This window comes from Balearica regulorum, chromosome 1, assembly GCF_011004875.1.
Source record: "Balearica regulorum gibbericeps isolate bBalReg1 chromosome 1, bBalReg1.pri, whole genome shotgun sequence".
Lineage (NCBI taxonomy): Eukaryota > Metazoa > Chordata > Aves > Gruiformes > Gruidae > Balearica > Balearica regulorum.
This window is the reverse complement of record NC_046184.1, coordinates 86,063,572-86,133,089: the sequence shown is the minus strand read 5'-3', so window position 1 is coordinate 86,133,089 and position 69,518 is coordinate 86,063,572. Positions and strand designations below refer to the sequence as shown.

Genomic DNA, 69,518 nt, shown 5'->3' with positions numbered 1-69,518 from the left:
CCTCCGCCGTGCGGGGCGATGCCGGGCACCGGGCAGTGCCCCGGGGCTGTGCCTGAGCCTGTGCGCGCTGGGGCTGCTGCCGGCGGCGCTCGGCACCCACCGCCGGTACGAGACCGACCCGAGGGGGCACCGGCCGCCCCTGCCGCTCCGCCGCTTCCCCCCGCCGCCCCCTCCGGGCTGCGCCACGCATGCCGGACTGTGGCGGACCTGCTGCTACCTGGGCTTCGGCACCCGCCTCGACAGCCTCGTCCGCAGAGCCGAGCGGTGCTGCCGGCTCGGGGAGCCCCCGGGTTCGGCCCCCGTGCGTGCAGCCGGGAACCCAAAAAGCCAGCCCTGTGCACGTTCACCGGGTGTGTGTCCCGTCCCCCCCCCCGCAAAAGACAGCACCCGAGCGTGCAGCCTGCACCCCCAGAGCCAGCCCCTTGGCATGGGAACCGCGATTCATCCTCAGAGCCAGCCACGCTGTGCATGCAGCTGGGGACCCCTGCAGCGCCCGGATCCCAAGGAGCCACTCACGCTGACCCCGTGCACCGGGGACCACCTCCCCCTCCCCTGGTGCCCAGCCCGGTTTTGAACACGACTTCTCCAAAGGTGCAAAGCAAGCCCTGTCACACAAAAGCCATTGCTTCTGCAAGCCCCGGTCCTTCCTGACCCGTCCCTGGTCTCTAGCTCAGTGCGTGGGAACCCGGCGCTCCCTGCCCCAGAGTGCAAAACTGGGATCCCAGCATTGCCCAGCTGCCTGCAGCCTCCGCTGCCAGCTCCCGCGGGAGCTCCTGCAGCCCTTGCTGGCTCCTGTGGGGTATCTGTCCTTCCCCAGCGGGGCACGGGAACCACGCGTTGCAGTTGTCCCCACATCTGCGCCATGCTGTGCACCTGCCAGTCCCCTGCACCACTGGTGCACCATCTGTGCACACCCATCCAATGCACCCTGGCTGGGCAACGTCTTCCCGTCATCCATCGGACTGCTTCCCCTTATTTTGTGACTTTTTGGAGTCTTGTGCATGCCCCCACAGGGTAAAGCGTGCACCCCATTGCCTCTTACACCAGCATAGCCAGTCCTGCTTCTGCTGCTATTGTGCACATGAGTTTCCAGCGTGGAGGAGTGTTACAGAAGAGTCCAAGAAGACCCTCCCACCAAGTCATGAGGTTCAGGCTGGACCCCCTTGCTTTCTAAATTGCTTCTCAGAGAGCAGTCTGTTTGCGGCTGGATCCAGTCTTAGCCTCCGACGCTAAAGAAGAGTTCAGACCCTAGGTTCCATGACAGAGTCAGTTTATTTCAACTCGAGCTGGGTGCCTCCGTGGAGGGTTAGGTTTAGGGGTTAGGGTTAGATTAGGGTTTAGGGTTAGGGGTTAGGATTAGGGTTAGGGTTATGGTTAGGTTAGTGTTAGGGTTATAGTTAGGGGTTAGAGTTAGAGGTAAGGCTTAGGGGTTAGGGTTTGGGTTCAGGTTGGGGATTAGGGTTAGGTGTTAGGGTTAGAGTTAGAGTTAGGATTAGTGTTTGGGTTAGGCTAGTGATAGGTTTAGGGTTAGAGTTAGTGTTAAGGTTAGGGTTACGGTTAGTGTTAGTGTTGTTAGGGTTAGGATTAGAGTTGTCTCAACCCACCTAGAGAGAGAGGCCTGGCTAATTTGCATCAATTGGGAGTCTACTTGGCGAGTCCTGTTTTCCGTAAGTTGCAGGGAGGGGTTGTGACAATGCTTTCAGCTGTTGTTTAAATTACCTTGAGCCTTCCTCCCTCTTCATCTGTCTCTCTCGGTGAGGAAAGTCACCGTGCTCGCTGCATTTGCAATTGTCTGCGAGAAGCAATAATGTCCACTCACATCAGATTCTCCCACTCCCCAGGAAGGTCCAGTCTGGGACTGAGGTGCCGACAGCGGCGGTGATACCTGGCAAGCCCTGAGCACCTGCCAAATGTCTGGCACTTCATGCCCTTTGAAAGAGGAGCCACTTGCAAAGCCGTTGGGGTGTGAAGCGAAGGAGAGAGGAGAATGGGATTGGGATGGAGCCGAGCAGCCGGACAAAACACGTGTCCTAACAGCCGGCTGAGGTTCAGCGGGAGCTGGGCTGGAGTGGTGGCTGTAACAGGGCTGGAGCGGTGTCACCTCCAGGGAGAGCTGAAGTTACTAATAACAGAGGGGGATATTTGTGCCCCACAAGAGTCCCGCTGCCGCTTAGGAAGAGCAGCGGTAACAGCTCTTTGTCCCACCTGTCTTGGCTCATCTCTGACCTGTTGGGCTTTGCTCTCTCGAACCACACTGTGGCTATTAGGCACAAAGGGTCTTTTTAAGCACCCCAAATCCATAGTTTAAATCCAAGCTGCAGATCCCAGGAGTGGAAGTGAAAGCATTCCTGAGCCACCACTGAGAGCTCCACGCCAGTCGTATGTGATGATACACTTGTGTGAGCGCCCTGCACAGCACACGGCAAGGCAGAGCAGTGCCTGAGCTCCATACACATGCTCACATTGGTCTTGTGAGCACAAAAACCTACGCATGAGTGACAGCAACCAGAGCGTGGACCAACGTGGGGTTCTGGGGCAGCTCACCACACCAGCCCCAGGCTGTGCTGAAGCCCCAGGCTTGGATCCTCATGGCTAAATCACAGCCAGCACGAGTCTGCCCTCGTCCTTCTGCCATAGCTTTGTTTTGTGGCATCCGGCTTGCCCCCTCTCCATGGCTCACCTCATCCCTCCAGTAGCGGTATTTGCCTCCTCCTTCCCGTTTTCTTATTTGCACCTCTCGAGGCTGGTTGTGTTGTGGGTTTCGGAGGAGTTTGGGATGAAAGGTATTTGACCAAGGGGCATCTGCATGGCTCTGAAAGTCTTCCATTTTTTTTTACTTTTCAAAGGGAACACCTTTTAAGACCTCCATTAAGAAAAAGGGAGCAGAAGGTAGCAGATAAAATTACTTCAGACCTTTGGTATGACTGCAAAATAAATGAGAGGTGTGCAGTGCAGAATGAAAATATTGCTGCAAATTGCCTTGCCGGATGGCAAACAGTGAGCAGGAGCACAGGTTTCCCTTTGCCCTTCACCTGAAAACCACCCTTTTTATTTTCCTGCTCGCCTCAGCCATGACTCTGAATTTTAGTCAGGGAGGATGTGAAGATTAATTAATTAGTTAACATTTGTAAATCACTTTGAAGATGGCAAGAGTGAGATGAGTACCGAGCATTATTATTATAGGTATTCATTTTAATTTTAAATGTCTTTGTATTTTTAACCCTGTTTTCTCCCAAAGAAAAAAAATGAGAAAAGAGACCCTGAATAGAGCAGAACAGAAATACCTGGACACACGACACCCTAAGCCCTGGCAAAGGACTGAGGTTTAGGGGATTGTGGAAGAGAGGGTATGGGGAAGCAGTCGTCCCAGCTCTAGGAGCAGGAGATCTGCCAGCCCTGGCACAGAAAGTGTAACGACTCCTGCTCAGTGATGCATTGCAACCCCTCTTTGGGTATTAAACGTGAGGCTTTCACATCTGGATTCAGAAAAGGGTAGGACAGGACCTGAATGGCTCTGTCCCTGATGTTTGACTTTTGCCAGCTGCCTCCAGCCGTCCTGTGCCAAGAGGTAATCATGGATTCTTATTAGGAATTGGCATTAATGATGGTAATTCTTCTTATTGCATTACTGGGGGCGCAATTTATTCTGGGGAGCTTGCTGCTCCCCTTCTTGAAGGTGGAGGGGTGGCAGTGCAGCTCCCCCTCCCTGGGCCACTTTGTGATCCCAACTTTGTGTTCTTGTCTTGGTTACAAGTGCAGTGAATTGGGATGATCAGGCGCTCCCTAATCGTACCTGGAACTCCTGCTGCCTGGATCATAACCCCAACTGGAAGGTATCAGAATTACCTGACGATAATTATGGCCCATATGGAAAGAAAACACTGACCAAAGTCGATCAACTCACGATCCTATAAATGGCAATCCTAGGTGAGACCCTTTGAGCTCTCTGGTATTGCAGCGGGCTGTGACTCAGTATCTCCCCTTAAATTGCTGCTACCTCAAAACTGTGTAAAATCAATTTTTGACAACTTGGCATAGTCGGCAGAATCCTAATATCAGGATTTGTGACAGGGTCAGCCACCCTGGTGCCAGCAGCCCAGTGTCCGCTGCGGTGCCCGCCTGTACCTGGTGAGTGGGGAAAAGCGTAACAGCTGAGCAAGCACCCTGCAGGACTTCTGCAGGGGTCTCCCCATCCTTCGGTGGTTTGTGCTGGGGGACCTGTGGAGGTAGAGGTGGTCTTTGTGCTTAACGCCCCTAAGCAGGGCTCCCCTCAAAGGGAGGGGTTTGGCATTTTGTTTGCTGGGGGTGCTGAGGCTGCCCTTGCCCATGTTCCCCAAATGAGACATATGAGGGGTTTGGGGTTTTCTTTGTTTGTTTGTTTTGATGAGTGGATGGGCTGGTGTGTATCAAAGTATCTGTCAAACATTACCAAGCCTCCTTTGTGCTGGGCCACGCTGACTGGGGGAAACATCTCGTGACAGCAGGTTTCCCCAGGCTGGTCTGGGGTGACCCGGGAGGACGGCAGCCCTGTCTCTCCCCAGCGGCAGGATACGTGTCCGCTGCCTCCATCATCCCACGGGTCCCCAGTGCCAGCCAGGCAGTGGGTGCTGCTGCAGCATCCCTCGGGGCTGCAGGGACGCTGCAGAGGTCATGGTGATGCCAGCCAACTTCACCAGCCCGTGGGATGTTCATGCAGATGTGTGGTCCCCCAGAGCTAAAAGTGGGGATGCCTCGCCTCTGCTCTAGCAGGGCATCAGCTCCCCTCCCCTCCCAAGGCTTTTTGTGGAAGGTGGGTGCCTGACAGTCTGGTCTGTTGGATGAACTGACACAGATGGACGGGTGTCCTGGTCAGCTTCCTGCAGGGCTGTGCCTTCTTGCAAGGGCTCTCTACTGACAGCAGCCGCTGAGGGCTGTGTCTGCCTCTTGCCATGGCTGGACCAGCCCCTGGGGTGAGGCCCTGGCTCTGCAGGACTACAGTGCAGAGCAAGGTAGAGTAATCAGCAGAATCCCACAGTCCACGTCAGCAGCTGCAAATGCATCTCTCGGATATCCGACATCCTTCTTGTCTCCTTTTTATGTGCTGGAATAGCGACTCATTTTCCTTCTGTGACCCTTTTCCATGGATGTCTGTCTGTATTCTTTCCTCATCCCTTTTCCTAGTACTAGTTACTGCTTGGCTGCAATACTCAGAAAAAAAATCACCTTTCTCTGCTGGTTCCTCACCCACCCTCCTTTTGGGTGTTTCTCTTTGGGGCTGCTCCAGTTTTCCAGGAGCATCCCTGCCAGTGCAGTGTGGAACTGGGCTGGATTTTATCTGCCTTCTCTGTTGGTGGCAGGCTCTTCCACCGCTGAGGAAAGGAGTTCGTTTGCAAAAATTCTTTGTGCAATGTGCAATTATATTCATGTTGCGATGAATTCAATAGATACTGAAATGTCAGCTGGATTCAAGAGCTGTGACCCTTATACAGCTAACAAGAATGTTCAGAATTACGATAGCACTTGTGTGAGCACTAAAAGCAGCTCTAAGCCCTCCTGCTCTGAGGCACAAGCGAAGCCCCAGCCCCTTACGATCAGGAGAAAAATGTTTCTGGGGAGGCTTCACCCTGTGTCCTGCAGGATTCCCTGCATCTGCCTCTGAAGCATTTAGCTCTGGCTTCGGGTTGCAGGAAGATGGATGATCTGTTTGGTGAGAGCAGAAATGAGAAGGGGGCTCCCGGTGACCGAGTGTGATCTCTTACTGGTACCAGCTCATAGCGTCTTGCAAAAGCTTCTCAAGTGTCAACCAAAAACTGGTTAATTTTATTCTCCCCACTAGTTCCCTTGGCAGGCTGTCACAGAACCTGACTGCTGTAGTGGTTAGAAAGGTTTTCTAATTTCCAACTTAAATGGATTCACAGCTAGTTTATTCTCTTGTGCCTGTGCAGCTTTAGCTGAAAGCTGTTCTTCCTCCCTGGTGCTTATTTCTCTTGAGTATAGACTTCACTTTGCTTAACTAACCAAACCAGCCTCCTCATACACTGTGAACTCCCCATAGCTTGTAGGCTGTCCTATAAGCTTGCTCTTACTTGCACTTCAAATTAAGCTTTCTTGGCTAGAAATGAGCACAGTTCTTTTCCACAGGGGAAGTGTCACCAGCATCTTGCACAGCAGCAGTAACGCACACCTATAGCTACCAGAAACGCCTCCTGGGTTACATGTGTCTTCTCCTTGATGCCTCAGTAGGTGCTTACAGTGATTCACTGGTGATCCTGAGTCTGTCTTCTTTTCTGCCGCTTGTAATCAAAGAAGCTCTAGTTTACAGCTAAGAAAGTCTTGATTTTACGTCGTATGTGCCTTTTCCCTTCTACTTTGTGCTACTAACTTTGGTCCCTTTGCTGTTCCTGACACCTTTAAGGCCACCTGCATCTTTCTGTGTGATACCCTCATCCAATTTTGCAATGTGTCTGGATTTTATTTCTCTACTCGTATTTATTTTTTTGCAATCTTTGTTCTCATTTTCTTTTATTAGTAAGGGATGGATATCGTGAGGCTAGTATGTCTACCTCAAGCTTATCTCTGATCATTATGGCATCAGGAGTTGGAGATAGGTATCTATTCCCCTTCCTTTGTGTCCCCTTTCCCCCTCCCCTAAGTTTGTATTAAGTGCCCTTAATTTAATAAACCCAGCCAGCCAAAACAGTCAGATGTAAGGAGATGGTGGAAGTAATGATAACCTAAAAGTGGAGTTTCTCCATGGGGACATTTTTTGAAGTGTAGTCTTTAAAAAAGAAAATTCCCAGGAGGAAAATTTATAGTTATACTTAAGACAGGGTTGAAAAATAAAACCAAGTCATTTTTTTTCCCAAGTTTTTCAGAAAGTAGAAACATGTTACAATATCAAACAAGTGATTTTAACCTAGACCCTGTATTGAGGTGTCTTTTAAATCCCACTGTTCTCCAGCACTGGAGTTGGTTCCACAGGAGGGGCATGTGCCTGTGGGATTTTACACTCGCACCCTGTGAAAGTGCGTATTTGTTTCCCAAACAAACCATTGTGCCCACAGACCACTCCATTTCCTGCAGCTCACTCTGTGGTCCCATGTGCTTTGAAGTCCTGTCAAGTTACCAATTCTCTTCCTCCCCTTCCCACCTTCCCCTGCAGTCTAGCACTGTGCCAGCCTGATTTCCTCTCCAATTCATAGAATTTAAAGCCCGAAGGGACAGATACAACCACATCGTTCGGCTTCTCAAGTGGCCAAGAACTACCTCATCCCATTCCTGTGCCCACTCTCCAACTTCTCCTTGAGACACCCCATCTAGGTTTGGAGTAGCAAGAGCTGGAAAACCTAGGTATACTCTAATGATCCCGCTCTCCCGTGAAGGTCTGCATCTCATTTCCAGTTCCATCATTAGGTAGCTGCAGGTTTTTTGCTAGGTTAAAGAGCCCTCTACTGTCAGAAACCTCATTCCCACGTAGGTATGCCAGCCCAAGTGGAATGAGCTCAGACACAAGAGTCTTGAGTTCATGTTATCTTGTAGTGCTGGTCAGTGTTTCCGAGCTTCGAGTCATCCTTGTTGCTCCCTGCTTGAGTCCTTCTAATCTTTGGTGTCCTTTTTAGTGCCGTATACATTTCACACAATGGGTTCACTATTGTGATATAGGGGAGAAACTTTACCTCCCTTCTTGGCTAATGCCTCCAAGTGTAACCCATCTCCACAGCTGAGGAATTATGCAGGTAACATTCATTTACTTGGTTACCTCCCAACCCCCTAATTATTTTTGAAGTCCCTCCAGAGTTTCCAGAAAATGGTCCTCCATCTTCAAATGGCACAGACTGCATTTATGTTCCTAGATGCATGTCTTTCTGCTTCCAGTGCAGCCAAAACCACTTACTGTTTATAAAGAAATGCCACACCAACAGTTATGGACTGCTCTGCTCATCTCTTCTTTTCCCATTGTTTATCACCTTCATTGTTCCTTTGGTCCTCTGAAAGCTTCATCAGCACTGGCTTAATATCTTCTTTCAGATCATTAATCAAGTTACTAATGAGCATTAGTTTCAGAACAGTATCCTACTAGAAATAATTTCATATTCTGGGGTCTCTTCTTCCCCTCATTACTTGAAATCTATCAGTGAACTAAAATTTATAGTATCGGCTCTTTTGTTGTTTTAATAATTATCTATTTATTTCAAATCAGAGTGTAGTCTTGTGTGACTCAGTAAGACACCTTGTGCTGATGTAACTTTTAACTTTAGGTTGCTGTAGTGCCGTTCTTAACCCAACCCAGAAAACATTACAGCTGTTGGACAGGAACAATTTTGAGATAGTGAGATCGAGAACATTATAAAAACTGATACATTAATTTTTATTTTTAAACTTAATGCATTTTCCATCTCTTATCTTGACTTAATGTCAGTTTACCTGGTTTATAGCTGTGGATTTAATCTCATTTACTGTTTACAAATACTGGCACAAGGTTAACCATCCCAGGAGCATCGTATTTCTCCAGTATTCTACGACGCTTTAAAAAGTACAGTGAAAGGTGCACAGTGCTTCAGCGCTACTGACAAAAACATTGAAGGACAAACTTTCCACTAGCTCTAATGGCTCTTATTTTCACAATAAATTTACAAATGTGGAAAACTGAATATACAACAAACAAAACCCCTTACGTTTGTATTCTATTTGTGTGTAGCTAACGCACTCTCATCCAAGGTTGTGGTCCATCTTTCTGCCAGTTTCCAGCCTCTCTCCACCTCATTCTGCGCCTCCACCTTCCTTCCCCCCACCCTTTTAAGCACTGCAGACCCCTCTGTCTCACTCCATGTGCCCTACTTGGTCCTTAGCAAGATGCAGAAGTACCACCAAACTGCACTGCTTTGGTGCTTCAACTAGTCCCATTTGAAGGTGACAGCTGTGGGAGAAGGTGTGAGAAAGGATTTTGCCTCCTTCAGATGGATAAGGATGACTTGGAGCTAACGCCCTGTGCCTCTTAAACAAACACTGTTTGACTTTCGTGTTGGGAACATCCAATCCTCTCTTTCTCCATCCTGCTGAAAGAGCTGTCACAGACATCTCAGAAATGTAAGAGACTCATCCCAGGCCTTCCCTTTGCCCCGATACAGCAGGTGGAATACTTTCAGTAGGAAACCATTTTCACTTGAAACTAATGGGAAAAACATAGGCACGGTCTAAACGCCGAAGTTAGGGTGGTGTAACAGAGGTGGGCTCTCCGATTGCGCCGGAGTTCTCATTTTCAGGCAGTTCAATTGGAGCAACACTGCAGATGCAGACCCAGGCACCTGCTTACGACAACGTAGAGCTGTTCACCGCTTGTCTAAAGAAAGTGGAAGAGGAGTGTAACATTGGTTGCGCACACGTACCTTTTCATTGCCTCCGTGCAATTCTCTGTATGCTCCTCCTTTGGATTAATAACCAACATCAGTGATCAGTAAGTGAATCTTCATCAAACCAGGGTATTGGTGAAAGGGAGAGCCTCAAGCGCAACTCAGCAAAAGGCCCCCACTGGGGTACAGATCTGCCCTCTTTCTCCTTGCCATCACATTCCTTCCATCCACCGACCAAAAAGTGCCACCATGCCCAGACCGGTGCCAGCCTGGAGCAGCTGAGGCGGCTTCTTCAGCAGAATCCCGAGCAGTGGGTGAAGAACCACTCCTCCTAGGACCAGAGGAGTCAAGGGAGATTTACCATCCCCCTTCTATGGGAAAAACCTCCTGCTCTCTCAAGTCAGAGGTTAGCGTACCACATCAGCCTCGGGACTAGCGAAGGGGAGACCCTCCACTTCCTGTGCTTACTTTTTGGTTCAGGATCTCTAAAACTCTCCCCTGCGCTCCTGTCTCTGCTTCCCAGCCTTAGCAAAAGGTCCTCCTCTAAGTGAACCTCTCTTCTGTATCCCCAGACTACCAGAGTCACCCAGAGAAGGCCAAGATCTTGGAAACGACCACACAGCAGTTAGCAAGGCTTGAGCAGCGAGGTGAATCACACCCCTACACACCAAGGGGTGCAAGAGCACGCAAGGGTCCCACATCTGTAAGCATGGCAGCACCCAACAGGGCACAGAGGCCCAATCCAGATAAAAGCATCATCTCTCTTTGAGAAAGAGGCACACCCGCTCCAGCGTCATCCCCATTTGTAGGGAGTCATCGTTGCAACAGCTCACACCACTAACGTCCCGGTTACCATATTTCTATCTGTTCTCTGTCAAGATTAGGAATTCCATGACCAAGCCAGAATGGATCCTCACATCTTAAAGGTCCAAGTTAATCTCCACTACCACTAGACCCACCTCCCTGTTCTCTTCCTCAGACATTGCCTGAAAGAATGGCCAGGACTTTGCCACCGCTGTCTCAATGCCGTAAGCACCTTTCTGAGCTCAGGTCGTTCTTCGCTGGTTCAAAGCACCATGTTCCACATCTTGTGCCAGCTCCAGACTACCACGAAGATGAGGGCTGCTGCTGCTGCAGTTCCTTCTCTCCAAGTTGGGCAACCCCAAGGTGACTTGTCTACCACCAAACCTCTCCCAAGCCCTGTTTTTTTCTTCTGTAGCTCCTCCTTTGCCTTTGCTCTCTTCAGGGCCTGCCCTGACTATGGCATCTCCAGAAACGGATCACTGGTTTATCCTCCTCCAACAATGTTTCCGGTTTGCGTGGCAAGGTTTTGGTAGCAGGGGGCGGGGAGACGTTACAGGGGTAGCTTCTGTGAGAAGCTGCTAGAAGCTTCCTCTAGGTCAGACAAAGCCAATGTCAGCCAGCTCCAAGACGGACCTGCCACTGGTCAAGGCCGAGCCCATCAGTGATGGTGGTAGCACCTCTGGGATAACAGAGTTAAGAAGGAAAAAACCAACCTAGTGGCAGCTTTTGCAGCCAGAGGAGTGAGAAGACGTGAGAAACTTTGCAGACACCAAGGTCAGTGCAGGAGGGGCAGGAGGTGCTCCAGGCATCAGAGCAGAGATTCCCCTGCAGCCCCTGGAGAAGACCATGGTGAGGCAGGCTGTCCCCCTGCAGCCCACAGAGGTCCATGGTAAAGCAGATATCCACTGCAGCCCCTGGAGGACCCCACGCCAGAGCAGATGGATGCACCTGAAGGAGGCTGTGACCCCATGGGAAGCCCACGCTGGAGCAGGCTCCTGGCAGGACCTGTGGCCCCATGGAGAGAGGAGCCCACACTGAAGCAGGTTTGCTGGCAGGACTTGTGACCCGGTGGGGGACCCAGGCTGGAGCAGTTTGTGAAGAACTGTAGCCCATGGGAAGGACTCATGTTGGAGAAGTTGGTGGAGGACTGTCACCCGTGGGAGGGAGCCCACACTGGAGCAGGGGCAGAGCGTGAGGAGTCCTCCCCCTGAGGAGGAAGGAGCGGCAGGGACAACGTGTGATGAACGCTGACCACAACCCCCATTCCCTGTCCCACTGCCACACTCAGGGGGAGGAGGTAGAGAAATTGGGAGTGAAGTTGAGCCTGGGAAGAAGGGAGGGGTAGGGGGAGGTGTTTTAAGATTTGGGTTTATTTCTCATTCCTCTACTGTTTTCTTGGTAATAAATTGGATGAAGTTTTTCTACGTTGAGTCTCTTTTGCCCTTGACGATAACTGGTGAGTGATCTCTCCCTGCCCTTATCTCGACCCAGGAGCCTTTTGTATTTTCCCCCCCCTGTCCAGCTGAGGAGGGGAGTGACAGAGCAGCTTTGGGGGGCACCTGGCCTCCAGCGCAGGTCAACCCACCACAAACACTTACTTCACTGTCTGAACTGAGGTCCCTCCCTTCACTCTCCCAGATGCCAGAGACCTCTCCAACTGCACCCGGGATGCGGAGCCATCACCTGAAGAAGAGGACTTGGGGTTTGCTACCAGAACAGCACGGGGAAGTGGGCACAGAGCCTGCCAGTAGCTAAGGCTCTGCCCAGTGCTTCCTTGAAGGGTGGAGTATGTGCAAACTCTGCCCTAATCTTTCAGGGGCTGGGTTCTGCACCCTTTCTTTCAGGGGAAGATAGTCCCAGCCTCAGCGAGGTGTCTGCCCCTCTGTTAGTGCCCAGATGTATAACACAGGGATGCATGGCAAGATCCCGGCACACCACTTCCAAGTGTAAATTGCATCAATTTCCTGCCTTTTCTTCCAAATGCCTTGATGAAAAGGTTTACCTAAGGGTGCGTGCTGGAGCAGGAAACTGGCCCAAGAACCCAGATTTTCCCTAAGTCCTGTATTCCTAATGTCTCTCACATTTCACCCAATGTTGAGGCAGTTAAAAAAAAGGTCATTCAAAACGACGTCAGCCTCAGTTGCAGAGAAATAATGGGAAGATATTGGAAATATTGCCTGGCTGTGCAGGAACCCCAGAGGCCCAATTCAGGGCTGCACAGATGACCAGGTGGCAAGAAAGACCAACCAATCTCCCTTGAGTGCCCAGCAAAACAGCAATTAAAGGGTATGTTTTGCAAACGGTGGGTTCTTGGGTCTCCTTTCACATTTTCCATGCTGAGCATTATCTCACTTTGTAACTACACGGGAAGTCTGTAAGGGTATTTTCTAGAAGAAAATAAAGCCTTAGAATTAAATACCAAGTTTCTCCGCGGCAAGTTCCCAAGGATGCGAAAGAGCTTACTTAATTCCACAGCAGGTACAATTACATTAGCTGAAGGTAAAGACTGATCCAACAATTCTTTACAGTTTGTTTCTTTATTCAGTAAACATCTAGTTACAAGTTTCACAAATTAAAAAAGTGGGGGAGCTGACTGAAGAGGGGTTGGGGGGGGGGGGAAGGGGGCCCACAGGCTGATCCAGCTTTTGTTCTGCTCCTCCCTTCTCTAACGCGCACTATCCTTCTGCTTCTCTGTAGCTGCACCAAGGAGCAGGAGGGGAATCGAAGCCTCTGTCCCGGTGAGGGGACCGACACAGGTTTCTAGCAGAATTCCCTCATTTTTCTTTCACACGGGACTAAACACAAACTTCAGAACCAGCCCAACTCAGCACAGAAAGAGCGGAAAGGATGGAAGAGGCAAGGTGGCAGCTCCTCATGCCCACCACTACTGGCAGAAAGAACAGAACCAAGGGAGAGCAGAAAGGGAATGGGCAATTAATGCGTTCCTTGCACATCAGTGAGATTCCCCACACCCCACTGCAGCACCCAAATGGGGCAAAAAAGAGCAATGCAGAAGATTAGTTGCTTTGTTTCAATTCTTAAGTGGGAGGGAGGTTAATACTAAATTTGAGGAGGGTCTGAGTGGTGCTTTGAAGGGGCTTCAGAGTTTCACTGTCTGTACCTGGGAGGAAGGGAAACAGAAAACATAAAAAGAGTAAGCGGTGACTAGAAAGCAGGACAGAAGACAGACAAGGACATGTTTAAATCTGATGTCAACATCAAAAAAGGAAAAAGGAAGAAGTCCCTTTTCAAGCGCTAGATCACATCCTAGTGAACCCTATGCAAAACACAGGACAGCAGTCACCAGCACTTACTTATATTTCAAACTGGATTAGCAGCAAAAGGTCTCCACGTTCTATACGGTATAAACACTCTACAGATTGTGATCCCACATCATTTCATACCACTTCAACCATCAGTTAAGGCTGACAGCACACTTTTTTGTTGATGACAAAGCTAACCTGAACAGCTTCTACCTTCCCATTCAGAAATAGTATTTTCTCAAAATTCACATCTTCCCCTGCTCGCTAAATTAAGTGGGAAAACCCATTTCCAACCAACACTTCAAAAATAATGTAAGATTGGGGCAATGAAAATAAATAATCATATGGCTAAGAGGCAACCATGCAGTGGAAGATGAGGAAAAAAAAACCTTGTTAAGACTTACAAGAGCATGTAGATAGATTTGGGGGTGGCCACGCTGCACCCCCCACAAGGTCTGCTCTGCGTTCACCAGTCGTACCGACGGGACTGTCTGGAGGGAGAATCCTCAGGGCCCTGGATCGCAAGACGAGTCCCTTCAGCCCGACGGCCACTGCTGCCTTCATGACGTCGGTAATCCAGCCCCCGCTGTGGCCGGAAACGGGATGTCTCTCGCCTCCACTCATCATCAAATGCGGCTGCATCACCTATGTAAGGAAAGAAGGAGCTCAGGCGGGGAGGAGGTGGGGAAGCGGCACCTGAGTTTGCCAGGAGGACATGGACAGTACTCACTTTCATCCATGTTGATGTAGTCCTGCCTCTCCTCCTGGTCACCTGTGCGGTGGTTCCGTGACCGCTGCATGATGTGGGCCCGCTCCCTGATGTGGTGTCCAATCGACATTTGTTCCAAGCCACTGTCTGAGTCCCTTACGGTCCGTCTAGTCTCACGGATCTGAGGGCAGATTCCCGTGTAGGATCAACATTTTAATTCACTCACCCAGCCCCACAAGGCACTCTGATTCTTGCCCGCAGTACTTCAGTCACGTTGCACTGCCACCACTCCCAGGGTATCAGATGCAACATAAGGAAGAGGGAAAAACAGATTCCCCACTGCCAGCGCTTCCCATTCCCTCCCAGTGGCCCTCAGCATGGTTCAGCGAGTCACAACACACTCCTTGAACTGCAAGTGACCGCAAAGCAGAAGTGCTGTGAGTGGCCTCCAAATGAAGTCTATCCACCCACAGCAAAACCAGTAGCCTCCTGCTGGGAAGATGCAACTGCAGCCTCCTCCTTACCCCACCAGGTGCTGAACGCATCTCTGAGGTCTCTTGATAGACTTTGGGCCCGTCACCCAGGTTGGAATAGGAGATGACAGTTGACGAGGTAAATGTCTGGCAGTTAGCACCACTTGTCATATGCTCCTGCAAGAAGAAACGGGGAATGGTATGAAGAAGCAATGGGAGGGAAGAAGAGATGGCAGTTAATTCTCTCTATATACAATGCAGTAGGAAGAAATTACAGTAGGAAGAATATAATCCCCATGAGTCCGTCTTTCTGGAGAATGCATGTTCCTGTTAAATGAATTCTTGTTTCTTGCTAAACAAGTCTACGCCCACACTTCCTTCCTCACCCATCTCTCCTTCCCACACTTAGAGGGTACGCACCTCAGGAACACGCTCTCTATGACTGAATCCTGGTCATGAAGCAAGGCATACAGCCTCTGCCACTCAGCAGCCTGAGCACAGCCCGCGCCAAAGCAGCACGATGAGGTGGGACATATCAGAGGGGATGGCAGGAGCACCCTCAGTACTCCCCTCAGTACAGGAGGGCATCCCTCCCCTTATTTATGGAGGGTTCTTACCATGTTTCCAATCATGTCGTTCATCATCCCAAACATATCTATAAAGCCACCTGCCTAATAAAAAAGGAAAAGAGAACACAAGAATAGTCAGTTTGGAAAGGTACAGGAGGGAAGAAAAACAAACTATCTGCAAGGGGCAACAACGTGCTGCCTAAGAAGAAAAACCTTGATCTTTTCCCTTTCAGTGGTACAGAAAAAACCCAAGATTCAGGGTTGCTGTTATCTCCATTCTCTCAGGTTGCATTGCCCAAGTGTTCTGGCTCTCCAGATCTCTGGATATGGCAAAGGTTGCTCTTTTAGTATGGGTCTCACTCCCGATGCACTGGTGTTTGTGAGTCCGGGCACTCAGCAAAGCTAAGAGAAGAAATCTCAGGATGTGCACTAACAGTGATCTTAACCACAAGACAGTCATCCTTGATGTTTTCACCTCATCGCTGTCAACTCTTAATTTAAATTACAAGGAAGTTTCCATTGATTGTATTCTTTCTAACATAATGATAAGTTTTCTTAGTTTCCCTACAAACACCTGACTTTTTAATCTTGTAAACCTAAAGGCTGCAATAATCTACTGGGCCAGCAGGTCTTGCAGGTTAATTGTGCAATATGTAAACAGTTTAAACTTGCTGATTTTTTTGTTTCCTCAAGTAGCCTCCTGTTCTTGTTTCCAGCAGAGCAGTACTCACACGCAATGTTATTATCCTTTGAAGTCTATCGGTTTGTATTCTTATTAATCCTTCTCTGAGCTACAACAATTCCAGGACGCTTAGTCTCTTTCACCGAGGCAATCCTGCAGAGCAAGGCAGCTAAAGTTGCTGGATCTGGAATAATCTATTTCCACTGTATTACTTTAGTAGATGACGGAGATCAGCACGCCCCAAGCATGGTGTTCTCACATACATACAGCCATTTTCATTCCAGTCCTGTTCACGTGAAGGATTCTGTTGGCTTTTCTATCTGCCACCACCGGCAAAAGAGGTTCAACAATCAGCTCTGCCTACTGATGGCCTCCACTCTTTTCCTCCATTACCTACAAACAGATCTGCAGCTTCTTTTCAGACATATGATGTTATTAAGAGACTATCTGCTCTTCCGAGATATTAACTATCCTAATTCCTAAAAAATATTGTGCTATAACAGTTTTAGGGCTCTCCTCTGCCCAAGGTGCAAATACAACCTCCCCATATAAACAGAGTTAGAATCTCTCCTCTAGAACAGGTCACAGACTAGATTAAAACATTAGAGGGGAAACAAGGGAAAGGCCTGAAGTCATACAGCAACTCAATGAGAGAGGTCCAAGAGAAACCAGCTGCCTCCAGTTTCAGTTCAATACCCTCTTCTATATTCCATTTACTATAAATCTAGAGCTCATTCTGGTTCCTTCACACCTTCCCACCCTCACTACCTGATAGGATAGATGGTCTTGCTCACAGATGGCTACATTTTCACATCGGTTACACAGAGTGCTGATGAATCTCAGTATGGAGCCACTACTTGGAAAGCCTCTAATTTGACCCAGAAAAACAGAGAACTTACCATGCCAAGCATCCCGAAGGGTGAAACAGCTCCTGCCTGCCAGGACAACAGAAGAACAGAACAGAGAATGACCTTGCAACAGCCAAACACTAGACCCTCCTCCGAACACTCTCATCCTTCTCAGAAATAGAACTGGGAACATTCAGGCCCAACAAACAAATCAAGAAAATGCCCCACAGTCTCATGTCGGTTCAAATCGTATCACCCCTAACAAACCAGACAGAAGGTGATACTCCTAAATTTCTCCCAGTTATATTGATTTATTTTATTTCTTCCCTTCCTCCCATTCAACCTAGAAACAGTTGTGTTCCATGTATTAATGCACATGGAGCAAAGAAAGGGACAAAGACACTACTGGTTTAGAGATTAATTCTGCACCCACCACCCATGTGAAGGAGAGGGGCCTGCCCAACCCAAAAGCAGTGGAAGAAAGAAGCTAACAAAGCAGTTTAAGAAATCCCATCCTGTACTCAGCCCCTCTTTTACCTGCATCCTACGGCCAGCCTGGCGAGCCCCAGGTGTGGTCCCATCAGTGATGCCAAGGAGCGGGCCGAACCCAAAACTTCCAGAAAGCATGCGGTTCATGTGCTGCCGGTGGATGGCAAAAGGGTCCCTTTTGGAAAGGTTGAGAGAATAAGGGTGAGGAAGGGATGACAGAAGACAAGCCTCACGTAATCCACCCAATCTGACTTTGAGTTTCTCTTATGTAACTGTACATTCCTTTCCAAGCTGAAAATCCAGAATGCCAAGAACTCAGTGTTGCTTATGGTGATCCTTTGGATCACATCTTAATTCTTGTAACAGAAGGTATTACACTACAGAAGCCCTCTCAGACACTAATTGATGTCTGTTCAGAAGTAGTTTGCTGTTCTGCTCCCACTAATGTTTTCGGGTCAAGCATGGCCAATGCCATTCCAGAACCTTGCTGCTCTAACAGATGAAAGCCACTTCTCAGATCTGCAGTCCATGTACCACCATCGTTTCATACTCATTTCCTCTTGTGCCATCAAATCCTTTTACATTAACAGCTCTGCAAAACAATCAAACCCTCTAGAAGAGCAGTTCTTCATTTTGCCCTCCTGGCTGCAAAAAGAGGGTTACGCTTTGGGCTACTTTTACTTTCTACAACAGAGAGATATTGTCCTCTCACCCCTCCACATACACGCACACAAACACACTCAAATGCAAGACTGAAGCCTCCAGAATGGACTGTATAGCCTGACATTGTGTGACATCCCTCCACCCCAAGTAATCTTCATCTGCTATTTTCCTACAATGTTATGTGTACACTTGTCAAGATGTTGAGACCGCACACAGCTTTTGTAGATTTGAGAGGGAAAGGGAACAATAACTGGGGTCCCTAACTGGTTTTCCTTCCTTTCCTTCTTTTGCAGCCTCCACTTTAAGGGCTGTATGCATTCACACATACTAGAGGAGCAAGGAGGGAAAAAGGAGAACAAGGACAAACTGTCACAGAATACAGTGGTCACAGTAAAAAAAGTCGGGGAAATACCATAGCATTTCTCTGCACATCTAGTCTGCACATATCCCTCTTGAGTGTGAATAACCTCAACAGCATTGAATATTCCTGAGATCACAAAAGCACCAACTACAAACCAATACTTTTCCGTCTCTACTGGAAATCCCATAATAAAAGGTAGACTCATACCTGCCACATCAATGACAACACACAGTCATTCTGTGACTAACTGGGACATCAAGGTCTCCTCTACTACTAATTTTTTTACAGCTGATAAAATTCTTATTACCAATTTTATAAGCAAAAAATGGACTTTATTCTTCTACATAAATTAATTCCACCACATTTCTAGTAGTGCTATGCTTAACATAATCAAATCCTTACTGTATTAACAGTGTATTCCTTATCTGCTTTGGCATGGACTGCCAACTTAGTTTCACTGCCAAAATTTATCAATAGCGCCCAATTTCTGGACTGCGGACAGAAACAAAAACATTCAGTAAAAGGAATCCCAGGAAGAGTTCTTGGGACCTTTGCTAGATTTCAAGACTCGTATTTCAAAACTACTTGTTGTCTTCTCTTTACTTAGTTCCTTACAACTTGACAACTGCTTTAGCAGTCTTCTCCAACTCCATTAATGACTCTTTGTGCAGAACAGCAACAAACACTGGACGTAACAGTAGATTTCATCCATCTGAACTGAAATCCTACTTTGCATAAGGAAAAAAAAAATCCTTACGCAAAGAAAAAGATTAGGTATTCCAACCCTCTCTTCCTCAGACAGTTGCAATGCCTTTTGGCCTACTTTATTTAATTACGCTTTCCTTCTAAACCGTGCTCTGAGAATACAGAGAGCCGACCAACACGAACCAGGTTATTCCCTGTGCTGCCCCTTAGGAGACCGTTTGTATTTTTCTCCAGACAGCTGCTGCGCTGCGGCATTTCCCGCAGCCCAGGAGGCCTCTGCCCGCCTATTCGGAGGCGAGTGCAGCGTACACCTTGCCCCCTCCTCTCCCCGGGATGATCGGTGCCGCAGCCCCCCCTCCTGCTGTGCCACCCCCCCAGGACGATGCCCAGCTCGACTCACATGGCAAACATGGGGTCCTCCGGCTCCCCATCCCTCATCAGCCGGAACATGCTTCCCTCGGTCGGGGGCGGCCTCTGCGGAGGGGAGGGGGGGGTGTGTGAGTACAGCCGAGGCAAAGGGCGGGGACGGGACGGGCTGAGGAACCGGCCCCCCCGCCCCGCGCCTCTTGCATCGTCCCCATGCCGGGCAGGTGAAGGCAGCGCTCCCTCGGCGGCGCCCCAGGCCGCGACCCCCCCCCCCCGCCGCGGCCCTCCCGGCCCCGGGCCCAAGCCCCGCCCCCGGCCCCGTCCGCCGCGCCCCTTCCCCTGCCTGCCGGCGCGCCGGTGGGTGCCGAGCGGCGGGCGCAGCCCTTCCCCCTCCGCGGCAGCAGGACGCCTGCGGGCCGCTCACGCCTCCGCGCCCATCGCGGCCTGGGACCGCGCTCGCCCCTGCCGCCCCAGCCGGCTCGCCCCGCGCATGCGCACCCACCCCGGCCCGGGCGGCGACGCGCTTGGCGGGGAAAGGCGAGGGGGAAAGAGGGGGGTCCCGCGCCCCGCCTCGCGCCGACGCGCGCGCGCCCCGAAGCTCAGCCAAGGCCGGAAGGGCTGCTGGGCAGAGCGCCCCCTGGCGCCCCCCGTGGCGCGGCGGGCACGACCAGGGGCCGCCGCCCTGGAGCCCGCAGCCCTGTACAGGGCCCACCGGAGGAGGACGCCCCGGGCCCGACGGGTCATAGGCCGAAGGGCCGTGTGGCGGCTTCCTCAGCCTGCCTTACCGTCTGGGAGGCCTCGGGCACTGCTACCACCACCCGTCCCGGCGCACGGCAGTGCCTGGTGGGTCCCGGAGCGAGCTGCAGCTGGCAGCAAGTGAAAACATGCCCCAGTGACAAGGGGCCATTGTTCCTCGGGCAGAGGCGATGGCGGGCGGGCGCTGGGGGCGTTGCTCACCTCCCGCCTCGGTAAGAGGAGGGCAGCTGAGGGGCAAGGCGAGCACTCGAAGGGTCAGAAGGAGAGAGAGCGCTGTCACGGGTGGCTCTGCCGCGCTCATCGGCCAGGGAACACGGCGGAGGAGATGGAGGTTGCCAGCTGGCAGCTCACATTAGCGATAACCCCAGTGGTTGGTGACCAGTGATTTCACTGACAGTCTGCAGCTGCGGCTGGGCCGCTGCAGGGACAGCACTTGGCCCTGGGTTCCTGCCCAGCATGGGCACGCAGGAGGCACTGAGTGATGTCTGCCTGTGCTGAGTGAACAGGGAAGGTACTTTGTAAGCTGGCTGTGGGTCATCACTGCCCCTGGGCAGCTGCCGGGAACCACAGACAAAGCACAGGTACTCAGTGCATGTGCCTACAGTGGTGGTGGGGAACCTCCGCAAGTCAGTGGGGTGACAGCCTCTGTCACCATCCCTGGGGAGTGCTGGTTGCCTTCAGCTACCACTGGATTAAAAGGAAGAAAGCTGGCTGATTCATTCCAGCTTGAGACCAGGGCGTGCTTCCTTAGTGGTGTTTTTGTTGACTGTTGCATCCTGCTCGCTGTGTGTGGGAGCCAGGCTAAGCCCGTGCCAGAAGACTGGAAATAGCAGGTTGCAAGATGTGGTTGAGGAATCAAACTCCTGGTTTGTCGCAGGAGCCACGTCCTTGGATTTTGGAGTCTGACAGAGGAAAATGACCCCGTAGCGTGCATGGAATGTGTAGGGGACTTAACAGTACTTCTTGCTATAGCTGGTCTCAAAACTGCTGGGTGTCCAGAAAGAAGACCTCTCACTAGACACCCGTGCCTGTGTGTATGCAGAAGATTCTTCCAATATCCCCCACTATATCTAGTAACACGTTCTTCAGAGGCTGAAACTCATGTCCACAATGCGGAAGCTGTGGGCAGCACAATGGTGCAGGACCGTGAGGTGGAGACAGATCCAATGGGCAGGGCACGGGCTAAGCAGTGCTCCTTAGGGAGGCTGTTCCTAGGTGAGCTGCTGAAACGCTCTCCTGTTGCCAGCTTAGAGCTGACCTGTCAGCACTGAAGTGCATACAGAGTATCTGCTAGCGCTGCTTCTTTTGCAACCCTGAATCATCCTTCAGAGACCTCCAGTCTGGAAAGCCTTTCCCATTTGGTGTGTTTTCCTTTTGCTCTGAGGCTCTCCTGGCGTTTGATTAGAGTGTGTGGAGCTGACCTCAAGTGGCAGGCTTCAAAGGCAGGTGAAGAGCTTCTTGGGCAAGAACAGAAGCATCTTTTTTTTTTTCCCCTTCTTTTTTTTAAATGACTTGATGTCCCCCAGATACCAGTGATCCTCCCACTCCTGGAATGTCCTAGAGATGTGTTTTGGGTTTGCGTGGCAAGGTTTTAGTAGCAGGGGTGGCAGGGGGGGCTACAGAGGTGGCTTCTGTGAGAAGCTGCTAGAAGCTTCCCCCATGTCTGACAGAGCCAATGTCAGCCGGCTCCAAGACAGACCCGCCGCTGGTCAAGGCCAAGCCCATCAGTGATGGTGGTAGCACCTCTGGGATAACAGAGTTAAGAAGAGGGGGGAAAAATGGAGTGGCAGCTTTTGCAGCCAGAGGAGTGAGAAGACGTGAGAAACTCTGCAGACACCAAGGTCAGTGCAGGAGGGGCAGGAGGTGCTCCAGGCATCAGAGCAGAGATTCCCCTGCAGCCCCTGGAGAAGACCATGGTGAGGCAGGCTGTCCCCCTGCAGCCCACAGAGGTCCATGGTAAAGCAGATATCCACTGCAGCCCCTGGAGGACCCCACGCCAGAGCAGATGGATGCACCTGAAGGAGGCTGTGACCCCATGGGAAGCCTACGCTGGAGCAGGCTCCTGGCAGGACCTGTGGCCCCATGGAGAGAGGAGCCCACACTGAAGCAGGTTTGCTGGCAGGACTTGTGACCCGGTGGGGGACCCACGCTGGAGCAGTTTGTGAAGAACTGTAGCCCATGGGAAGGACTCATGTTGGAGAAGTTGGTGGAGGACTGTCACCCGTGGGAGGGAGCCCACACTGGAGCAGGGGCAGAGCGTGAGGAGTCCTCCCCCTGAGGAGGAAGGAGCGGCAGGGACAACGTGTGATGAACGCTGACCACAACCCCCATTCCCTGTCCCACTGCCACACTCAGGGGGAGGAGGTAGAGAAATTGGGAGTGAAGTTGAGCCTGGGAAGAAGGGAGGGGTAGGGGGAGGTGTTTTAAGATTTGGGTTTATTTCTCATTCCTCTACTGTTTTCTTGGTAATAAATTGGATGAAGTTTTTCTACGTTGAGTCTCTTTTGCCCTTGACAATAACTGGTGAGTGATCTCTCCCTGCCCTTATCTCGACCCAGGAGCCTTTTGTTGTATTTTCTCCCCCCTGTCCAGCTGAGGAGGGGAGTGACAGAGCGGCTTTGGGGGGCACCTGGCCTCCAGCGCAGGTCAACCCAACACAAGATGGTAGGAGTCCCTCATTTTTTTCCAAATACTAAGTCAGGGATTCCTGCCTTCCAGACACAGGGCAGGAAAAGAAAAGAGTTTGGAACCACTATTGCTTTGCAGATTCTTTTTCTGTCCCTAATGCTGCTCCTCCGCAGGTGGCTGGTGATCCAAAGGGCTGAGTCTATTAAGAATGGGGGCTGAGACTGTGAGTCTTACTGGATATTTCTGAGGCGTTACAGGCAGTCCTTACACTTGTTGAACCTATGTTACCAAAGACTGCATGACCAGTGGTATTACCAGTTCACTGAAACCCTGGAAGGAGGAATTGGAAACGTACCCTTTTTCTGGAAGATGGACAAGCCCAGAGTTCTGAGGAACGCAGAAGTTGTGTTACTGCACTATTTGTAGGAGAGGTTTCTGTATAGTACTCACCACATTATGTCTTAATGTGCACCAACGGGATGGCCATTTGGTAGGTTAGGATAATGAAGCATATGGGGGGGTGTGAATGAAAAGCAAGACTCCCATCTTGCTCCCGTCACACTCTCCATTTAGGCTGCTTCTGTTTTCATCATGAATAAAAGCCATTAAAAGCCATTAACCATGTCTCTCCATTTCCTTTTTTTTTTTTTTTTTTTTTTTTAAGCTGCCCAGGTTGTGCTGGAGGTGGTGGAGGATGGGGGGAAGGGGAGGAAGAAGCTCAGCAGGCAGCCAGAAGGAGGTGAGTGAAGGACAAAATGGAAGAGGCATGAATGGCACCGCTGCCCTCAACTCCACCTTCTCCCGGCTGCTGCCAGGCAGCCCGCCTCGCCCCCGGCATCCCCAATTGCCCTTAGCGGCACAGTCAGGCAAAGGGGCAGCCACAGTGGAAATGTTTTAAAAGCAAACCGAGTTATCACATGGTGAAGGTAAATAAACAGTAGGCTGAAAAATCATGCCTTGTTACCTGCTGCTTCCAGGGACTGATCATTTTGGCCAGGAAGACAGAAACAGCTTCTTAATGTGTCCAAATGTTCCAGGGTCTCTGTGGACGCCTGTAAAACAAAGAAATCCTCGTTATCAGAAGTCAGAGCTACCCACAGCCATATCCTCATCCGTTCCCTTCATCTGTGCCTCTTACGTAATCCTCACTCAACAACTAACTACGACCTCGGATGAAGGGCACCCTGAATGAAGGACAGCTCTGATTTGATCCTCAGATGTGACAATTCATATTTGGGATGGTACAGCCAGCTTGTGGTGCCTGCAGCTTGTGTTGCGCAGCAGCAATTACTTTCAGAATATTTTGCTCGTGTTAAGAATGTGGCTGTCACACTGTGAGTGAGAACCACGACCTCCATCTGTGCTGTGTTAGCAAAGAGAGGTTCACAAAAATCACGACTGAAAATCTCCCTCCCCTTTCCAGTCTTCTGACAGGCTGCGTCAGCCTTCCTCACTCCCTTCTGCTCCTCTTGCTTTGTCTCATCGTGTTACCTACCCCGTTTCCCAGTCCTCTACCGTGCTTATTTAAATGCGTTGCCTCTCGGGAAGCCGTTTGCCAATGCAAAGTTGGCTGGTGGTTGACTTCTTGGGTATTTCCTCTGGACTTCAGGATACAGCGTCATGAAAGAAGTACAAAACTCATTATCTGCCTGGATTTTTAATGGACACGGGACAGAAAGATGAACAGTGTGGATTAAATACATAAATGCATTCAAATACATTCCTTCTGCACATTGAGATTTTGCTAGTTTCACTTTAAGTAAAAGGTCAGATACTCTTTGTGTCTGAATTTATGTAAATCTAAGAAAAGTTAATGCAAGCATACAACCTTCTGCTCTTTTGTTGTTCAGCAAATAGTTTGGAAGAGTTTTGGAACCACTTATGAGTTAGGTCACAAAATAAAATTCTTAAAATACCCAGCATTGTGTTTTGTTTTTACTCAGAGAATGGCTCATCGTTAGTTCAGCCTTGAACATAAACAACAAAGTCCACGTTCCCCAACAGAATACTGCAACAAGGCTAGCAAGGTATTAAAACAAAATGCATAAATACTTGCTTCTAGGTGCATGCACCTTGCATATGCTAGAAGCAGAAAAATACGTACCATGCATGAGAGCCTAGACACATATGCAAGCACATGCTCACATATGAAGATGCACACATGCAAGCTTAACGCATGCCTCAGTAGAAAAGTACCGTGCTTTCTATACTCACAAAGTAAATGCATGCAACAGAGAGAAATAGCACCACTGTACACAAACGGGTATGTACTGCATCTAAACGCATGCACACGCCTCGTGAACACAAAGCACAAACAGCATACAGCACAAAAATTGTAACCTATTGTACAGAGAAAATTACATTCATATTGTTCTCCAGGCTGCAGACACACACACATATTGTCTATGTTCCCAAACAATGACATATCATGTAACTTCTGCACCTCTCTCATTTTGTCTAAGGACATAAGACTTTGAAAAGGATGGAATATATTCTGCTGAGTTGGCAAAGCAACTTGAGGCAAAGATTGCAGAACATACTGAAAAGGGACTTGCATCTGCAGACCGCACAATGAGTATACTCGCATTTGCAACAAAGGGAAAAACACAGATGGAAGAGGGAAGTGGAGAAAAGCTGCAAATCGATTCAGCAGACGAAACGCAGAATGGCACAAATCAGATGGAGGAGCAGAAGACACAGGGAAGAGTTAGGTGAGACAGGGGCCCCTCAGGGCTTGAGTGAAGCAGCTGCACACTACAAGCCAAGGGAATCTCACCATCAGGATCTGAAGGGCAAGAAGAGTTGGGATGCAGAAACGGGCATGTCACAAGGCACAAAGAAGAGTTTCATATTGGATTTAAGGGGAAAAACATACTTGATGCAGGCATGCAGGGCAAAATGAGACATGTGGAAAACAAGGGGAGGATACGAGATGAATTTTGCACATGGAATAAAGGATGTCACAAAGAGAAGCCAGGGAGAGGGCCACAAGAAGAATGCTGCCAAGAATACAGGTATGAGGCAAAACTTGAGAAGCCACAGATGAGGTAAAAATTGCAAAGAGGATATGGTGGGGAGCGTGGAAGGGAAAATGTGAGGCTGCACACTGCAAGTGCTGGGGGGAAGGGAGAGGTCACAGGCAGCACACCAGTCTGTAGAGCTGACCAAGCGGCCGCGTCCCACAGGCTGTTGGGAAGACACTTCCCTTACACAAACAGGTGTTTATCTGCATCCGTGCTGTGTCAACAACACACTTTTGGCACAGCGACATCACAGAATGTAACCCCTGCTTTCTCTAGGATGTTGTGTCAAGGCCTGTTTGTGCACTAATATGAAAATGTCTCTGCCAAGGGATGCGTGTTGGTGTAGTTTTGCATTTTCAGTAGCTTAGCATATAAAGAAAAGAAGGAAAAACCCGGAATGGTGAAGAGAACAGCAGAGCCATGAGCCACACATCTCCTGCCAAGCAGAAGCAGAGAGGAACAACATCTGTCTGCTTTATAGATTTTTTTGGGCTCCTATTTTTGGGTATAGCTCCAGAAATTAAGATTTTCTTTTTGCAGAAGAGAGGGATGAAAGAGGGGTACTTGAACGAAACCAGGGCTAGAATGCTGATAGCTAGATGCAACAAGATGGCAAGAAGGGCTTTATGGAACACAAGAGGAAAAAAAAGAAGTAATGCATGTATTTTCATGATTTGTTATTTCAGTGCTAGTTTGGATCTGTGTGTCTGGGTTACATGACAATTTCTTTGGACCAGGCACTACGCAGTGCGTGTAGCTAGGAAGTCCATGTATTAGATTATCCAAGAGAAGCAGCTGTTGCTGTGGAAGAGATGAGATGACAAGGTGGGGACTTCCTACCTCCCTGTCACACAAATTATGCTCTATCCAATGTTTCATACTTTCCTTCAGGAGATAGGTACTTACTACCTCCTCTGTTCCACAAGTACTAATTGCTTTTTCTATTAAATGCTCAAGCTGAAACACATTCGATGAAACTCAAAGGACCCGTTCTAAATCCTGACTTTACACTGAGGCTTACCGAGTTTGTATCAGAAGGACAAGAACAGCTTGTGCGCCCAAATACATTTTCCAACCAGACGGATTAATAACTTTGCCTTGTACCTGCAAGAATGGCTGTGTACGCACGTACATCCATATATACTCACGTGTGTGCTTAGTTTTGTACATAGGCTTGCAAATGCACGCAGATTTTGTGTGTGTGCCCAAGAGTGGCACAATGTAAATCTTCTGGGAAAGGTAAAGGGAATTTAGTCATCCTGGTCTGCTCAAGCTGACACACAACGGTCTGAAGCACGGCTATAGGAACATGTGTTTAGTTTACAACAAATCCCTGCAGCTGCAAGACACAACGTGCCGTTCTGCAGGTTGCTTAAAAGGAGACTCAGAGCTGGCGGGTGATCCTTCTCAGCGGGCCGCCCCCTGCCCGGAAGCACCGCCAACGCCTCCGCGACCGGCGGGGGCCGGGACCGGGACCAGGCGCGGGCCGCAGGCAGGAAGAGGCCGGTTGCCAAGACAGGCGGGCACAGCGCTGCGGCAGGCGGCAGGGGTCAGTGTTGCACGCCGTATGCTGCCCAGCCGGTCCTCCGCTCGGCCCGCCTCGCCGCCGGAGCGGGAGGCTGGGCTGGGAGCGGGCGGCTGCAGCTGCCCCTGGTGAAGACCGTCAGCAGGTCACCGCCACCGCCTCGGGCTGCTGAGCGCCCGCCGCGGAAGCGGGGGTGGCGGCGGTCTGCCTGGCCGCAACGCCTGCCGTGCTACCGCTGAGTAGCTCCCAGGGCTGAGAACACCGAGGGCTCCCCCGCTTTAAGCGCTGGATGCACACAACGCCCCCGCCCCACGCTGCCTGGCTGCTTCAAAACAGGCCGCTCTCCTCACAAGCCGCCCTGGACGCCAGCCAGCCCCCCCGGGAAGGCAGTTGCAGCACCCACCGGAGAGCAGGGCTGCCCCCAGCAGCCGCCCAGCCCCGCCCGGCAGGGCCCCACACCACGCCCGCTCCGGTCCGCCCCACGCCCTCAGTCCCTCGCGCGCGTTCCCCACCGCCCCACGTGCAAGCGGCCCCTCCCTCCTCACAGCAACCATCTCTGCTTCCCCCACCGCCACCAGCGAGCCTACTCCTGCCAGCCAATGGGAAGCCTGTTGCCAGGCAGACGGCTCATTTGAATAGCCCAATCAGGTGCCTATCCATTAGTCCCTCCTTATATGGGGAATCGGGATGCGCTCGCTAACCCTTCCCCCCACCCCCGTAAACTGCCTCGCTGACGCGCGCGAGAGCTGGGCCCCGCCCTCGCCATCCGCCGCGGACAGAGCGCGGGAAAAACAGCCTGGCTCCCGCCCCGCCCCCACCCGGCGGGTTCCCTCGTTGGGGCCCAGCGGAGGGCAGGGGAGGGACGGGCCGTGGGGCGGTCGGGAGGAGCCCCGCCGCCGGGAGCGCTTCCAGCGGGAGGGAAAGAGGGAGGGAGGACGGGCAGCTGGAGTGGAAAATTCCAGGCAGGAGGCCGCGTGAGCCCGGCCGTCGCCAGCGTTGCCCTCCCAGACGACCTAGCCGCACGGCTCCTCACCCACCCCGGGCTCCTCCAGGAGGGGCGGCCAGGCTGTACGGGCGGCTCATTTCCTCCCCGGCCGTACTGCAGGGGCGGCGGGCAGAGGGCTCGGCTGCCTCGAGGCAGTACCCGGTGCGCCGGCTCAGAGCGGGGCTTTCGAGCTTCGCGCCCCCGCCTGGCCTCGACGGGCCGGGCGGCGCTGAAGGGGGGGGGGGAGGCGGCGCTTTCGCGGGGTCTGCGGTGCGCCCCCGCTGCCGCGCGGCCGCCGGCCCTTAATGTAGCGCCGAGCGCACATTGTTCTAGCGGTCGCGCTCCCCGCCGCGCGGCCCGTCCCTCTCCCCTCCCTCCTCCGCCTCCCGTCCCTCTCCCCTCCCTCCTCAGGTCCCTCCTTCCCTCGTCACCGGGCGGTGTATAAATCCCCTTCCCCGGCGTATCCCCCCACCGCGGGAGACCCTGGCACTTTGGCCCCCGGGGTGGGAGCCCGCCGCCGCCTCCTCCAGATCGCTGAGACTTTGCGCTCCTGCCGCTGACCCGCCCTATTCTCCCCGCGGGGCTCCCTCGGACGGTTCCCACTGGTTTCTTCCCTTCGCTACCCGAGCCAGGATGTCGGAAAAACGCGTCGAAGAGGCGCCGGCGGAGCTGAGCGCTAAGGTGAGACCCCTTGCCGGCCCGCTCCCGACGTGGGGGGGGGGGGGGGGCGGGAATGAAGGACAGTGGCGCCGCTCGCCTCACCGCGGGGTCGCATGGCGGCGTCTGACGTACCCGACCGGCGGGGGGCGCGCGCGAGCCCTCGCGCCGCCCGGCCAATGGGGGGCGGGGGCGGGGCGGGGGGCGCGCGCGGGCCCTCGCGCCCCCCGCCCCGCCCCCGCCCCCCATTGGCCGGGCTGCGCGCGCGCTTGGTTCCGGGCGGGGCGGGGTGTGTGTGGGGGGGGAGGGGGGGGTAGATCGCGCCGGCGGGTCTCTCGTCAGGGCGGGAGGTGGCAGAGCCGTTAGGGAACGGTTTAACGGCGGCGGGGCCCCCGGGTGTCATGGGGAGGCCAGAAACGCCTCGATCCTAAGGACAAGCTTCTTTAAAAAAAAAAGGCAAACCACCAAACACCAAAAAACAAGATTAAACTATTCCGTGGTTCTGGTTTCCACATGTGTGTGGTCTAAAAGTTGCTCCGACACATTTTTGCTGCTTTTTTTTTTTTTTTTTTGTCAGGGAGGGCAGTTTTAATGCCTAATATGTTTTCTCACCGTGATTCTGCATCTCCTTTCAACCCGCTTTGTTTAAGCATCATCTTTTATTTTCTCACCGCTGACCACTGGAATGTTTTTCTCGTGTATAGGAAATGAAAGAAAAGAAGGAAAAACTTGAGGAGAAAACAGTCCATAAAGAAAAGAAGAAAGAGATAGTAGAGGTGAGGCCCTGCTGAGGGATAGATTTAGAGGCATCTTGGGAGCATTTTATAAGGGGTGGTTAGCCTGGCTTGCTGCAGGTAATTTATATGAAGGGAGTATGGGAGATCAAGAAAGAGGACAGGCTGGTGGAGCCTGTCATAAGGGAGAGGGGCAAATGAACAGCGAGGTATAGGATCATTGTGGAGAATCAGCCTTGAAGGACTTAGCATAGTCAGCATGGCCCAGCAAGAAGAAAAAAGATTTGAAAAAAAGGGAATAGAGTCAAGGGCAAGTAGGAGTTAGGAGAAGGTGGCACAGGAGACATGGTCCTGCACTTACTGAAGTATTCTGAGGTCATAAGGAGTATAAGATGAAGAAGGTTGGGAGATGGAACAGTGAGGAAATGCACAGATTGATGAAGGTCAGAAGGAACCTGGAGGCAGATGTACTATGAGCACAGGCTAAGTCATTATTAGCACAGCCTGTGCTCATAACCAGAGAGATACTCTGTTGGGATGGCATGGCAGCAGCTTGTCAGGATGTAAGCTTGTGGAAGTCAAGGGGGTTCGTATTGGCGGGGAGGAACTGGAAAGAAGGCTGGCTGGGAGGTGGGTTTCAGCTGTGTGGGACAGCTGGGATAGTGGAAATGGTGGTGTCTGAGTAGCAGCGCAGAGGTCACTCCATGCACATCTGAGACTGGAGTCTGAAATGGCTGGAGCTGTGGAAATTGTGCTTGCGCTTGCAGCAAAGAGCACATGGGAATGTCATCCTGACGCCAATTCCTGCTCTGACCAATTTATTTCGCCCAGGATGAGGAAAATGGAGCTGAAGAGGATGAGGAAGAGAATCCTGATGATGTGGATGATGAAGGTGGTGATGAGGATGAAGGTAGGAATAATAGGTATAGGGACAATGGGAGGAATCAGGCTGTGGGGGAATGAAAGATCATGGAGGGAAATTCCTCCTCTGAGCCCTCTGACTGTGAAATTACATTTCCCTCAAAGCTCCTTCAGTTAACTTGTGATTTCCTCTCTTGCTTGTGCTTAGAAGGAGACGAGAATGGTCAAGAGCAGGATGGTCATGCAGAAAAACGATCTGCAGAGGAAGAGGTGAGTGATAGCGTGAGAGTAATGGCAGTGAGAAGGAACTAGGGTACCTGCTATGTGCTGATCAAATCCACATGGATGCTGCCGCTGAGCATCTCAAATTGGCCTCTCTTTGTTTTGGGTAAACAAATCTTATGTGGCAGGGAGATAATAAACCCCTGTAGATTCCTTGTAGGATGCAGGTCTTTCCACTAGAAGTCACGGTGCTGAGATTGTGCTGGGCCACGACCCTTCAAATACCTATGACTTCTGGGCTTCATGCAGAAGGTGGTCTTGTAAGGGTTGATCTCAGGGTCTGTCTGAAGTGATGTGAGCCTGGGTTTGTTACACCTTCTGAAAGCAACAGCACAGATATCCCTCCAAATGGAGCTGTCCACGTCTTAACCATGACCATCAACAGAACAGTTGTCAGGCCCTCAAAGATCCTTTAGAGGAGTGGATTTAGGGCAGGCCAAACAGATTTCCATACGGAGGAAAGAGCAGCAGTAATAATTCTGTGGAGAAATGATGGACTTGGTGCGGTGACTGATGGTAACTCCCTTTTTTCCTTCTCCGTGCCCTGTGTAGGATGAAGTGGATCCAAAGAGACAGAAGACAGAAAATGGGTCTTCAGCTTGAGTCCTCCCCTTCCATCTCCTCCATTCCGTCCATCTCTCCTCCTCCATTCCAGCCTGTGCTTGCACTGTCCATTAGCCTCTGGCTTCACACAATTTCAGATGAGGAAAGATTAGAAATGCTCTCAAACAGGGAAGACAGCAGTTTCCTTCTCACCCGAAGATCTAGCCCAGCCATGATATTCCCCAGCTGAAATTATTCTAGTTCCCCAGATCCCTTCAGCTGTGCCCCACTTAGAAAATGATCCTCCTCCCTCAAGAATCTCATCATTTCCTGGGGCCCAGTACGTAACCTTGCCAGGCCCATGGGCCAGGCTCCTCACGTGGCAAGTGCCTCTCCTTCCCTTTTCACTTGCCCTCCTGTTTTTGTCACTAGTCAGACTGAGGTTCTTGACAGCTTCTGCTCCCCAGGCCAGCTGTCAGATATCCTCCCTCAGTCCAGGAGGCTGCAGGCACAGATCTCATGGTGCATTTTCCAGTCCTAGGCCTCTTCTCATCTGCTTTCCTGTTGAACCCGAGAGACAACAGAAAAGAATATTACAAGCAAATAATGGTTCTATTAAACCACACACAGAGACAGAATTTATTTTAAGCTTTTTTCTTTTTTTCAAGTTTACATGACAGCAAGCTGGCCCTCGTGATTTTTTCAGAAGATAAGGATTGTTTTTATATATGAATTTCATCTGAACTGCATATTTTTTTTATTTGGAGGCTTTTTTAAAACAAATCAAGAGAGAAACAATTGGGGACCAAACTTTGATTTCCATTTTTTCCCCTTCAGATTTTCTTGTGACCATTTTTTGTAAATTAAAGGCAATGTAGCCACAGCATTTTCTATGGCACAGACATCACGAGGGTGATAGATATAAATATATATATTGTTTTCAACCAGCACTGTAAATAAAAGCGTTTAAAAATATTTCAAACAGCTTGTGTGGACAGTTGTGTCTGTATGCCTTGAGTTACGTTCCAATCGGATCGGTAGAAGTTGGTTTGCAGAAAGAGGGAGTGACTTGACCAGCAGCTGGAAGAAAGAGGAACCTTGAGTTAGTCAGAAGACTTGTGTTAATTATTCAAAGGACCCCTGTGTGCTGGAGACCAGTGTGCGTGGGTTCTGCTCCGTCTGGCATGCAGTTCCAGCAAGGGCACGGCATTAACAGAAGGTGAAGCTCCAGGGCTGTTGTGAAGCTCTCAAAACCGCGGTCAGCACAGGCTGGACGACGGAGGCCCAGGAAGAAAACCCCAGCTGTGGCTGCCGGACGAGGGTAAGTGCTGTTCTAACCATACGCTGCCCTACTGCCTCCCTGCCCTGCCCTGCTTCACCAGTACTGGTCGCAGCAATAGGGAAGTGTTTCAAGAGGCAAGAGCTTCAGTTCTGTGTCCCACCAGCTGCCTGGGAGAGATCTGTCAAGCATTTGTCTTTTTATCTTTGCAGACCTTTAAAGTTGCTGTTAGTGTGTCTTCCTTATTAAACTTGTACCTTGGCAATCACACAATGAGCCACCGAGACCAGGAGCTGTAAATAATATCAACTTTTGTCTGAGCATCGGTGGCTTTGTGCTTGTCCAACTGCAGCAACAGATCAGATACTGGAAGCGCAAACAGTTCCTTGTCTCTGGAGGGGCAAAGCGTCGACCGTTGTTCTCTCCAAATGTCCGCGTTTGGCTGCAGGACTGCTCCCAGGACACAGAGGGACGGAAGCATGGGGGAAGCAGGACAGCTACTGCAAAGCCCCTTCCCACCTGCAAATGTCTCTGGGGGCATGTGATTGCCCGGTGGGACCTCGCTGCACTGCAAGGTGTGGGTGCACCACTCCCCCAGCACCCATTTGCTGGTGGAGCCTCTGCTGGGTCTGGACCCATCTCAGCTCAGGGGCCACCACATCCCTGGTGCTCCTGCCCTGGCCCCTTCCCTCCTTCCCAGCTTGGTGCTGGGGAGGGGATTTGGGCCCTTCTCCTCCAGCAGGGATGGGCCTGGTTCAAGCAGGCCACTCCGATTCTGGGACATCCTGATCTCCAGCTGGAGCCGTGTGCTGGGTTCTGTGTTCAGGGGCCTTTGCAGTACAGTTGTTACAGCCGTGCTCTCTCTCTGCTGCCAGGGCAGCCCTGTCCTGCTCACAGAGCTCCCTCTGCAGCTGGAGCCACAGCCGGTTAGGGCGCCTTCCCCCTATGAACAGCATTTCAAAAGCAGGTAGCTTCTGCCTTGGATTGACTTGCAACACCCCTCCCTGCTCCTGCCCGCCTTGGGCACTGTGATCAAGGTGCTGAGTCAACCTGCGTGTATCTTGTAAATGCACTTTTGCAATTTTGTATTCCTCCTATTGCTCCATTTTTAAAAATGATGGATTTTAGTCTCTGTTCAAGATACTTTCACATTGGAGCAAGTCCTCAAGGACTTCCCCAAACTTTCTGCTGACCACCTTTTGCTGTTCGCTACTGAAGATGAATTATTACTGGATGTTACAATCTCTGCAGAGGCTGATTACAGTTTTCATGCTTCTTCCCCACCACTGTAGCAGTGCCTATGAGTAGTGAAGAATGTACTTGCCAGCGAGAAGGTGTGTAGAGAGAACTCCATCTCTGTTTTCTATGTGGATGCAACACCAGTACCTCTATCCAGCTGGTCATCCAGAAGGAAGTGAGGCAGCACATGACTGTTAGGCCAGCACTAGCAATGTGAGCAGCCATTCCTCATTTGCTCTGAGGGAAATACCGTAGGACGGAGAGAAGTGACAAAGGGCTGCTAGCCAGGTTCCTCACATCTCTATGGACTCCTTGACTCCACAGCTTCTACTAGTTTTTCCATTTTATTCAGTTTTATTGAACGCCTTTGTCATTGTCTATGGATAGTTAGAAGATATAGCTACAGTTACAGAAATAGTTAGAAGAAAATCTGCTTTGGCATTTTTTCATCTCAGTGACCTGTGGGACATCATTGCTGACTTGAGGTGAGGGCTACAGACAACATAATGGAAAATTGCACAGTTTCTTCCCTTTCCTTAGATCTGCAAAGATCCATGCTGTATCTGGTGGTATTTTAGCTGACAGGGTGATCACGGGAAGTAGTTGCACAGTTTTCCAGAAAAAGTTGAGGGTACAGGGTTCTGCAGTGCACTTCATCTCAAGCCTACCCGTGTGCTTGACTTGCATCCAAACTTGAAGATGCTTTTTATCATTCAGTCAATTCTTCTTCCACAGTGAGATCAATGGTGTCGTGCCGGTGTCATCAAGGTAAGAACAAAGCCCATCAGTGATTCCTCAGAAGTAATGATACCATTCAGGGGCCTTGTTCACCTTTCTGGGCTCTGTGCTAATTCTCCACTCATCTAATTTAATTCCTGTGACCATCTGTTAACCTCATCAGCTGGGGGCAGAACTCCCTCAATGCTATCTGTTTTGCCAAAAGTTACAGTAGAAGTTGTTGTAGGGCAGACCTTAGTTTTCAATAAGTCAGCAACAAAGTCCTCAGTGGTTTCACCTGAGAGAGGTTTTGGTGTCAGGAGGCCTTTCCTAAGCAACTTGCTTGCTCCAGTGACAGTATTGTTAGAGCTGTCAAGGAGATGTCTGGTGCTCGTGGTTCCTTCCTTGCTTCTGATGGCACCTGCTCCAAGCTTCTAGCAGCTCTGGTCCTGCCAACAGAGTGGCACTGGAGATTTCCTTCTTTCTGGTCCTCCTCCGGGGCTGCTTGCTTTGAGAGAGTTGAGGAGGTGGTGCAGTCATGCTCTTGCAGGTTCTGCTAGACTTCTCTTTAAACTGACAATTTTGGCTTCTGACAGCCCTTTTGTGTGGTTTAGAAAAGCAAATGCAGATGCTGGTGCAGAGAGCACCTAGGCCGCCTACCAGATCTTAGCTGGGTCCCTGTCCTACCTCAGATAAGTGAGTGACCCCTTGCTCCCCGGCAGGCATCACTGGATGGCTGTGGCAGGGGGTGCTGAGCCTGCCAGGATAGCACTGGCAGGATGCGAGCTGCTCCTTGTTGGGAGACTGTGCAGGTGCAGCCTCCTGAAGAGGACAGCTCTGGATGTGGCGGTGAGCGGCAGACGGCAAGCATGAGAGGAGGCAGCTGAACTCCATGTTGATTGAATAAAACTCCTTAAAGCTTCTGGTTAAGCAGAGCAACCTGACCTAGCTTTGGAGTCAGCTCTGCTGCAATCAAGGGGGTTGGGCTAGAGATCTCCAGAGGTCCCTTCCCACCTACATCTTTCTGTGATATATGAAGAAATAGAGACCTGCCATGGAAAGTTTGAGCTGAGTCTGAAGATATTTTGAAGTGCTGAGCCCAGAAACAAATGCTCTTTGCATCTTATAGCTGTCACCTTCTCATTTCCCACTTAGGCAAATGATCCCCTCCACCCAGCCTCTTTGGTCTTTTACACCAGTTTTAAGCCAATAAATGAAACAAGACCAGCGTAATCAAAACCATCACATGGGCAGAATTGTGAACCCTCCTTCAGACCTGGAAAAAGTGAGCCCTCCAGCCGCCGCTGGTCTGGGAGGAAAACCCTTCTTGCTTCAGGAAAGTCCATAATCACCCTGTTGTACCAGCTTAAAAAAAATAGTGAAGATTAATTACTTCTCTTCCCCCACCCCTTCCTCTGGGATCAGGGGCTTCTTTAGGCCCTCTGGTTAGGAGACACATTGCTCAGCCGCTTCCCATACACCATATGGGAAACTGAAACAACTTGCCTTCCCAGATCCTTAAGAAGCCCGTGTACTTTTCCCTCCCACCTCTCTTCCTTATTTCAAGAGCAGAGTCAAAGACAGACACGCTCATGGCTGATCCGGTCTGTGTGTTTTCTCAGGAAAGAAGTCTGTGTTTACATGTGTGGGCTCGAACTGGGGACATACCACAGATGGACAGGACTGGAGCGCTGGTATTATCAGTGGATGAGTTTGGGGTTTGTTTCCTGGTGAGCTCTTATGGTTTTAGCAAAACATGGACAGTCACAGGGGTGAGGAGAGACCTAGGGTGTTAGTATTCAAGGGTCTCAGACATGAAAGATGGCTTATGAATCAAGTGTGGTGCCATCAGATACAGCTTCACCCTTGTGGGAGGCATTTTCTGTCAGACGCAGAAGAGTATGCTTTCCCATCTCAGGCTGTTCAGGAAGCCTGAGTCCCAGCTGGAAGTATCTGTGCACAACAACAGTTCCTTAGCTGAGCCTCAAAGAACTGGGATATCAGAGCAGACAAGCTTCATCTTGTCAGGTGTATCTGTGCAGGCAGGCTATGGCAGGCTACTAGGTGACTTGCTGCAAATCACCCATTAAAGAGGACAGAAGAGGATGTGACCCATGTATATGCTGTGGGTGATATCTATCTGATGCTACTTGTCATCAGAGGGCTGTAGGAGCCACAGATTCTACAGATCTCCAGCATTTGTTATAGTTAGATTTATTGTCCCCATTCTCTACCATGTGTGTTAAACACTTTGTCTCAAAAAGTCCAGTTGAACATTCCAATGTCCTAACGGGGTTCAAGATGCTTTATTTTCAGTTTAGTCACTTAATCCATGAAGTGGTGTCATAATGTCAGCAGGGTGTTTGGCCATATGTTCCGCAATGAAGAATGTTGTCCCTAAGTCCAAAGTATTACTGGAGCTTCATGAATCCAAGATGGAAGATCCTAAAACCAGTAAAGGCTGTAAGATGTAGCAAAAATAGTCAGCTTCCAGAGCTCTGTGATTATGTATGTCTGCCAATATCTCTCTGGCAGCTCAGGCAGAGTCATGTCTCAGACTTTCCCAGGTCTTACAGCAATTCATCCATCATTTTAGGCTGCATTTATTAGGCTGCAAAATTTGTAATGAAAATTTTCAAAGCTCCTTACCTGAAGCATCCTTCAGCAGCTTTTCTGTTGTTGCACATCCAAATGACTTCAGAAAAAGGTCTTTGCTGGACAGCACTCCACAGCATGACCTCAGGTAGCGCTCTGTTAGGCTCGTCCATAAGCACACCAGAAATCCCACCTGAAAACTTACAGCTAGTTGCTGTTTTCTTATGTGAAGGACGGTTTCTTAAATGGTCCTTCTAAATTTTTTCCTATGTCACATCCAGTCTTGAAAACACCTAAAGCTGTTGGATATGACTCCAACAAACCTCCTGAGCTTCCAGGATAGCAGTGTGGTAGGTATCAACCCAGATTTGAGCTGGGAATTTGCCAGTTCTTCACAAGGTAAATTTCACAGAGGATTCAGTAGACAAGTTTGGGAAAATCCACCTTGTAATTCAAATGAGTCATGAGGTTTTGCTCGTAACTAAAGAAAATACAGACTGCTTCAGGGTCTGTGAATCCCTTTGCCTAGCTGTAGAAATAAGCATCCTTATAAAGCACTGCTAACAGTGTGCCATGTTGACTGTAGTTTCTTGTTGGGAGAGGATCCTATTCCACCTCAGTTTCTCTATGTTTGAAAGGGTTTCCAGATCAAATCCTGATTTAAGGTCTCCCACCTGTGGCAGTATTCCTATAGGTGTTCCCAGTATTCCCCAGTGCTGCTTTTGCTTTTACTTCCTAGGGTGAAAAGCCTACAGACAGCTGATGGGATCCCAGACTGCAGACAAGAAGGATGACTGCTGTCATGGAATTGGGATACAGTGGTGACACCTACATTGTCCCAATTGCTATACAGTACAGCATGTCAGTGCTGTACATCTTGTCATTGTTGAAGACTCCAAGGGGACCTCCAGTAGGACCCAGTCCTTCTGTGTAACGTGGGACACAAAGGCTAAGCCCCAATCTCTTCTTTCAAGACCTTGTGCTGAAAGAGAGCACCACTCTGGTAGAATAGGCAGCACAATGAAATGTAGCTCAAACTGATACCTCTTTTAGCTTGGAAGGTGCACCTTATATTTCTTTTCTTGATCCTCTTGGATGGATTTATTAGTGAGAGAGGAATTGCGGGAGTCCTTTAAGCATAGGTCTACAGCTTTCCTGCCTAAAGGGCCCCCTGGTGGCATCAAACTTGATATGTCTCTAGATACTTGGCTGAAAGATTGTGAGCAGTTGTCATCCCGAGTTTCTCCATACCTAAAATGCTTGGCACAGAGCGTGCTGTGAGCTGCCTCTTAGAGCGGAGGAACCAGGAATGGCTCTGATCACACCGCCAGTGTGATGAGAGGCCTAACTCAAACCTGGAGAAATGAGAAGTACCTGTGTGGTCAATCAGCATCAGATTTGTCTTGGCTGGGTGTCCACAGGGTGATTTGAACAAACATAGGTTGCTCTCTGGCTTCCAGAAGAAATGGTCCTTTGGCTCAAGAGTCCAAGGCAAAGGGGGATAAGGGGACCTGGAAGGAGATTCCTCCTCCCTTGAATCCACTCCTATTAAATGGGACACTGTATTACTTTCCGAATATCTGCTCCGAAAATCTTGTCTCCTGGCCCAGCACAGCTCTTACTATACTTTTGGTCTGGAACAAGAACAATTCTAGGTCAGAAAGGGATATTTCATCTGATGTGTCCTTTCTCAAAAAACAGCCTTTCTGGGATTGTACCGTACTATCAGATGCATCAGGCAGAGTGTAACCATATCCTCCTCTCATCTGTTTTTCTCATATGCTATCAAAAGAAGGTTACGTGGAAGGTAAGGTTAAACTGAACAGTTCCTGTGAGCCTCTTGCACAACTTCAGGAGCCTTAAAGGACTTGTGGGAAAGCTCTAGTAATCCCAGGACTCACAACTCTTCTTCTGTGGCCAGGGTTGGTTCCACCCATACAGCTCCCAAAGCCCCTCCACTAGAAAGGCACATATATACATTCACGCCACTTACAGTCTTCCCAGCTCTAGCTGATTTTGGACCCTTTCCCAGTAGCATCCCCTCCCTTGCTGGATCCCCTAGGTACAGCCCTAGAGTTTGACTGTCCCCCTCTTAGGAAGTTAGTGACCTGTTAGTGTCTACAACTCCAGTTGGTTATCAAGAACCTATACCAGATACCCAACAGCAGAGCCAGTACCTGAGATCACTGCACTTTTCTGGAGAACCTGTTTTAGGGTTGTCAGCTGCAGAATTTTCTTGGGGAAACAAACCTCTGGGTTTAGCTGCCAGGTCCACAAGTCCCGAAGCAACAACAGCAACTGCCCTAAGTATCTTAAAATTGTCAGTGCTCCACTGGCAGCTGGGTTTAGGACACTGCTTGAATAGTTCACTTCTCCCAGAGCCATTTACAGACATCAGCCAGCCATTCAGAGTGTAACTCTATGTGACAGGAATGGTGTTTTAAAAGTTTTCTCTACTTCCCACTCCTCAGCACAGTTTCTTACCCACCCAGTTGTGCTAGGGCAGCTGCCTGTAGGAACCTGCCACGGAAGTAATTTGAGTTATTCCCTATTCTAATTACACATTCACCTTTTCTTCTCCTCCTCCTTTTAAACATAATGTTTACACTGGTCTGGCTTACAGTCCCATGAAGGGCCATATTATCACAAACTGTGCATGGCAAGGTGAGTATGTAGCCAGGGGCAGTCATTCCCAGTGGCATTGAGACAGTAAGGCAAACTTGGAAGACAGTCTCTTGGATCAGTTTGCTCATGAAGGAATCACTCTTTCAAGGTTGAATCCCACCCTCAAGCACCTGGGAAGGTTATCTTCCAACGCTTCCTTCACTTCAAGGAGTTCTTTGCTTTTTGTATCCACCCCAAACATTCATTTTTCACAGACCAGGGCAGGAAATGCTGTTAGTCTTGGTTTGTTGTAGTTTTGGCTGTTGTTTTTTGTTTTTCTTTTTTCTTTGTTCTTTTTTATTTTTTCTTTTTTCTTTTCAATAACTACTCTTGAGCCAGTATTTTGACTGTAGCCTCCTTTTCTATTATTAAGGCTTCTGAACTTTACCTTGGCTCATGACTGGACCATTTTGTCCATATTTCTTCCTCTGCACAAGCTGATCTGGTCTTACAGTTCAGTTAGGGAGCGCACAGAACCATTGAGGTTTCCAGTCCTTCAGAGTGACTTTTATTTTGACTTTCTAAAAGTAACACACAGAAGAAAATTATAGTAATTAAAAAAAAAACCCACCTTAAAAAAAAGAGAAACTCCCATATCTTCTTCAAGTCTGGAACAAGTGAGCCCTCTGACCACCTGTAGCTAGGGAAAAAACAACAGGTCCCTGCTAAACTCAGGGGAAAGTCCCTACACCCACATGCCACCACCACCATCTTAGTTCATTTGAATCCAGGAGCCTGTTCCTTCCTTTTCCCTGTGGGTTATGTGCGCTCAGCTCAGCAGCTGGTTAGCAGCTGATAGATTGTGAACATAGGAGCATAAAAATGGTTTTATCAATGGTGTCTCTAGCCTAGTGCTCTGCTATGGCTAATACAAGGTCCCTAAGGAAAGACACTGAGAGACCGGGCATCATATAGAAGCTTCCTGTAAACAAGATCTAAGATCATCCTGAGCTGGCAGGTATACCCAGGCCATCATATTCAAAAGCCAGTGAGGAACTGATCCTCCACAAATGACCTAATTTACACTCCTGGTATCTACAACATCCTCTAACAATAATTCTACCGTCTGTGTGACATGTAAAATGAATTTCCTTTTGTTTGCAGTAAAATCGCTGCCTGAGCTCACCTTTGTTTCCTTCAGATTAGGTAAAATAGATCAAATACCTCAAGTTCTGTACATTGGAAAGCAAGATCTCCAGGCCCTAAGTAATTTTTTTTTTTTTTGTACCTCTCTTCTAAATCCTCTTCCATTTTTCCACATCCTTTTCTGACTCATGGACTCCTTCCAGTAACTTGTGCTGTAAACAGAGGTAACACAATCTGTTCACTCTTTCAGATCCCATTTTATACAGCATGCTATCACGTATCTCCCTCCCTGGAATCTTTTCTTCCCAGGATACTGTATTCTGTTCTGTGTGATCCACATACTTTGTTCCTCAACGTATAACCTTATGTTTTAATTCTAGAGTGTGATTTTACCAGGGGTCTTAAGAGGCAGTTGCTTCCCATTAACCTTGCCAAATACAAAGTGTGCACCATGCCAGGAGAGACAGTCATACCCGCAGAGCTGTGAAGCCCTCCTAACCACATTTTGGCAGCATAAGTCAGCCATGGACATCAGAAAGCAGTTGAATGTTGAACAAATCATGTGGCAGCTTAGCACTAGAAGCTCATGGAGTCTGAACTTCTAGGACACTTTCCTCTCACCAGCAAAGGGTTTGAAGTATTCACACAGGACACAAAAACATTGGCTGCTTTATCTTCTATTCTCATGCACACTGTAGAGCTAGAGAGGGTCCTTTGGTCTTTTGTGGCTCTCTGAGAAAAACCTGACAGAGAAGCCTTTCACAGTGGAGAGAACGCCGCTCAGCATGGCCCTGGAAAACAGGACCTGACATCTGCAAACAGAAACTTCTTAGAACCAGGAAAAATTATAAATGGCTGTCCTGGTTTTTGGCTGGGATAGAGTTAATTTTCACAAGAAGCTGGGAGGGGACACAGCCAGGACAGGTGACCCAAACTAGCCAAAGGAATAGTCCATACCATATAATGTCATGCTCAGTATATAAAGGGGGAGCTGGCTGGGGAGGAGGGGTCACTGCCTGGGGAAGGGCTGGGCATCCGTTTCTGGGCAGTGAGCAAATTGCACTGTGTATCACTCGCTTTGTTTGTTCTTTTATAAGTATTGTTGTTGTTATTTTCCTCTCCCTTTGCTGTCCCAGTAAACTGTGCTTAACCAAATCCATGAGTTTTACCTTTTTCTTCTGATTATCCTCCCCATCTCTACCGGGGCGGGGGGGGGGGGGGGAAGGAGTGAGCGAGCGGTTGCGTGGTGCTCAGCTGTGCTGTGGCTAAACCATGACAATGGCACTAAACCAAAAAAATCGAGCTTAAACCCATGTTTTCCCCATGTGGCCTTAATTGCACCCCAATGACTGATTGCTGGCAAAACTTCCTAATATGTAGTTTGCTGGATCTTGGGAACCCAGATCTCCCCCAGACCTCATCATGAGGTCCCACCTCTTCTTGGGAATTTTAAAGCCTTTTTACACAGAAGTATAGTTTCATCTCTTTGGTCCCAGCCTCCTTCGAGGTTAAAGAAGAGTCAGCCCTTAGACCAGTGAAGCCTTTGTATGTGCCATAATGTCAGTCAGTCGTCTTCCAGCGTGGTGAGAATGAGGGCACCTCCAGGACCAGCAAGGTATCTGTGCGGTGCTTAAGGCTGGCCGAATGCTGGCCTTTATTAGCAAGAACATAGCAAGCAGTGATTAATCCCGTCTTTGTGGCACATGAAAAGCCACATCTCCAACACCATGGGACGTTGACACACGGGACCCAGTCCAGCAAAGGGCCCTAAGATGGCTGTGGGGTGGAGGACATGATGCATGACAAGGAGTGTTTGTTAAGCCTGAAGAAGAGGGGGGGAGACAACTGCTGCCTGCAGGGGGGTTAAAGAGAAGATACAGCCAGACTCCTCTCACAGGGACACAGAGAAAAGTCATGAGACAAGGAGCACAGGTTGCAGCAAATGAACTTCCTATGAGATGCAAGGAAAAGCTTCTCCTGTGAGGGTGTTTCAGCAGTGGAACAGGTTTTCGGAGAGGCTAGAGAATCTCCACGATTGGAAGTGTTCAGAATTTGCCTCGGCCAGGCCCTGAGCAACCCAGTCTAGTTTGAGAGACACCCTGCTGGGAGCAGAGGGATGGAGCGGAGACCCCAGAGATCCCTTCCCACATGAATCTTCCTGTGATGCTGTGACTAACAAGGGGGTTTATTTGATTTTGCATTTTTTCTTAGTGGGGCGGTAGAAGCTGTCTTACAAAACAATGTAGGCTGCTACCTGTCATGAGGTGTCAAATGGAGAAGAAATTGAAAAAATTGCTCAGCTGCCACCACATTCTGAATTTCAGTCTGTCACACAATCATGTTAATCCAGCATAAATGTGTAGTATTGCAGAAAGGGGCAATCCCATCTTCCCTTTCATCTTTCCTGCTGCCTCTCTTTTGTCAACACTGATGAGCATCAGAGAATTGATCCAGCTGAAAACTAAACTATAAAGAAAGAAATCCCTTTTGATTTACAATGAGCCCTTTCAGTTTAAAAATGCACCATCTCCCTCCCTAGCAATTTTTGTTCAACGCAAAGTGGTTGGGGATCACCAAATCAGAGACTTTATTCTCTTCAGAAGTATTCTGGAGCACTGCTGTCCCCCTCCTTGCTGTGCCATCGTCCAGATGAACCTTCCCAGGGAACGTATTCTTCTGCAAATGATTTCTCATAGCATCACATGCTCCTTTAGTTACCCTCAGCTTTTTTATATCTAGCTTTCCCACTAAGGAAATAACATATTCTTTATTAATAAGTATTTGCCTGTAGCCTCCAGAGCTCCAGTGTAGCATAAGCTACGGGCTCATGTTCCCCTGCCATGATGCACCATGAAAACACAGCACATGGACCAGATCTACTTTTTCACAGTTCCTCAGGACACATGCAACTAAGCCTAGAGCCAGACCCTTCTGCGCCCTGTGCAATGCTCACCCCCCAGCATCTGAAACATGTCCAAGGTGCTGCTTCTGTGTCAGCGAGACCCATGCTGCTGCCAAGAGTAAGACAGAGAGAGGATTCGAGCCCCATGAACAGAAGGCACATCCTTCTGTGGCAGTTTTTCTTTGAGGGGATACTTGCTGCATTGTCATTTGAGAGCAACAGCAGCAATGGGGATCTGAGCCTGGATCGGCCGACCTCTCTCTCGGCACCCAGGAGATCATCAATCTTCCTCCAAATCAGCTGCTGGAAGGTCTTGCACCTTGTTATGGTTTAACCTGGCAGGCAGCTGAACACCACACAGCTGTTCGCTCACTCCCCCGACTCCCAGGGGGATGGGAGAGAGAATCGAGGAAAAAAAGTAAAACTCATGGGTTGAGATAAAGACAGTTTAATAGGACAGCAAAGGAAAATAATAAATAATAATAATAATAATATACAAAACAGGTCATGCACAATACAATTGCTCACCACCTGCTGACTGATGCCCAGCCCGTCCTTGAACAGCAATCCCCTGCCTGGCCAACTCCCCCCAGTTATATGCTGAGCATGACGTCATATGGTGTGGAATATCCCTTTGGCCGGGTTGGGTCAGCTGTCCTGGCTGTGCCACCTCCCAGCTGCTTGTGCATCTCCAGCCTTCTTGCTGGTGGGGCATGAGAAGCTGAAAAGTCCTTGACTTAGTGTAAGCACTACTTAGCAACAACTAAAACATCAGTGTGTTGTCAACGTTATTCTCATCCTAAATCCAAAACACAGCACTATACCAGCTACCAGGAAGAAAATTAACTCTATCCCAGATGAAACCAGGACACACCTGCAGACACAACCCACATCTGCTCTGGAGATCCCCCAGGCCAAAACAGCTCTCAGGAAAGGCAGTCATACAGTCTCCTTTCAAAACTGGCAAGAGACTGGCAAACTGAAGAAGCCACACCTAAGAAGGAGCTTGTATATAATCCATTGGGGGAATCTGGGTGTCCTGGTTTCACTACATGTCCAGCATCATCCTCCCAGCCTGTCCTGACACCACTCTTTCCATCAGTCTTGATGCTGACGGCTCTTTCAGAGGTCTTGTTGGCTGCTCATTTCTGCCAGTGCTCACCCACTTTCTGGACCACCCCTGATGTCCAGCAGTTTTCTGTCATCCAGCTCTGCTGTTGGCACTGTAGGTTCCAGCCCTCTGGGGCTCAGGGACCCTGCAGATGGTTGGACTCTCTCTCTCTCTCCAGCTACGTCTGGGAGAACAGACCACATTTTGGGAGTCCCACTCTCAGACCAAGGTCCAGGTCTTTTCAAAGCATTCCTCAGCTCCTTTCTGCCCATCCCTGAGTCAAGGTAATCTTGACTCAGCAAAATGTGGCACATTGGGTCAGTGCCTGACTCCACCTCAGTGTCAGGTCACTGTAACTGAGAGCTTTCTCCTCATAGCTGGCATGCTTCTCCCATCGCTTGCATGCGTTAGCCTCCTGGGTACCTCTTTGCTCTGAGAAAACTCAGTGCAGCCCTGGGATGTTTGGGAGGCTATCACATTTTTTTCTGTTGAATTAAAAGCACAGCATGAGTATTACAATGAGAAATGAGTCAAAATGTAACCTAGCTTACTGCATGGATTTTTGTAGTGGATCCACCTCACCTTCCCTGTTGCAAAACACAGAGGCTGTGGCATCGAATACATCCCGCAGCATCAAAGACATCACTTAACTAGATAGTGGCCAAGGTACTGATATCCATCACCACCTCCACAGGTAGTTGTGGATGTCCAAAGAGGATCCTGCAGCATCCCATCTCTTTTCCAGGAAGGATCTGGAGGATTTGTGAATGACAACAGTTACACACTTCTCTTCAGCTAATGCTGGCAAGATACAAAATGCTAGCTGCCAAATATGCCCATGAATGCTGCAGATTCTCTTCAGTGATTAAATCACTGGGGGTTTTTTAGCAGAAATGCAGCCCACAGATTCAGTCAGCAACCCCCTATGTTGTTCCTGGCTTTCTAATTCAGGTTTCTCTGGGATATTCAGCTACCTGATGAGGATTGCCAAGCAAAGGTTGCTCACCTTTTAGCACTGTCAGGAAAGAGGCTGCAGATTTGTCCAAAGACTCCATAAGGCTATGCTTTCCTAAAGGTATTCCCATGGGATTCTGGGAAGCAGGCCACCGCTAGACTCTCCTCAGCTCCACATCAGAGATGTGTGGTGACCCAGGCACTGCCCATTCAGAAAATCCTCTAAAAAGGACCTTTTCAAAAGTAAAAAGCCTCCCAATAAATGTCAGGCAGCCAGCCACTTCTCCTCCTCCTAGGACTTCTGCAGAGGCACATTTTGGTTTTGTCCAGAAGTATTGGGAGATGTGAACTTTGTCTTTTGCAGTCCTCTTCTCCTCATCCCTTTTTGGGATCTGTCACCTCAGATAAGTGGGTCCCTCCTCCAAGACCACCTCTGATGTGCGGGGTACCCTGGCCCTGGGAAGATAACATGCTGCTTCCAGGCATTGTGGAGGAACAGAAGTCTGGAGCAACCGCTTCCTCCTGCAAGAAAGGAAGCACGTTTGGTACCCACCCTGGGCTTAGAGAAGCTGAGCAATTTCATATGGATCTCAGGGATGGTGCCTCGGTAGAAATCATCACAACCCTTTGCGGGGGAAGACTGGTTGCATCCTTCTACCTCAGAGGTGTCTATTTCGATGCAGCCTGTGTCCTGGGCTGCATCAAAAGAGGTGTGACCAGCAGGTCGAGGGAGGTGATCCAGCTCTGGGGGCCCCAGTACAGGAGAGACATGGAGCTGTTGGAGAGAGCCCAGAGAAGGGCCACAAAGCTGATCAGGGGGCTGGAGCACCTCTGCTATGAGGACAGGCTGAGAGAGTTGGGATCGTTCAGCCTGGAGAAAAGAAGGCTCTGGGGAGATCTAATTGCGGCTTACCAGTACCTGAAGGGGCCTACAGGAAAGATGGAGAGGGACTGTTTATCAGGGAGTGTAGTGACAGGACAAGGGGTAATGGGTTTAAGCTGAAGGAGGGTCGATTTAGATTAGATGTTAGAAAGAAATTCTTGACTGTTAGAGTGGTGAGGCACTGGAACAGGTCGCCCAGAGAGGTGGTGGAGGTCCCATCCCTGGAAGTGTTCAAGGCCAGGTTGGATGAGGCTTTGGGCAACGTGGTCTAGTGGAGGGTGTCCCTGCCCATGGCAGGGGGGTTGGAACTGGATGATCTTTGAGGTCCCTTCCAACCCAAACCATTCTATGATTCTGTGATTCTATGATTCTATGATGATTCTATTTCCACATTGTGAATCTCACACAAAGCCTGCTAAACTGTGGGCACTGGCTCTTTCTGGTTCAGAGTTCTGCTGCTTGGCCCTTCCACAGGCACAAGGTGTTCACTTGGGAACCACTGCATCTGTCCTGAGCACCCAGAGAAGGGCAGCTCCATTACCTCCCCTCTGGAGCTGAGCTTAGATCTCTTTTAGCTCCCTGAGCTTCCCAGTCAGTGCCAGAAGTCTGACAGGTAATCCTAGTCTGACCCCTGGAAACCCCATTCCTGTCCAGGCACTCGTTGAGTACCAACCTGCCAAGCAGCTTTTGCTCACACTACATCCCCTGCCAGACCTTCCCTTCCGTCTCCCCAGGCGTGGCTGCTTTCTGTTTACAGTCCCTCTCCACAAAGTTATTAGTTATTAGTAAGTAATTTTTAATTTATTTTTTTTTTGCTTGTTATGTTTGCCTTAGCTCTGGACAAACAGCAATCAGGACTTTGTACATGAGGTCATTTTGGTGAGCATTCTATTTCAGGAACACCCAGACCAGCTGATCTCAAGTTGCACAGATGATAACCCAGTCTTCAAGTCACAGAGCAATTTCTTAGGTCAGTTAAAGTCTGCAAATAAATTAAAGAGCATCTCAAAAAGTCAGCACGAAGCAGAAGATTAAGTCTAGCTTCAGACTTGATGCTGCAAGGACCAAAACATGAAAGTGGAATCACTCAGAGAAAAACATGGTATCACAGAAATCTGGAAACACAACGGAAAATTCCTTCAGCAAGACTAGCTCAATGATACTGCAGAATAGTGTTTTCTATTCCTATTTTTCTTGGTAAGTGTAATTTGCACCCGTAAGACATGCCAAGAGAGACAAGAAAAGCAATGTATTAAGGTTGTGTGCAAGGTGACTGCTGTGGGTAAGTCTGGAACCTGGCTGAAGCTAGCTAATGCCCAACATGGACAAAGGAGTATTTAGTGAGCTGGGCTTCTGAATCCCTGTCCTGGCCTACTCCCGTCGCAGCCTGCCCCTCATTCCCCATGGCTCTGCCAGAGTCCCACACATCCCTGTCAGCCCCTCTGCCCAGGGGACCCACGCAAGAGGTTCTGAGAAGATGCCCCTGTGCTGATCTCGCTCCGGTCACTGTTTATTTCTGCTGCAGGGTCCTGTTCTGGGAGATGACGAAAATGCCATTCAAGGGAGTCAGCATTTAAAATGGGTCGTTAGAGAGAAACGTCACAGGTGTCTTTGCTAAAGATAGCCTGGTGCTGAGTAAAACAGTGCCTCCAAAACCTTCATTTCACAACATGCTCACTCAGCGTAATAACTTGGGCCCCAAACACCCCCCAGTGCCAGACAGCTCCCATCATTTTCCGCGGCTCTCCATCATTCCCTCGTGACCACCTCTCAGGAAGCAGCAGCAGGATGGGAATACGTCTCTCTCCTTTGCCACTTCTTACAAGAATGAGGCATTTCCTAGGGCACGGACTCAGTGAAGGGTGGTTTGGGGGACTAGATGGGAACAGTGCCAGGGCACCGAGGCTAAGAGTGCAGAGTGGGTTGGGATGGAGGGGGAGAGCAGCGAGCTTGGTGTTCCCCGGGTGAAGCCAGTGGAGGGGGAGCAGACGGCGCCAGGCTGTGGAGCCGTATGTGCCTCCCCATCACAGTTCCATCCCCTTTCTCTCTCGTCTTCACCCACACACTCACACCATTCTCACACTGCTGATTCAGGGGAAAGAGAAGTTGATGCTTTCTGCTTGGACTGGGCACCACAAACTGTTTTTCTTGAACAGGAGGAAAAAACACCTCCTGTCAACCGTCACAAGTTCTCCCCCATCTTTTCTCCTCTGTTCCTCTCTCATGTGATCCCATGGGCTGTGTAACACGGAGGGCATGACGGACCACTACAAAGCAGTCCCCCGGGCACAATGAGGCGCACAAGGTTGCACCAGGTTCCTCTACACTGATCCCACTCCTCAGGAGACTGAAGAGCCGTGTGTGATAAAAGAGACAAGAGCCATCACCACAATAGGGAGCTGCTGTTGTGAGGTGTACCACTTGCTCTCTTTTATCCTCCACCTTCTACAACCAACTGAGGAAAACTAGAGAGCGAGCAAGGATCCTTCCACAGCAAAGAAGCAGCCGCTCTGAGTCACCTCACCTCCAGGAAAAGCCCCAGCCCAGCCCTCAGGGGATGAGCCGCCGAGGGGCTTGGGTGTCTGACACCCATCGTGAAGGGCTGATTAAGTCCGAAAGAGTCACAGCCAGTGGGTTGCTGGAAAGTGTGAGCCACAACAGTGGGGATTCTCTGGGGCAAAAGGGGCTCCAGGATGAGGCACATGGGTGAAAATGTATTACCCCATGCAAAGCTCAGCAGCTACATGGGAGCTAGGACAAGCCCCCTCAGCACACGAGCTTGGGTGGGTTTTCCCCAGCGCTGCTAGGGGAGGAGGGTCCCTTCCTCACACCCCTCGCAGTGCCACAGCATGCAGCCCCTCTTCTCAGTGCTGGTTGCTTCTCCCGGATGCTCCTTTCTGTCTCCTCAGACCACCTCAGCTTTGTCCCAGATTGCCCCTAGGCTCTAGATGGATGGGTTACATGTGCCCTGGTTAGAGCTCACCATACACCCTTTCCTCGTGCTGCCTGTGAACTGGCCAATGAGGAAAAGGCCAAAAAATCAGCACATTTGAAGGATTAAAGAAGGAAAAAAAAACCACACCAAAAACCCAACAACAATAAAAAAAAGAACATCAGAAAAAAGACCAACGTGTTCTCAAAAGCCCTGAAACAATTAGAAAGAAGCTGTAAGAGGCGGAAAGATCAAACCAAAAAAGGTAAGAGATGAAAGAAAAACATGAAGGGCACTTGCTGGGAAGTGTCTTCTACAATTTTTCCATTCTCTATGTAGAAGCGAAACTTGTAAGAAAAACAACAGCGACCCAAAGAATTTCCACTAAAAGATGCTTAGAGCAGTGTCTCTGGTCCCTCCCTCCTCTCTCTCACTGGCTTCAGCCCTGCCTTCACGTGCCTCAAACTTATACTGGTTTTTTGGTCGTGACGCATCTTCTTAGTGATACGAGGAAATTAGCTGCCCACCCGCGATATAAGGGCATCTAGGGAAATGCTTTGATCAGAGAGAGAGAGACAGCACAAGAGCAAGCACTTCCACCTGACCCTCCCTTGGTTCATCTACACACTCTAACATCTTCTTTGCCCAGACTTCATTTTTGCTGATCTCTTAAACCTTCTGACTGAACAAGCACGGACCTGAGCGGGAAGAAGCAGCCTCCTGCCTCTCCTGGATACCACCATGAGCCCGGTGTCCCTGGTGATGTTCCTCACCTTCATTCTGCTGGTTTTCAATGGTAAGAGGGGCTGGACGTATCAGGGAGGGCAGAGCAGCTCAGTAAGTTGAGCCTGGTTGTTACGTAGTCCCTGATAGGTCTGGAAGGGAGAATTTGTGCCCTTCTAACCCCACTGAATATGGCCGGATATTGCCCTCTGCTCCGTGAGTCACACCCTTTGCTCGACCCTTCATCTTGTTACAGCTGGTCACATCCTACCAGGAGTAGCAGAGGGGGAAAGCAGGGAGCAGAAAGTGTGGGCCAGAGCAGGGAGTTCAGCTGTGCTGCCTTGCCACCTGAGCCCTAGAAAGATGTGGAAGAGCTGGAAGCAGCTGCCTGACAAGACATCCGTGCTGTGGAAGCGGCATGGGGGAAGGTACGTCAGGGCCAAGACAGATCTGTGTCTTTGTGAGGGGGTCAGGGAGGGTGGGATACACTTTGAACCCCCTTTCTCCTTCTCCACATTCCATCCTTCCCACCCCCCACCCTTGATATTGCCTTTGCCTCTGGCACGAGCCGCTCACTTGTCCCGCTCCCAGCGCCCACCAGGAGCCACACGTGGTGCTGGAGGTGGGGTACTCAGGTCTCCGGAAGACGGCACTGCCCATGAGGCCCCGGGTGTCAGTCCAGGACTCTGCCTTACGCAATGGCAATTTCTCCCTGCGAATCGACCCAGTCCGGAGCGAGGATGCTGGGCTCTATGAGGCACAGGTGGCATACAACACGGAGGTCCAGAGCTGCCAGGTGGAGCTGGGGATAATTACAGGTAGGAGAAGATGGAAACCCTGGAGAATGTTAATTTTAGGACTGGGGAGGCTGTAAGGGTGGGATGGGGTGGGAATGCTGTGTTTCCCAGGGCAGGTCAGGATACAGGCAGCAGCCACGCAAAAGCACACAGGTTCCTGCTGTCTGCTCTCAGCTCTGGAGAGACGACTGCCCGAGGGACAAAACTAGGCCAGGAGGGGCACAAAGGGATGGTTTTGTAGCTCCGCCATGATCTTAGCTTCCCCCGCCTCCTCCCCTTCCTTTTCCTTGCAGTAACCCTCAGTCCACCCAGCCCTGTGGTAGAAAATGAGCCACTCTTGTTGAGCTGCAACTCTAGCCATCGGGCCACCCTCATGGAGACACGCTGGTTCCACAACGGGCGCCTGGTCCCCACCTCCGGCACCTTCTGGTCCTTGCATGGGGCTCTCTCCATCCTCCGGCCAGCCATGAGTGATGCGGGCTCCTGGTGCTGCCAGCTCAGATACTCTGATAATGAGATCGTTTCTGCCACATACAACCTGCAAATTCTAGGTGAGCTCAGCCTCTATGTTGCTACTCCAGCATCCCCAAGTCACCCCCTTTGATGTGACTGACCAACCCCAGTGGGTCCAGCTTCCCAGCTCGCACCCTGTTCCTCACTTCCCAGGCCAGTCACCTCCCTGGGGAGCTCTTTCCAGTCACTCCCCTACATTGTCCTCTCTCTCTCTGGCTCAGGTTTTGATGGCCCAACGAACCCTGTGGTCTATGCTGCAGCTGGCTCTGCAGCTGATCTACCATGCACCCTGAGCTACCTTCCCAGTGCCTTTGGGATCAACGTGGTGACAGCCCACTGGAGCCGCCCTGCAGGAGGACACTTGGAAGACTGGGGTATCTCCCAGAATTTGAGCAGCAGAAGCTTCCCCCTTCATGTCCCTGTGGTGGGGCCAGGTGATGCAGGGCAGTACCGCTGTGCTGTCTCCGTTGGCAGCAAGACAATCAGCAGGGACGTGACCTTGGCAGTGGTTACAGGTGAGAGAAGAGACAGGGAAGTGCATCACCCTTATGGGGTTCCCCACTGCTGGCAGTTAAATCTCCTGCATGTCAGTGCAGTGAGTGTGGGTTGCTCCTGCTCGTAGGTTGTCATCCCAGGGTGAGAAACAAGGTCTCTATTCAGGGCATCGCACTGCACTGGACTCTGCTGAAAGCAGGGGTTTTCCTGCGTAACTTGATTATTCTTCTTGAAAGCTCAAGAAGACAAAGAAAATAAATTATAGGAGGTAATGAAGGAAGGGTGTATTAGAAGGAGGAGGGATGAGGAAGAGTTGTGGACCTGCCTGTATTCTTTCCTGAGGATATTTTTTTCCTTTGCTGCAGTCACCGCAAGCATCCAGGGACCAGTTTCTGAGGGGTCTCGCTTGCTGCTCATCTGCAGCCTCACACACCCCCGGGGACATGAACGTTTCCAGTGGAAGCACCTTGACTCAGCCCCCACTAACAGCAAGCTGGCTGTGGCCACCTCCCGTAACCTGGAGAGCCACAGGTCCCAGATGGGCCCTACCTTGGAAATACCCCGAGTGTCACAAAAGGATACAGGCACGTGGGAATGCAGTGTATATGGCCCAGAGGGCAGGCTGGGAGCAGTGGAGTACGGGCTGCAGATCACAGGTACTTTGTCCTGTGGATCCATAATCGCTCCCTTCTTCTCACCCTATTCAATTTCCTGGTGCCCTTTCCTCTGTCAGCCTCATCCTTTCCTTCTCCCCTTTGACCACTTGCATCCCATCTTGTTGTCACCCTGTCTTAGCTCTCACCAGTTCCTCCTGTTTCTCCTTCCAGTTCCCTGCACCTTTTTGCAGTTTGCCTCTGTGCAGTCTCAGCCTTGCCCCAGTGCAAAATCAACCTTCCCCTCCTTCCTAACTGCGGTTCCTCCTCACAGGTGCCCAGGTCTCCAGTCCTCCCACCATCTTCAGTGGGCAGGTTACTTTTGGGCTCACGCTCAGCCTCTTCATTCTGCTTACGGTCTGTGTTCTGATTCTGGCCCTACAAAGAAGGGTAAGTGTCCATCACCCCATTTCTGTTGGATTTCCTGTACATCATCCCTTATTTGACCTTCCCCTGGGTACCCTGGAGACAGCAGTGAAATGTCACAGGGACACAGCAGCCAGGAAGAATGGGGCTCGGGCAGCCTGCTGCATGTTACGCACTACATGTCATGGACGCATAGTGAAAGTTGTATCCTGGGCATCGGCAGGTCTGGTTAACCGTGGCATTCGTCTGGGGGCAGGTCAGGCACTTCAGAGGAGGGCTAAAACCTCCTAGGAGACAATCACAGTCCAGCCTTGAAAAGCTTCTTACTTATTCTTGCAGAGATCAAGCCATGCTGTAATAGAGGAGGGTTAATTTCAGACTTTTGTAGGTGTCCTCTGTCTTGTTCCTTATCTGGATGCTTTGATGTAACAGAGTCCCCTGCTCCATATAAATGCCTGCTGGTCCCCAGACGCCAATCTCGATGCAGGTCTGTTGTTGCTGGCTCAGCCCTCACGTCTCGGCCCTCTGCTTCTGGCAACTTACTGCCCTGTCTTTGCTCAGCTTGTTCCAGTATCTCTTCTTCTGAAAACTCTGCTTTATCATCTCAAAGACCAGGCCAGGACTGATCCCTCCCCAGCATGGCACTGGAAAAAACTGTGCAAACAGACTGTTTCTCTGCAGTTTTCATACCGTTTCTCTGCAAATGAATTACATGGCAAATTCTTCCTTCAGAGTTTCTCTTTGCTGACAAGAGATATCTTTCATGACTAGCTGTGAAGTAGTTGCCTTCCACTCAGCTTCTTGGAAAGGGTCCACAGTGAAAATCCCCTTCTAGTGCAGAAGGGGCCAGGGAATCAGAGCAATCTTGGGTTTGGAGAACTTGTCCTGGCGAAAGAGCTAGGTCACTTGAACCTGCCTTGAGCTGAAGATGAGGGATGTGACAGCATTGATCCAAATTCTTAGCAAATCTCAGTGGCTGGAGGCTGAGGACAGGCAACATCAGAGTAGAAGCAAGATGGGCATTTAAAAAAAAAATGCTGCGGGTAGCGCTAGAGAGACTTGTGACTGGTTCTTCGTCATCAGTCCTTAATCAGCACTGATGGTAAATGATAATCTAAGGCAGAGATCTGCAGTTTCTGGTTGACTCTCTAGACTACACAAGTCCAGGACAAGATGATCAGAACCACCCTTTCTGGCCTAAAACCTTGGACAAATAACCCTTTACAGTGTAACTATAAACCCTCAGCTAGCAGGAAATAAGATACCTGGGTGTCCAGCTCTGCTAGCTTAAACAGCTCTAATCCAGCCAGGAAACTTACTACCTCAAATCATTTGTATATGCCCTCACAGCTTTGCCAAGTAAGCAAAGCTCCTCTGTTGCAGCACAGGTCCTCCATCCACTGATGGTCCTCCTGCCCTTCTCTGCACAGTCTCCCCGGTGGGCTCACCCTTTGTGAGAGTGCAGATGAGGTGCCTTGAGCAAAGATACTAGCTCTTCTCTTGTTCTCTCCCTCTCTCTGACGGCATTCTCTAAGAATACATTTGCTCTTCCTGCATTGGTTAAACACTGGCTGCTCACCGGTACCCCTTGATGGGCTATTGCCCACACATTAGGAATTCCTGTTACGATCCTCTGAGCCTATCAACATGAGGTCGGTACTGTTGCATTTCATTCACCCTGTCATTCAGTTTAGAGCTCCATTCTTCTCAAATATCTGGGTCTCAAGTGACATTTTCATCCTCTTTCTTCCAAATGAGGCTCCTCAACTTTATCAGCTTTATCACTCATTAGCACTTTTACACTCTCTATGCCATTAATGACTGGTCCCACAACTGATCTTTGTGCTTATAAATTGTGCTTATCATTTTTCTACAGCCTGGCAGAAACCTGCGACCAAAATCCCAGTCTCTTCCTCTTAGCTGAGATCACACCTACCATGCCATTCTTTTTACTAATCTCATCCTTCCAGTTGTATTGATTGCCAGTGTGTCACCATATACTTTACTGTTATCAGGAGCCCTGAGATCTACCTCTTTTCCATTGTCTAGAAAGTCGCTTGTTAAAGCAAGATATGAAAGTGCTTCTGTCTTTAATTTGTTCTTATCTCATTTTGCGTGAACCTTCATGCCTTTAATTATTCTCTCTGAAAAGGAGTTGTAAAATCTGGCATACCCCTGAACCTGACAATGGCCTGACCATTGCACAGATTGTTCTTTGCTCTCTCTTAAGTATGTCCTGTCTTTGTTATTCCTTATGCCCATGACAGCACAGAGGATAGTCCTGAGCCAGCCTTCCCCAGAAGAAACTACATGGCTCAGAGCATTGGACTGGGGCTCTTCCCTGGCTCTGGGAGGGAATGGGAGCCTCATGATTGCAAGCAGTAGGACCATATCTTCCGTGGCAGGGAGAAACCCAGACCTGTGCCATTCAAGTCTCCCTCCCATGCCTGATATTGCCCCTTTCTTCCCTTTCAGGCACGGTCTCCTGCCTTCCCAGCGCTGGAAGGGATGGTTGCAGTCACTGTGCCAAGTAAGAAGGAGATGGAGGAGAACAAGAAAGAGAAGATCCAGCAAACTGAGTGCTGATGGGAGCAGAGACACTGGGCCCAGTCTGCATGGAAGGATGAAACTCTGTGTGCCATGCTGCAGAGAGATGGGAACCATGCAGACCTCTCAGGAGGGTCTAGGGATGGCATGAACATAGCAGGAGGCCATGGAAGCTCTGTACCTGCAGAGGGGCTGGAAGCTGCATAGCAGGGCAAGATGAGACTCACCGCTGCAGTAAGGTGGCAGGCAGCACAGACGCTTTGGAGCTATTGGGAGTATTTGAGCCCGTAGTTATTGCCTGCTTCAGTGCCACTTCTCTCTCCCAGCCTTTGCCCTTTCTTCATGGCCCCTCTCACAGCCTTTCACTGGTGGGACACTTAAATGCGGGAGATGGCTGGAATCCAGCTCCCCTGTAGCTGGATGGTGTTTTCTCCCCACTGCCCACTTTCTTCTCCCCCTCCCCGCACTGCCCTGCTCTTGCGCTCATTCAGTGGCAGAGGGGACCCCACAGAGGACTGCACATGTTGCACATTTTGAGCGTTTTATTTTATTAGAAACTCATTTTAGAACCTAAAATAAATCCATCTGACAAAAACACCTGCTGGCCCCTGTGTGTGCTTGTGGAGGATTGTGCCTATTGACGGTGCCGGGTGTACCTCTGCCTGTGTGAAGCAGCTCCTAAGGACTTTGCTGCCTTCTCTTTCTCTTTCAGTTCTGTTTTACTGAGGGTGCCTGTTCATTTCTGACATTTTGACAATGGGGAAGGAGAAATTAAATGTCACTAGAGAAGAAAGAATTGCAGGTTCAGTCTCTCATTTTTGCTGTGCTTCAGAGTCTTTTTTTTTTTTTTTCTCCTGTCTGGCTCTCCTTGTTCATTCATTCATTTATTCCTTTTCTCAGTCCTTGTATTTTCCTGATAGATCTCCCATTGATGTTAGGGCTCTCTGTCACTCTCCTCCAGCTAAGGAGGTACTTACTAATGTAATCATGAGTCTGCCAGGTCCCATCTCCCATGACTATCAATGTATTTAGGTTTCATCTAGTTAGAGAATGCTCTTCACCTACTCTCCGAGCAGCCAGGGAGGACTGTGGTACTGCTCTTGAACAGTCATTGCATGCCACCCGAGAAGAAAGCATCACTAGAAAAGAGAGTCACAAATGTGGTTTCTCCCATATGGGTCACTGGCCTGTGGCTGCTCAAGCAAGGAGGTGGTGGTACAAAAATGAAGCTCTCAGTTTTTAGGAAGGGAGACTCTCTTGACTTGAGCAGAGGGTTTCACTACCAGGCCAGCTTTTCATTATTTCAGCAGGAACCTGAAGAGGCCTTCTTGTGTGTGGCCCTTACCTTCCCCCCAAGAGCTTCAGGCACACAGTTAATGAATGCACTCTGGGATCCTCAGACTGTAGGTAATGGAGCAGCACCCAAAAACCTCAACTAGCCCACTCTAGGGAGCACGTCTGGACTCCACAGCTCTTTAACTACTCAGCTAGCCATGTATTTACTGAAAATGATACCCATTTCTCCACTAAGTCCTAGAGAAATGCAAGCAGATGTGTGAGGTAGCCTTGCCTGCTTCAACTGTCCCATGCAATTTCAGGCAGACACTGAAACAGCACCAACATAAGGAAGGACAGTCCAGCCTGGTACCAGGCATCTTTCGAGGCAAATGATAATGCTGCCATTTTTTCAAGTTGGGAGTGATCTGTCTAACTCAGATTCCTCTCTCTGCCAGATGCTTTGGAGATAGAGAAAAGGTGGGTTAGCTCCAGTGGGGCTAAGGAGCAATCTAGTATTCAGCAAGATCACATCATAATCTCTCAGTGCCTGAGAGCTGTTTGCTCTCTGTTCTCATGCACAATGGGATGCTCTCTCCTCCTGTAATACTTTCAGCATTGCCTCTTACCAGCCTGGATGTTCTCATTGCTCAGATGTGTGCCTGATCTGTCTTCAAATGTCGCTGTTTTCTTGTACTCTCTGACTTCCTCTGGCAATCAGTCCTCAGGTCTGCTTATTCACTGTGTGAAAATGGTTCCTCTTTATCAATTTTGAATTCAAAGCTTTCCACTTTCATCATCTGTTTTCTCCTGTCATAAAGGCTGGAAGAAGAGGGCCTCCCAATCCATCTTCTCTCAGTTGGTTCATTATCCTACAGTCTTTTATCACATCCCTTTTTTCTTATTTCCCTATCCCCTCCTAACTCATTGCCCTTCAGGTACAAATACCAGATTTTGGGGACTTTCTCCCTGACAGTTTGCTCAAGCTCATCTGTATGCATGGTCAACTCTCCTTGGATCCTTTGCTCTGGAAGAGGAGGCAGCAGCACGGTGGGGGAGCAGTGCTGGCTTACATGGAGGCACGGTGCTGTTCTCCGCATTACTTCCATCCTGCCCTTCATGGCTCCCATGTCTGCTCTTCCGACTATCATTCCCCACCGAACAGCACTGAGCTTATACCAAACTGTTCACTGTGTCCTCAGCCCAGGGCTCTTGCTTGTGCCGGTACAGTTACAGTAAGCTAAAGCCTAGAAGTATTTATGCAGTTTACATTTTGCCTCCACCTACATGACTTTTGGAACAGTCATGCTGAATTTCATTTGCCTTCCTGTTGCTGATAAGCACAGCTTTCTTACATGTCTCCAAAGCTCTTGTCATTCTCTCATCTCCTGACAAATTTAAATAGCTTCATGTCATCTACATACTTGGCCTTCTTGCTGCTTATGTCCTTGACCACCAGTAACTCATGTCTTAATTCAGAAACTTTGGGGCCTCACTGCTGCCTCTGATGACAACTGGCAGTTTGATCCTCCCCCTTGCTTCCCAACCCGGGGCCAGTCTCAGGCGCATGGCAGAGCTGTCCCACTCGCCCCTGTGCAGGGTCAATCCATTTCCCTGGTTAGCCCTGCAGCTCCAAGGGGGCAAGGAGAAGGTGTGAGCTGTTCAAAGATGCAAAATGCAAGCTGAGCATTGGATTATTTACTGTAACACAGGTACTCTGGCTTCACAACTCTTCACTGAGAACTGATGATACCTGGAGTCAGTTTGGCCAGAGGCATTGATGCAATTATGTACGGTTACACTACAAGACCTGGGTATGCAGTAGGCACCTCCACAATCATTGTAATACCTGTACCAGGTCCTGAAACTACTTTCTTTGCAATAGAGAGGACAATGGTGGCTGAGGTGCATAATCTGCATAGGTTGGGGTGACACCATGTATAAAGGTTATGAGGCCTCAGACATAGTTGGATATAATACAAATTCCACCAGTTTTGGGGCGCTGAGAATATCTTAAGCTTCACAGATGTTGCCCTCTTGCTTTGGTAACCAGTGGAGCACTTCACGCAGATGAGCGTTACTGACAAAATACAGGCACCAATAAAAGTGACAAGTGTGGCCATTGAGCTGTTTTGTTTGACAGACCTGCCCCGTCCCACTTGGTGGGTTAGGGTGAGGTTAACTTTTTAATTCTCTGCATGGTAATCAGGAGTAATAATTACTCCTGCCAAGATAGAGACTTGGCAAAAGTTAAAACAAAAGCTTAGCAGAACTACAAAAGGTAATGGCTTAGCAAAACTTGTGACTATATTATCTTAATGTGCCGAAAATGAAGTTAGAGACAAAGAGAGTGATAGGAAAAGAAAGAGAGAAAGAAAGCAAGGAAAAGAGAAAAGATATCACCACCCTTGGATCCAGCAATGTTCTCCACTCGTAGTTGTAGTACTCAGGTGGCAGGTGCGCACCAAAATCTTGTGTTTCTCCTTTTTACAACCCAATGTGCTCCCCCCCATAGGCGGGGGTCTGTCATCACTGAGCAGGTGTGGTATGTGCTCAGGAATATTCCAGAAATGAGTCAGTGGGTTGTGGGGGTCTTGGGGGTCTCACAGTCCCCCCGCACTTCGTGGTTGACTGAGTGATGGCCTTTCACAGGCACACACGCACGGGACAGAGATGGTCTTTTGTCTACATGTTTCTGGAATAGGGGAATGAGCTCACAAGATGGTATCATGCCCCTGCAGGTTCTGTCCTTGGTTGAGTCGGATGTCTGCGACATTCCCTTGTTATTAGTTTATCCCTGCTTGGGTCAAGATGGATGTTTGCAACATTCACCTGTTATCAGGGCCTTACAACACCTCGTGGCTCAAACAGATGTCTTGACTGCTTCTTGGAGGTCATCTTCTAGGGTGGTGATTCTCACATAGCAAACAGAGGGAGAAAAGAAAGAAGAGAAGGAAGAGGTGGCACAGGTAATCATACAGCGAACAACAGCTAGGCCAATCATTAAAAATACGAAACCAATAACTAATGTTAGTCCTATTTTCATTAACCATGCCCCCCATCCTGTAAGTCCCATGGACTGTAGGATGGATTGTAACCAAGAGTTCGGAGTCTCACCATCAAACCAGTCTTTCGGTTGCATGGATTGAAAAAGTTCCACCGTCTGGTCAGTTATCTCCTTCATCTTTGTTTGAGCGTCCTCTGTTGAGCTAGTAGTGTTGTGTATGGTGATACAGCATTCTCCGTTGGTGAGATTTAACATCCCACAAGCTTCTTGTTCTTTGACCAATATCATATCCAGGGCTAGACGATTATGAAGGCTCATCTTCGATAGCTGTTGGACCTGTAAATTTAATTCTACAAAAGCATATTGTGTCCAGTTACTTAAAAGATGTACCTGCCAGGTAATATTTTCTAGGACAAATTGGTATTGTTTTAAGGTTAAATAAGGAGTAAAAATATTCTCAAACATTCACGCAGTTAGTTGTCCAGCAGTATAATAATTGGGAGTTTGGACTTCATTAATCACCCATTCGGGGCGGGCCTTTGGATTACTTCCCACTTCTCTACGTGATCGCCAGGAAGGTAATGTAAAAATAAAAACACAGGATGGACACAAAGAAGGGATACCCAATCCACACCTCAGACCAGCATGATATTCCAATGTTAAGTAAGAATAAAATTTTCCATTGGAGCACCCCCATGCTAACCCCAAAGGGGCTGGATATATGTTAGTTTTACAGGTATATTGATCTGTATAATTCACAGCATATATAATAGGCTTGGTGTTTAAGGGTGTCCCTTGTAAGGGATAACGAGTGAAGGGTACTCCACTCCATTCTTGCTTAATAAAATTGCAACTTCTGGGAAGAGTGAGGTTACAAGTTTTGTCGCTGTTTCGCCATCCCTTTGAAAGATATCCCCAGCACGTGCACATATCTCAAATTAAGGTACTGAGACTATCAATAAACCAAGTTTCAGGAGGACCACTTGGTCTTGAATTGTCTTAGAACAATTAAAAAGGGGGCTTTCAACATCCCTGATAGGTGGATCAAACTTAGGCTCTATAAAAACTTGTCCCACTTTGTTCCATGACCAAGCCCACATCAAATTACTTCTATCTTGAGAAGTTATATGGGTCTTATTTGGGAGTAGGATACACCATTCTGGGTCCCATTGAGTAGAATAGTTTGCTTCATAGAAATCGGGTTTTGTCAATAGATTAAACAGAGGATCCCATGGATAATAATAACAGGAGGTTTTCCTGGTGAATTTTTTGAAAGTGACATTTCTAGCAGGTATGTTCCTTTGGTGTTAGTAAATAAGGGGTTTGATCCATCTATCGGAGAAGAAACAGAGACATTAAACAGTGGTCTGGTAGCTTTACACTCCGCTGTTGAATATAACTTCACTTTTTTGGCTCGTTTTGGAGGTTTACTCCAAACATCATATATATTAGCCCTTATCATTGCTGTTGCCAAAAATACAGCTGATGGTCCAGTAGGGTGACAGGTATGTTACAGAGGTGGCATTAGTCATATTAAAGATAAATGACAGATTTACAGGTGACATAAAAAACCATAAGCCTTCTTTGGTTGATCTAGGTAAAGTAAGACACAGACCTTTATTTTGGTAACCCCACATCCTAACAAAACCTTGAACTAACTCCCAAGCCAGATTTGGAGTATTTTGGCTTGTGGTTCCTATAATACATAGGGAGAGACAAAGAACATAGGACCAGATCCACAACTGTCGGTGTTGAGCAGAATTGACAGTCATGGTTTGGCTATGTATTCCTCTGTATCACACAGATTAGGAGTATAAATTCCCAAAAATAGCATCAGCTTTAACCTTCTGAGGTGGAGGATGTTTCCAGTAGCTAGACCTGTGAAAGAAAAAAGAAAAAGATTCCAGTTCTTTCAAATCAATAGTCAAAAGGATGGGACAATCCATCTGGTATTAATCTTGTCTTCCTTTCCATGGGCATCAGCAGCTACCCATGAATAGGCATTCAGGGGAACTTTGAGGGTCAGAGGCACCTCCCCCACTGTTGGGAGGTCCACCAGAACGGGTTGTCCTGGATAGTGTAAGGGTTTTACGAGGTCCTTTTTCTCCCTCTCTCCAGGGAGCAAGGAGGGGGGGTGTTGGACAGAAAGCAGTAAGTTTAGGGCATCCATTTATCCCCCATCGACCATTTGCTCTGGCTATGGCATCTGGGAGTCTTGCGGACCACCCAGGGTTGTGAGGCCTCAGGGTGTGTTTTAGGAGTCCGTTGGTCCTTTCTACTATCCCATCAGCTTGGGGATGGTAGCAGGGGGTATGGAATGTCCACTGGATTCCCTTGGTTTTTGCCCACTCCTGGACTGCTCCGGCAGTAAAGTGGCTGCCATTGTCTGATTGAATCGATTTAGGTTTTTGTAAAAAGCTAAACCACAACTTTAACCCTTTTACTGTATTTTCCGTGGTGCCGCCAGTATAGGCCTCAGGACCTTAAAGGGCCCTCATAGGATTATTAATTGTTGCCATATCTCCTTTTTGTTTTCTGGTATCTTTATTTGTCCTAAGGTAGCCAAGGTTTAGGGGGAATACACACCATTCCTCCTTTCCACCATATACTTAAGAACTTCACCTCAGGGGAGGGAAGTTGTACCTTTTCTGCTGGAACGCGAAGTCCTAAACTTTCCAGGTGAGTGATTATTTTCTTTTGGGTTTGTCCCACTGCAGTGGCATCAGACACACACCCCACCCCCCCACCCCCCCGCCAATATATCATCAATGTATTGGTAGGTTTTAACTCCCTCCTCAGGGGTGATTTCTGCTAGTGCTTGTGCCAGGGCGTGGTGCGCCAAGGTAGGCCAATGCCGATATCCTGGGGGCAAACGAGTAAAGATATATTGTATACCTTCCCATGTAAATACCAATCTATCTCTATCACCTTCGTGCATAGGAACCATGAAAAACATATCTTTTACATCAATGGTGGCTAAAATTTTATGGGACTGTTCCTGTATGGTGACAATCAATTTGGCTATATTAGGCACGGCCACTGTCAGGGGACTGGTGCCTGCGTTTAAGCGCCGATAATCCATTGTTAGCCACCACTTACCATTTGGTTTGCGAACTGGCCGCACTGGGGAGTTATAAGGGGAGTGAGTTTGAATAATTACCCCCTGTTCCTGCAGCTCTCTTATCACTGGAGCGATTCCCTCCCTCGCTCCCAGTGGTAAGGGATGGGGTTTCACATTCACAATTTTAGATGGGGGAAGGGTAGGAGCAGTCTGCAAAAGCCTTATCAGTGTTGCCAGAGACCCGAACTTCCATTCCCTCCCTGCCGAGTCTGTCCAGGACTTCCCTTTCAATAAAGCCAATCCCAAAATATTCATGGGGAGCACTCCCAATACCATAGTGGTCTTGGTGGGGGTGGTGTCTCCTGGCAACCAGCACTTTACTTGGTCTGTAGGTTGGAGTTTGGAATATCCAAACACATCGGTAACCCATATCTGTTTTTTATCAGGGACAATCCCACTCCGGCCAACGGTATCGGCATTTAAAGCAGACATTCGGGCCTCTGTGTCTACCAGAAAAGTAACCGGAGTCTTAAAGGGACCAGGGGGAAAGGTTACAAGTAGGTCCCCCTGCTTGTTTTCAGTGAGCCTTCTAAAATACACCCACCGGCCGTCCCCCGGCTCACTCACTGAGATCAGGCACAAGGAGAATCCCGACTTTGGAGGGCTGGTGGGCCCCCCCACGGGAGCCATGGGAATGGCCAGTCTCTGAGGTACAGGGGCCCTGGGGACACTTTGCTTTCCCAGCTGCCCTCTATCGGTTTCCACATTTTTACCAGCAGCTGCAAATTGGGGAGGGGTAGGCCATCCATTAATTCTCAGGGAATACCTTTATCTAGACCTTCCTTCCACAATCAATTTCTTGAGCCCTCCCCACAAAGCTCCTGCCTTGGGGGCAGAGTATTTTCTCCTCTGTCTCGGTCCTACGGACCGCCGCTTGAGCCTTCCCCTCCTTTCCGACATAGCCCACCCGCCGGCCATAATTGATCAATTCCCATGCAATTTCCCCCCAGGTAAGACCCGGTCCACCCTGAGGTCCCATGGCTACAGTGGCTCTTAGTCGGTCTTGAATTTGCACAGCGTAAATCTTCAGTGAGTCGGGTAACCCTCTAATCAAGGGAGTCGTCCTATCCAGATTGGCAAACAACATCATCGGGGAAGGCTGGCGGGGAACTAGGCGTCTATCATGCATCGATTGGAGGCATGCCGCCTTCTGTATACACTCAGTAAACTGGCTTACTCCAGGGGTAGGGATGGCAATGGGATCTCCTCTCTCCAAGGGGTCTCTGGCCCAATACGCCACCCTCTGGCCCAATACGCCACCCTCTGGGTCAGGGACCAAGGTTCCCGCTCATCACCTACGGTCAAAAGTACACCAGGACCCCAGTATCCTCCAAAAGCCTTATTCTGTCTCTGCCTGTCAGGGAGACCCTCCACACATATTCCGTCTCAGTTTCCTTAGCCTGCCTACTATATTTTTCCTGCAGTTTTGCCAATTCAGTAACGGTATAAGATATCTCTTTAGTGGTAACGGCAGGTTCTGCATCTTCACCGTCATACACAACTTCAGTTTTAATAAGTGGCCGGAGCTTGGGAGTAGGGTCAGATTCTGTCACCAGACCCAGCTCCTCCCATGGAGGGGCAACCTCCCTCGCCAGGAGTCTCTCGAAGGCTAACCCCCCGCCTGCCCCACCGCTCGGCCCCAGGCATCCCCCGGCCCCAAAGCCCGGGCTACCGGCCGATGGAGCTTTGTCCCTCCATCACGCGTGTCTCACCAACCGAGGGCTGTCCCAGGGGCACCTGAGCGCAAGGGCTGAGGGCAGGCGGCAGCCCCGGGGACGGGGGGCACGGCTGGGGCCGGCTGGGCCTTGCCCCTCGCTGGCGGGGGCTGCTGCTGCGCCCCCTCGGCTCCCTCCTCTCTTTGGCCCGGGTGTATGCCGCCATCTAGTGTCCACGCACGACGGGGATTTCCCGCCCACCCGCGCTTGTATTACCGGGTGCATCCATCATTCGCTCCTTCTGTGCCGTGAACGGCCGTGACTCAGCTCTCCAGTGACCGGTTAATACGCCCAGGTCCTTCTCTCCCTTTGCTTTCAGCTAAGGAAGTTAAAGAAAAAATTCTTATAATTACTACTCAGAGGCAAAACCTTATGGCGCTTGCTATTGAGTTGCATCCCACTTTAAAACGCCGAGCCTCAAGATGCTTCCAGTGAGATATTCCAGACCGTCTGTACTGATGAAACCCCTCCAGTTGTGCATCATAACAAATATTGTCACCAACTTCTCCCCCTTCCTTTCGCCAAGGTCGTTAATAGTAAGATAGTAAGTAATATCCGCCCCATACAGGTCCTTAAACACTCCCCCAGCCACCTCCCTCCTGCCTGTTGCATTTCTGACACGTGTTTAACATCGGCTTGGTTTTGTTTAGGCTCACTCCAGCCCATGTCACTTTTGGTGTCACACTTTTGCGGTTGGTGATTCTTGGACCATCCCTCTCTCCAGTGCCCCTGAGCAGTCCCTGACTTCCCAGCACCAGTCTTTCTCCATCAGACTTCACACCTCCTGTCAAAATACAAGGGACCCCTTGCTACTGAAGAATATGGAATCTGAAGAACATGGAATCTGAAGAACAGAATCTGGAGATTTCCTGATTTTCCACTGTGAATAGCAAATGAACCTTCATGATATCTGCTCAGAGAGTCCTCTCTTCCCAATGTAAGCTTCTGCAGAGAGACTCCAAGCTCCTGCAGACATGTATCTTTCCCCAGCACAACCTAGGAGCCTTCCTCCTGTGGTGGGTTGACCCTGGCTGGGGGCCAGGTGCCCACCAGAGCCACTCTATCACCCCCCTCATTCACTAGACAGGGGAGAAAAAGTACAACGAAAAGCTTATGGGTTGAGATGAGGACAGGGAGAGATCACTTGTTAATTATCATCACAAGCAAAACAGACTGAACTTAGAGAGGGAATTCATCTAATTTATTACTAAACAAAACAGAGTAGAGCAATGAGAAATAAAATCAACTCTTAAAACACCTCCCCCCACCCCTCCCATCTTCCTGGGCTGAAATTCACTCCCGGCTTCAACCTCCACCCCCCCCTCAGCGGCACAGGGGGACGGGGAATGGGGGTTATGGTCAGTTCATCACGCGGTGTTTCTGCCGCTTCTTCATCCTCAGGGGGAGTACTCCTCTCATCCTTCCCCTGCTCCAACATGGAGTCCCTCCCACAGGAGACAGTCCTTCATGACCTTCTCCAACGTGAGTCTCTGCCACGGGCTACAGTCCTTCATGAACTGCTCCAGCATGGGTCCCTTCCATGGGGTGCAGACCTTCAGGAGCAGACTGCTCCAGCGTGGGTCCCCCACAGGGTCACAAGTCCTGCCAGAAAACCTGCTCTGGCATGGGCTCCTCTCTCCACGGATCCACAGGTCCTGCCAGGAACTTGCTCCAGCGCGGGCTTCCCACAGGCCACAGCCTCCTTCAGGTGCCTCCACCTGCTCTGACATGGGGTCCTCCACAGGCTGCAGGTGGAATCTCTACACCCCCTCATCCTTCCTCCATGGGCTGCAGGGGGATCTCTGCTCCGGTGCCTGGAGCACCTCCTGCCCCTCCTTCTGCACTGACCTTGGTGTCTGCAGAGTTTCTTACATCTTCTCACTTCCCTCTCTGGCTACAAAAGCTCCCTCCCTAACTGTTTTTTTTTTCCTTCTTAAATATGTTATCACAGAGGTGCTGATTGGCTTGGCCTTGGCCGGGGCGGGTCTGTCTTGGAGCCGGCTGGCATTGGCTCTATCAGACCCAGGAGAAGCTTCTAGCAGCTTCTCACAGAAGCCACCCCTGTAGCCTCCCCCCGCTACCAAAACCTTGCCATGGAAGCCCAACACACCTCCTTTCTGAGGTACATAGCTGTGCTGGGGCAAATCACCATGCCTCCTTGCCAGACAGCTGGTTGTTTCTAGCTCTCCACATCTAGCATCAAAAACACCCCTCAACAAGCTCAACAGGTGTCAGCTATTCTGTTGCAAAGAGAAAACTCCTGGCCTTTGAAGCCGCTGACATTCAGGTGCCTGAAGATACAGTTTTCATGCTGTGTTCAACACTTGTCCTTCCTTCTCTCCAATACCACTGAGCAATCACTAATTTTCCAATACATCTGGGTATCCTTTACCCATCAGAGTTCCCAGGCACACTCCTAGCCCTCACCAATATGCAGGGAAGTTGGTTTTAAGGAGACCACCTCTGGAGGTTTCTCAGCTTCCCACTGGAGTCGGTAAAAGGTCCTTCACAACATCTGATTTCTGAGACCCTTTTCTCCCTTTTTCACACTTCCTTGGAGAGACTTTGTGTCCCTGCAGACTGTGATCTCCCCCCAGCATAGCCTGGGAGCCTCCTCTCTCCACTGAGGTCTATGAGAATTTATTAGTTGCCAACCCCAGTTTGCAAAAAATATTGCTGGTGATGGGATTACAGCAAAGAGAGACAGTGCAAGGTGGGTGGGGAGTGTCTCTGCAGGGGAGAAAACAGGGAAACATGACAGCCACAACCTTGGCTGGGGGGAATGGTGTGTAGCGCTCAGGCTCTTCTCAACCTGCCACAGGGTCAGCGTGTGGTGCTGGGTAAGCCCCACTTTCCCCACGGGTGCAGTACAGCAACTGTCCCAGCAAGGTGAGAACGAGACTCACAGAATTTAAAAAACAGTTAAATATTTATGAGAAATATTACATTCAGAAGAGAGACTAGCTACCTAATATTATTCATCCCTCCTGGACTCTGATGTTTAATTAATGCTTGCAAAGTGCTTTGAGATGCTTGGATGAAAGTGATACAAACACGTCACTGCACGCTGTGACCCTCGGTCCCAGAGGTACCTGTTCACCACACAGCTGTAGCAGCTCTGAGAAATGAGACTCCCTCCTGAATCCCTCCCCTGGAGTGAGAATAGGTCCGTGCAGGGGCCAAGCCTGCTGCTTCAGACCCACAGCTCTGCTTGTCCTTGCAACTCTGCAGCAAGTTCAAGTGCATTTTGGAAGCTTTACCCCTTCAGGGAATGCTATTTCTGGTAGGTATTTGCAGTGACATAAACCAACTGTTTAAAAACAAGCCAGTGTTTCTGCATTACAGCATGCTGGGGAGACAAAAGGCAAGCCAGAATCCATGTGAACTGAAGCATCAGCTCAATGTCCCAGAGCCCCAAGCCCCGAGACGCCAGGGTCTTACGATCTCAACCTGACTTTTCTCAGCTCTGTTTTTCCCAGGACAGCTAGGGACCAGAAGGGATGCTTCTATTTGCAGGCATGTGAGAGTGTTCTGAAGATACTGATGTGATGCAGCAGGCTCTCGCAGGAGAGCTGTGTCTCAGAACAGGGCTTTCACAGGCTCTGGACACTGGTAAGGCAGGATCCCATCCCATCCTACAGCCTGTATCCCACACTGGGACAGGTGGCTCTTTCCCTGTGATGGGAAGGCTTCATCTTTCTCCAAAGACACAATCAATGGACCAGCTGTTGCGCTCAAGGGCTGATCAGTGCTGTTCCTTTCACGCTTGGTGGCACATTATGAACCTCGGTGCTGTGTCTGTCTGTCCCTGCTCCTCCATGTGTTTGTCTGTCCCTGCTCCTCCAAAGCCTGGTTGCATCTCGCACTCTCATCCTCCAGACAAAGGGGCAAGTCATTGCCAGGAGGAGAAGAGTGGGTGGCACAGAGATGAAATCTCAGCCATGTCTGGGGCTCAGTGGGTTTCCGCCGTCTTGGCTGAGGCTGGGATTCAGAGAGAGAGAGAGAGAGACCGAATGTGGGTGGAAAACCACAAAAGCCCCCTCCTCCACGCTACAGAGAAGGGAAACAGCTGAGATTCAGTATCTGTACAGATTGCCTAAGAGTAACCTTGTATTGGGTTTGCATGGCAAGGTTTTGGTAGCAGAGGGGCTGTGGGGGTGGCTTCTGTGAGATGTGAGCAGGAGCCGGCCCCATGTCAGTCAGAGCCTAGTCCAGCCAGCCCCCACACAGACTCACCGCAGGCCAAAGCTGAGCCAATCAGCGATGCTGGTGGTGCCCCTGTGATAACATATTTAAGAAAGAGTAAAAAACACTGCACAGCAGTTGTGAGAGAAGTGAGAAATGTGAGAGAAACAGCCCTGCAGACGCCAAGGCCAGTGGAGAAGGAGGGGGAGGAGGTGCTCCATCCAGACATGGAGCAGAGATTCCCCTGCAGCCTGTGGTGAAGACCATAGTGAGGCAGGCTGTACCCTTACAGCCTGTGGAGGTTAACGGTGGAGCAGATATCCACCTGCAGCCCATGGAAGTTAACAGTGGAGCCGATATCGACACTGAAGCCCCTGGAGAGTCCACGCTGGAGCAGGCTCCTGGCAGGAGCTGTGGCTCCTGGAGAGGAGCCCACGCTGGAGCAGGTTTTCTTGCAGGAGCTGTGGCTCATGGAAGACCCGCACTGGAGCAGTCTGTTCCTGA

At 49.7% G+C, this 69,518-nt stretch overlaps 3 protein-coding genes across 10 annotated transcripts; 2 read left to right on the top strand and 1 right to left on the bottom strand.

The window, feature by feature from the left end:
• Positions 1–12,651: 12,651 nt before the first annotated feature.
• Positions 12,652–23,698, bottom strand: MLF2 (myeloid leukemia factor 2). Of its 4 annotated transcripts, none has more exons than XM_075763490.1 (9): positions 23,610–23,698; positions 19,296–19,369; positions 17,215–17,341; positions 16,729–16,764; positions 15,196–15,249; positions 14,630–14,755; positions 14,127–14,286; positions 13,801–14,041; positions 12,652–13,254 (listed from the first exon to the last, which is right to left on the bottom strand). In XM_075763490.1, exons 1-8 carry the CDS (start codon positions 23,631–23,633, stop codon positions 13,863–13,865), a joined length of 780 nt encoding a protein of 259 aa, XP_075619605.1. In that variant the 5' UTR covers positions 23,634–23,698; the 3' UTR covers positions 12,652–13,254; positions 13,801–13,862. The 4 variants fall into 4 exon arrangements, with proteins under 4 accessions (XP_075619605.1, XP_075619614.1, XP_075619596.1 ...); XM_075763499.1 differs by lacking the exon at positions 23,610–23,698 and adding an exon at positions 20,047–20,068; XM_075763481.1 differs by lacking the exon at positions 23,610–23,698 and adding an exon at positions 19,760–19,894.
• Positions 23,699–28,232: 4,534 nt separating this feature from the next.
• PTMS (parathymosin) lies at positions 28,233–30,761 on the top strand. The gene is made up of 4 exons (XM_075763518.1): positions 28,233–28,859; positions 29,540–29,611; positions 30,401–30,479; positions 30,639–30,761. Exons 1-4 carry the CDS (start codon positions 28,812–28,814, stop codon positions 30,740–30,742), a joined length of 303 nt encoding a protein of 100 aa, XP_075619633.1. The 5' UTR covers positions 28,233–28,811; the 3' UTR covers positions 30,743–30,761.
• A 744-nt stretch (positions 30,762–31,505) lies between these two features.
• On the top strand, positions 31,506–56,318 carry LAG3 (lymphocyte activating 3). Of its 5 annotated transcripts, XM_075763443.1 has the most exons (10): positions 31,506–32,576; positions 49,595–49,882; positions 50,309–50,413; positions 50,597–50,768; positions 50,932–51,158; positions 51,431–51,688; positions 51,872–52,165; positions 52,511–52,801; positions 53,073–53,188; positions 55,640–56,318. In XM_075763443.1, exons 3-10 carry the CDS (start codon positions 50,359–50,361, stop codon positions 55,748–55,750), a joined length of 1,524 nt encoding a protein of 507 aa, XP_075619558.1. In that variant the 5' UTR covers positions 31,506–32,576; positions 49,595–49,882; positions 50,309–50,358; the 3' UTR covers positions 55,751–56,318. The 5 variants fall into 5 exon arrangements, with proteins under 5 accessions (XP_075619558.1, XP_075619564.1, XP_075619573.1 ...); XM_075763449.1 differs by lacking the exon at positions 49,595–49,882; XM_075763458.1 differs by lacking the exons at positions 49,595–49,882; positions 50,309–50,413.
• Positions 56,319–69,518: the final 13,200 nt, after the last annotated feature.

Coding starts and splice junctions, on each gene's coding strand:
- MLF2 (XM_075763490.1), bottom strand. CDS start 23,633: ATGATCAGTCCCTGGAAGCAGCAG. Junction 14,756..15,195: donor ACGACATGATTGGAAACATG/GTAAGAACCCTC, acceptor TTCTTCTTGCAG/GAGCATATGACAAGTGGTGC. Junction 14,042..14,126: donor CTACATCAACATGGATGAAA/GTGAGTACTGTC, acceptor TTCCTTACATAG/GTGATGCAGCCGCATTTGAT.
- PTMS (XM_075763518.1), top strand. CDS start 28,812: ATGTCGGAAAAACGCGTCGAAGAGGCGCCGGCGGAGCTGAGCGCTAAG. Junction 28,860..29,539: donor CGGCGGAGCTGAGCGCTAAG/GTGAGACCCCTT, acceptor TCTCGTGTATAG/GAAATGAAAGAAAAGAAGGA. Junction 30,480..30,638: donor AGGTGGTGATGAGGATGAAG/GTAGGAATAATA, acceptor GCTTGTGCTTAG/AAGGAGACGAGAATGGTCAA.
- LAG3 (XM_075763449.1), top strand. CDS start 50,359: ATGAGCCCGGTGTCCCTGGTGATGTTCCTCACCTTCATTCTGCTGGTT. Junction 50,414..50,596: donor CATTCTGCTGGTTTTCAATG/GTAAGAGGGGCT, acceptor ATCTTGTTACAG/CTGGTCACATCCTACCAGGA. Junction 50,769..50,931: donor TGGAAGCGGCATGGGGGAAG/GTACGTCAGGGC, acceptor TCCCGCTCCCAG/CGCCCACCAGGAGCCACACG.